This window comes from Panthera tigris, chromosome D2, assembly GCF_018350195.1.
Source record: "Panthera tigris isolate Pti1 chromosome D2, P.tigris_Pti1_mat1.1, whole genome shotgun sequence".
Classification (NCBI taxonomy): Eukaryota; Metazoa; Chordata; class Mammalia; order Carnivora; family Felidae; genus Panthera; species Panthera tigris.
Window position 1 is genome coordinate 77,347,173 of NC_056670.1, and position 56,426 is coordinate 77,403,598.

At 40.7% G+C, this 56,426-nt stretch overlaps 1 protein-coding gene and 1 long non-coding RNA gene across 7 annotated transcripts; one reads left to right on the forward strand and one right to left on the reverse strand.

Annotated features, from left to right (window-relative positions):
- Positions 1–8,257: 8,257 nt before the first annotated feature.
- LOC122231798 lies at positions 8,258–11,208 on the reverse strand. The gene is made up of 3 exons (XR_006209045.1): positions 11,072–11,208; positions 9,609–9,814; positions 8,258–8,467 (listed from the first exon to the last, which is right to left on the reverse strand). It is a non-coding gene; the product is annotated as an uncharacterized LOC122231798 (long non-coding RNA).
- On the forward strand, positions 9,651–47,559 carry PLEKHA1 (pleckstrin homology domain containing A1). 6 transcript variants are annotated; one of them, XM_007084875.3, is made up of 12 exons: positions 9,651–9,791; positions 15,170–15,226; positions 17,652–17,697; positions 24,131–24,228; positions 29,980–30,105; positions 33,807–33,950; positions 35,747–35,815; positions 42,152–42,216; positions 42,832–42,895; positions 44,514–44,603; positions 45,857–45,927; positions 47,212–47,518. In XM_007084875.3, the coding sequence occupies exons 1-12, from the start codon at positions 9,651–9,653 to the stop codon at positions 47,420–47,422; spliced, it is 1,182 nt and encodes a 393-aa protein (XP_007084937.1). In that variant the 3' UTR covers positions 47,423–47,518. The 6 variants fall into 6 exon arrangements, 5 of the variants coding, with proteins under 5 accessions (XP_007084937.1, XP_007084938.1, XP_007084936.1 ...); XM_007084876.3 differs by having other exon boundaries at positions 45,857–45,897; XR_006209043.1 differs by lacking the exon at positions 42,832–42,895 and having other exon boundaries at positions 45,857–45,897; positions 47,212–47,262.
- Positions 47,560–56,426: the final 8,867 nt, after the last annotated feature.

Genomic DNA, 56,426 nt, shown 5'->3' on the forward strand with positions numbered 1-56,426 from the left:
TGAGCCAGCCAGGTGGCCCTGTCTCCAGAGTTTTCTGATTTAGTTGGTTAGGGGTATGGGGCCAGCCTTGGCCTCAGGACTTTTAACAGCTCTTAGGTAATTCTCATAAGCAGCCAAAGTTGAAGACTTTTGAGCAGGGTGACTTTACATAATATTGTACCGAAGGAAGAGCCTGGGCTCCAGGGCTAGACTCCCCTGGTTTGAATCCTAGCTGTGCCACTTCCCAAACCTAGGACAGTGGACAAGTTATTTAAAAAATTCTCCATGCCTTTGTTTTTTCATCTGTAAAGTTGTTGGTATAAGGATTAAATGAACTAATATTTAAGTATTTGGAACAGTGCTTGGCAAGTAGTAATACGTGTTTATTGGATAAACCCTTTTGAGTGTATGTTTTAATGGAGAATAAAGTGAATGGGGCAAGAGCAGAAGCAAGGAAGCCCCTGCAGTAATCCAGTGGAGAGGCAGTGGGGACTTGCACCACGGAGGCAGCAGAGCAGGTGATGAGAAGTAGTGGGATTCTGGGTATGTTTACAAGAGCCAACAGGCTTTGCTGCTACGTTGGACGTGTGATGAGAGAGAGAGAAGATTCATTCAAGTCCAACATCAGGATATTTTGCCCGAAGAGCTGGAAGAAGGGAGGGGTTGGTTTTTGAGATGAGGAAGGCAGAGAGGAACAAGTTTCTAAGGGGAATATCTGGAGCAGTTTGTCAAGTTTGAGATGTCTGTTAGATAAGTAGGTAGATCTGTAGAGTGGACATTTGTACACGTGAGTCCGAAGTTCAGCTGAATGTCCAGGGCTGGAGGTAGGTATTGGAAGTCATCTGTAAGTGGACCTACGTGAGTAAGTGAGCTCATTTAAAAATTTTTTTTTTAATGTTTACTTATTTTTGAGAGAGACACACAGAGCGTAAGCAGGGGAGGAACAGAGAGAGGAGGAGACATAGAATCTGAAATAGGCTCCAGACTGATAGCTCAGAGCCTGACGTGGGGCTCAAATTCATGAGCCGCAAGATCATGACCTGAGCCTAAGTCGGATGCTTACAGGCGCCCCATCCTGTTTTTAAAAAACAGCTTTATTAGAATATAATTCACCCATTTAAAGTGTACAATTCAGTAGCTTTTAGTATATTCACGGTATATTGTGCAACTGTTACCACAGTCAATTTTAGAATATTTTTATTACTCTGGAAAGAAACTCTGTACCCTCCCATCCCTAGGTAACTCCTCAATTCCCCTCCTCCCTTCTATCCCTAGGCAAGTGCTAATCTACTTCTGCGTTTTGGGTTTGCCCACAGGGAGTGCCTATCAGTGGAATCCTATAATATGTGGTCTATTTAGAACGATGCGGTATTCATTAGGACCTAGCATCTAGATTCATTAGATAATCATTTGGTAAGGATGGGGGCTATAAGATCTCTCTTGTAGAGATACATTTTTCTCTTTGTAATTAATTAGTAAGAAAACTGTGGGGTAGGTATTTTGAGGCTATATGAATATTCTGTTCTCTAACAACGTATTATATAATGGTTTTAGTTTATTGAAGATCCTCGCTCCAATCCATGATTATAGTGGGAGTGCAAAGTGATGATTTTTTATTACTATCATATTTTCAAAGACCATACGTTTATAATATCTCTAGTTCAGATGTATTGTGTAGAGTTTTGCCTTTTTTATGCATCTTTTCTCTTAACATGAAAATCATGGTTCCTAATAACAAGTAAATAAATGTTTTATTACTTTATATTATATTGTATACATCAGTAAATGTTATCTAAGATAAATCTTAGCATCAATATGTTTATGTTATTCTATAATACACATAAAATACTACCATATAAAATAGTTTCAGAATTATAATACTGAGTAGAATTACTGGATTATAGGCTAAATGTATATGTGATTTTGTTAAATAGTGCCGTATTCTCTTCACTAGGGTTGCACCATTTTGCATTTTCATGAGTGATGTAAGAGAGTCCCTGTTTTCTTACAGCCTCATCAATATAGTGTATTGTCACGCTTTTGACTTTTTGCCAGTCTGATAGGTGAGAAATGGTATTTCTCTGTAGAACAGAGTTTTTCCATTATGAAGAGTTGTGAACATCCACAAAGGTAGACTGAATTGTATAACCACAGTACCCATCACTTAGCTCCAACAGCTGTCAATCCAGCCCTTGCCTCCTTCAGTCCCTCCCCCCTGGATTTGTAGGTAATATTTTATTTCTGTATCAGTAAATACCTCTACCTGGTAAGGATTCATTTTCTTGGTAATATAACCACAATGACATTATCACACTGAAAATAAAGATCTATTTCCTTAATACCCTTAGGCAATATTCAAATATCTAATTTTCTTAAATGTATCAGTGTTTTGTTTTTTTTTACTTTTTTTTTTTTTTTTTGTTTAATGTTTATTCATTTTTGATGGGGGTGGGGTGGGGTGCCGAGGGGCAGAGAGAGAGGGAGACACAGAATCCAAAGCAGCTCCAGGCTCTGATCTGTCAGCACAGAGCCCCATGTGGAGCTTGAACTCGTGAACCCTTAGATCATGACCTGAGCCAAAGTCAGATGCTTAACCAACTGAGCTACCCAGGCTCCCCAGTGTTTTTGTTTTTTTTTTTTTAAACAGGATTTATATAAGGTCCCTATGTTGTGATTATGTCTTTTTTTTTTTAATGTTTATTTACTTTTAAGGGAGAGACAGACAGAGTACAAGCCAGAGAGGACAGAGAGAGGGAGACACAGAATCTGAAGCAGGCTCCAGGCTCTGAGTTGTCAGCACAGAGCCCGACACAGGGGCTCGAACTCACGAACCATGAGATCATGAGCTGAAGTCGGACGTCTAACCGACTGAGCCCCTTCTAGGTCCTTCCTCCTGTTCCTTTCCCTCTGCTCCCCGGAATTTGTTTTTGAAGGAACCATGTTATTTGTCCTGAGAAATTTCTTACAGTTTGGATTTTGCTATTTGAATCCCCGTGGTATGGTTTAACATGTTCTTCCTCTGTTTTCTGTATTTCCTACCCGTTGGTAGTTGGATCTAGAGGCTTGGTGAGATTCAGCCATTTGTATTATTTTTTTCAGAAGTGTTTCATAGATGTAACGTAGTGTATCACGCTCTTAGACAAGTAGGCACGTGAAGTCTGGCTGCATTTTCTGTGGTGTCACTGGCAGTGCCTACTTTATCTTTGTATGTTATTTTGGGATTTTTCTTATTATGATTAATGTTGAGCATCTCTTCATATGTTTAAGGGCCATTTTTATATCTTTTTCTGTAGAATGTTGGTTCATGCCTTTTGCCCATTTTTCTATTGAACTTTTTTTTTAATTTTTTTTTTTTTTTAACGTTTATTTATTTTTGAGACAGAGAGAGACAGAGCATGAACGGGGGAGGGTCAGAGAGAGAGGGAGACACAGAATCTGAAACAGGCTTCAGGCTCTAAGCTGTCAGCACAGAGCCTGACGCGGGGCTCGAACTCACGGACCGCGAGGTCATGACCCGAGCCGAAGTCGGCCGCTTAACCGACTGAGCCACCCAGGCGCCCCTCTATTGAACTTTTGATACATTTCCCTTGATATATTTTTGCAAGCTCTTTAAGTGTTAGGGAGATTAGCCGTCTGTGATGATAGAAGTTGTAAATATTTTCCACTGGTTTTTGACTTTGCTTATCAGGTTTTTGCCATGCAAAAATAAAAAAAAAACAACAAACCTTTTTTTAATGTTTATTTTTGGGAGAGAAAAAGAGTATGAGTGGGGGAGGGGGAGGCAGAGAGGGAGACACAGAATCAGAATCAGGCTCCAGGATCCGAGCTGTCGGCACAGAGCCTGACATGGGGCTCGAATTCACGAACTGTGAGATCATGACCTGAGCTGAAATTAGAAGTCAAATGCTCAACCAACTGAGCCACCAGGCAGGATGGAAAAGCTTTTATAAAAAGTTATTGGTGGTCAGTTTTATCAGTGAATTTTTTGTTGCTGCTGGATATTTTTTGTTAATTTTTTAGAGTTTTAAGCTACATACAATAAACCGTATCCACTTAAAGTTTATAGTTCGGTGAGTTTTGACTATATTGTAGCATGTTCCCCTGTGAAGTGGTATTCCATTGTATAGACAAATTACATTTTATTTATCTCTTCATGTGTTGACGGACATTTGGGTTGTTTCTAGTTTGGGGCTGTTAGGAATAAAGCTGCTATAAATCTTAGTGAATGAGTCTTTACATGCATATGTGTTTTCATTTTCTTGAGTAAATACCTAGGAATGGAATGACTGGGTCATAGATTAGGTGCATGTTTGGTTTTATTGCCAGAACTTTTCCCAGAGTGGTTGTATCATTTTACATCCCATCAGCAGTACAGAAATTCTGGACGCACCACATCTTCGACAACGTTTTGTGTTGTCAGTCTGCTTACTTTTAGTCATCTGGTGGGTGTGTATGATGTCTTTTCAGTTTCACGATTATTGCTGTATTATTTACAGTCACTTTTACTCATTTTAGGGTTCGGTTCTGTAAGTTTTGACTTGTGCATATAATTGTGTAAGTTCCACCACTGTCAAGATAAACAGCAGTTACATCATCAGAAACATTTGACTTCTGCTCCTTGGTAGTTACTCCTTTTCCTTATTTCAAGCCCTAGCAATTCTCATCTGTTTTTCTGTCATGGTTTTGTTTTGTTTTGTTTTGTTTGTTTTGTTTTTAACTTGCACGCAGTAAAGTTTACTCTGGTGTGTGGGCCTGAGTTGTGGGAGGTGTGTAACAGTGTGCCCACCACAATCAAGAATGAGAACATTTCCATCGCTACGAAAATTACCCTTTGAAACCAGCCCCTCCCTTCACACACTGATTTGTCTTCTGTCCCTATAGCCTTTTTGATCTGGCTTCTTTCACTTGGCAAAATAGATCTGAGATTTATCTATGCTGTATGTATCATTGGTTTGTTCGTTTATAATGTCAAGTAATATTCCATTGTATTAGATGCATCCGTTCATTTATTGGTCAAAGGTTGTTTTTGCTTTTATGCCTGCTATAAATAATGTTGCTATAAATATTTGTATACAGATTTTTCGTAAGCACAGCTTTCACTTCACTTAGCTAAATACTGCCGGGTCGTAGTATATGGGTATGTTTCACTTTGTAAGAAATTGCCAAACTGTTCTTCCAAGTTGCTGTATGATTTTGCATTCCCACCAGCAGTGTATGAGAGGGGGTTCATTTGTTCCACCTGCTCGTCAGCATTCGGCATCGCCAGGGTTTTGTTGTTGTTTTTTGGGTTGTTTTCGTTTTAGCCATTCTAGTAGGTATGCTGTGGTATCTCTTGGTTTTTATTCGCAGCACCTTTCTGACTAATGATGGTGAGCATCTTTTTATGTGCTCATTTACTATTCTATATCTTCTTTGTTGACTTGTCCAGATTTTTTGGCCATTTTCCTAATTGGTTGTTTGCCTTACTAAATTGTAATAATTTCTTGCCTGTTCTTGGATATCATGTATTTGATAGACATATATGTACTGAATATTTCTCCCATTCTGTGGCTTATCTTTTGATTTCTTAACAGTGTCTTTCAAAGAGCAGTTTTTAATTTTGATGAAGTCCAATCTAACAACTACTATATGGTGCATGCTCTTTGTGTCTTAATTAAGAAATCTTTGTGTACCCACAGAGTCATGAACACTTTCTCCTATGGATTTTTTAAGAAGCTTTCTTGTTGTGGCTTTCAAATTAGGTCTGTGATTAATTTTGTTACATTGTTTTCCCACATGGATAGCTAATTGTCCTAGCACCATTTGTTGAGAAGACTATCCTTTCCCAATGGAATTGCCTTGGGAACATCTTTGTTGAAAATCAATTGACAGTGTGTCTAAGAGTCTGCTTCTGGATGTACTCTGTTCCATTGATTTATTATATCTGTCTTTTTTTTTTTTTTTTTTTTTTAATCAACCCTACATTGTCTTTATTGCTGTAGCTTTATTGTAAGTCTTAAAATCAAATAGTGTAAATCATCCTACTCTATTCTTTGGGAAATATATTTGGCTTTTCCAGATCATTTGTATTTCAATATATATCATAGAATATGTGTCATATTCTCAATTTTTATAAAATACCCTGCTGGAATTTTGATTGGATTAATTGTATCAATACTTCAGTTTTTTTTTTTAATGTTTATACATTCTGAGAGAGAAAAAGCGCGTGCCCATGTGTGAATGGGGGAGGGGCAGTGAGAGAGAGAGAATCCCAAACAGGCTCCATGCTGTCAGTGCAGAGCCCAGCGTGGGGCTCCACCCCACGAATGGTGAGATCTTGACCTGAGCCGAAATCAAGAGTTGGATGCTTAATTGACTGAGCCAGCCAGGCGCCCCTCAGTATTTCATTCTTTTCTGTGTCTGCATAATATGCCATTGTGTGGGATACATCTATGTTGTTTAACCATTCACCTGTTGGATGAACGAATAGGTTTATACTCGTTCGCTGTTGTGAATAGTGCTGCTACGACTATTCATGTATACGTGAGTAACTGTTTTCACTTCTTTTGGGTATATATCTAGGAGTAGAAATGCTGAGTCATATGGTAATTCTGTGTTTAACTTTAGAAGAATTACTGAACTGTTTTACACAGCTGTTATACTGTCTTACAATGTTGGAGGGTTCCAGTTTTTCCACATCTTTGCCAACACTTGTTATTTTCCTTTCTTTTAATTATCGCCATCCTAGTGGGTGTGAAGCGGTGTCTCACTGTGATTTTGATTTCCATTCCCCTGGTTACTAACGATATTGAGCATCTTTTTGTGCTCTGTTGGCCAGAACATCTTTTGGGTTCTGTCGTGTATCTTCTTTGGGAGAAATGTCTTTTCATGTCCTTGCCTGTTTTTTATTTGGATTGCTTGCTATTGCGTTGTAAGAGCTGTTTATATATTCTGGGTATTAGACCCTTGTTAGGTATGTAATTTGCAAATATTTCCTTTCATTCTGTAGGTTCTCTTTTCATTTTCTTGATGTTCTTTGATGCAAAAAAGCGTCTAGTTTTTATGAAGTCCGATTTAGCTTATTTTTTCTTTTGATGTTCATGCTTTTGGTGTCATATCTAAGAATTCACTGCCAAATCCAAGGTCATGAATATCAGCCTCTATGTTTGTTTTTTTTTTTAAGTTTTATACTTTTAGCTATCCTATATTTAGATTGTTAATCCATTTTGAGTTAATTTTCATATATAGTGTGAAGAGAGGTCCAGTTTCATTCTTTAGCATGCGGATATCCACTTGTCCCAGCACCATATTTTGAAGAGACTAGATCTTTCTTCATTTGCATGATGTTGGCATCTTTGTTGAAAATTAGTCGACCATAGATGTGTGGGTTTATCTGGGCTTTCGGTTTTATTCCTTTATGGGCACCTGGGTGGCACAGTTGGTTAAGTGTCCGACTCTTGAGCGTGGCTCAGGTCATGATCTCACAGTTTGTGAGTTCGAGCCCCACGTTGGGTTCTACGCTGCTGGCGCGGAGCCTGCTTGGAATTCTGTCTCTTCCTCTCTCTGCCCTTCCCTAGCTTGTGCGTGCGTTCCTCGCTCTCTCTCTCTCTCTCTCAAGATAAATAAAAACTTAAAAATTTTTATTCCTTTGGTATATGTCTGTCCTCATGGCAGTACCACACAAGCGGATGGTTTTTATCTATGGGATACGGGCACACCTAGGAGATGCTGTGGGTTAGGCCCCAGACTACCACGATAAGGCAACTATCGCAATAAAGCAAGTCCAATGAAGAATTTGGTTTTCCAGTGCATATGAAAGTTATGTTCACACCATACTGTAGTCTCTTCAGTGGGCAATAATATTACATCTAAGGAAAACAACATATATACCCTAATTTAAAACTACTTTATTGCTAAGAAAATGCTAACCATCACCTGAGCTTTTAGTGCGTCATAATCACTCATCACCATGACAAATATAATGATAATGAAAAAGTTTGCAATAGTGTGAGAATCACCCAGATGTGACACAGAGACACAAAGTGAGTGAACAGATGCTGTTGGAAAAAATGGTGCCAGTAGACTTTCTTGATGTAAGGCTTGCCACAAAACTTCAGTTTGTCAAGAACACAGTAACTGTTCGTGCAGTAAAGGGAAGGGAAGCACAATAAAATGAGGTATGCCTGTACATTAGTGTATTAATATTTCAAGTTTTGATTACATTTTAGAAATTTTTTAAAGGTTGGATAAGTTCATTGAAGAAATTATCTCCTCTAAGTGCCAGATTTATAACAACACACATATGCAAACTTAGTGGATACTTTGGTTTAAAAAGTTTTGGTGTGTCTTAACCATTTCTCTGGCTGCGTACAGAATAATGATTTAGATATGCAGTTTATTAGGATGTGTTCTAATTGAATTTTCACTATGGGTTAAACTTACCTTGAGCCTTTAAATGAGGAGCTAGTTACATAAATAAATTCAACCTGCCAGAAGGTGTTGGCGCTGGCTGTAGAAGAATTAGAACAGGAGCAGTTCAGATGTGCATCCATTAGGAAAAGGAGTCATATCTATAGTTTCTAGAGGAAAAAAGTGGCTGGGAACTCTGCTTTTTACTTAAGTCATGGTTTTTAAGTTTAATCCCTACAACCAAAATTTTAGTACATGAAGAATCAGAATATGATATGCCTCTGAAGTCTCTCTTAATGTATAACTTCTCTCTTCCCCTCTTTTTTCCCCATGGTAATTTATTTACTAAAGAAACTGGGTTTTTCTATTGTTTCCCACAGTCTGGCTTTTGCTGATTGAATCCCTATGGGCAGGCAGTGTAATATATTCGTCTGCAGTCTTTATTTCCTGTAAATTGGTAGTTTGACATGATAAAAACTTTTTTGTTACATGTTCGCTTCATAGGTGATGTTTGTGGCTTTCATCAGGAAGTACATAAATACCTGCTTATCTCTCTTTTTATGATATTAACTAATTTTACTTTGATTCATTTTAGTTTTAGCAATTTGAAGGGTTTGAGAGAGACAGGGTGGTGTAAGATGTTAAGATTTAAGCTCTAGAGCCCAAGAATCTGGGTTCGTGTTTTGATTTATTATCTACTGCTTCTCTAATCTTGGAAGGTCACTTTCCCTTATGAGCGTCAAGTTTCTTATCTGTGAAATGGGGGTGATGATGCCTGTTCATGAGGTCGTTTTGAGCGTTCAGTGAGAAAATGCGTGGAAAAGAACCTTGCACAGAGCCTAGCATATAGTCAGTGGCCAATAAATGTTACCTATTCTGTGACTTTAAAAATATTCTAAACTAATCTGAAAGGTAGATTATATCAATTTATAAGTGAGGAGATTAAGTTTGGATAGCTGTTTTTTGGGGAGTTTCTTGTTTTTGCTTCACCTGTGTTTATTAAGGGAAAAAAGGAAGTCAGTTATTCAGCTGAGGTGACTCGCTCTCCTTTGCTCCCATCGATGTGTATAGTTGAATTTAGTAACCATTCATAATAAGCTTAATTTCAAAAGTGATTTTTGCCCATGCGTCCTGAGGCTTCACATTATCTGGCCCTCACTTAGTTTTGGGAAACAGGCTCTTTCTTGAACAGACTGTACCATAGCACGTATTATGCATGAAGTCCACCAAGAAATACTTACTGTTAATGTTTTTATTTTGCAGTGTAATGTTCAGGCTCAGAAATGCCTTATGTGGATCGTCAGAATCGCATTTGTGGTTTTCTAGACATTGAGGAAAATGAAAACAGTGGGAAATTTCTTCGAAGGTACTTCATACTGGATACCAGAGAAGATAGTTTTGTATGGTACATGGATAATCCACAGGTTTGTAAAATCCAAACGGTCACCTTTTTTCCAAAACACACAAGAGTTTTAATTATTCAAGTATTTAACATACCATCTGGTGTGAGGATTTGTCCTACTAAATAAACAATACGTGTTTAGATTTATTTCTACTGGCTGCGTTCTTTCCCTCTGCACCCTCAACTCCTGCTATCTTATTTGAATTTCAGAAGATGAAGCTAAGTTTATTTAATAAAAATTTATGCATGCATATCTGGGTTTTTTTCCCCCCTTGGGAGAGAAATGCTGTCTCTGGTAGAAAATACATAAATCGTTTAAATTTAAGAGACTTTCTCTAGAGACTACTGTCTTTTGTTTCTTTGGTAAAGAAACGACATCATCTAGTTGACACTTCACGTGGGTAGTCCTTTCATCCTGCAGGGTCAGATTTGAGTGTCAGTAAGTGTCATGCCATTCATGAACTGAAATGCACTTTGATTTCATTGTTGCCTTTCAGATCATTGGGGAAATGTCATAAATTAAAACTTAGAATCCCCATTTTAAGATCTGTGAAAGACCTTGGACTGGAGAGTATCTGTCGAGTAGTTTGTAAGCTTTCTCTACCTGTGAAACTCTTCATTCAAATTGGGGTGGATGTTGCAAGGAGTCCCTAGCAGACGTCTAAGCTGGTTTGGTCTGGCGGGTGAGGGACTCTTAGAGTCGAGGGAGGAGCGGGGACTGGTGGGAGGTTCCATTCTGTTCCACAGAGAAGGAACTAGATCTCCTGACAACCAAGCTAGTATTCTTTACCGGTGTGTACTTATTTTAGGTTAGACAAAATACTTATTTATTTGTATTTGTTTATTTAGAAGTCAAGTTGTAAGAGACCTGAGTATAAATTTAACCTCCTCTTTAATGTAGGAAAACTGTCTATCCCTAATCTTCACTTTAGCTGTTGTTCGTATTACACGTTATCAAAAAGTACTTACTGTATTCGAGACACTTCAATTATTATTTGCTCTGTGAGCCAAAATCTGTCTCCTTGTATTTGCTACCCATTAAACCTACTCTGTCCTCTGATTCTCTATAAACTTTAGTCCTTTTATTCAGACACAGCCTTTGAAATTTTGGAGGGTAATTTGTATTTTAATTCAGTGTAGATTATTTGAGTGCTGACTTTCAGACTTTTTTCCCTAGGAGTGGTCTACGCTCTATCCTTCTTCTTCATAGAGTTTATTGATTCTGTTTTACTCTCTTATCCCTGGGTGTAACCACCTTTCTTGGGTGATAGTAACCTGGCTATACAACTGTATGATTAATACCTTTATTTACTTGTCCAGAGTCAGTGGGAGAAGGAACAGGTCAGCAGAAATCAGAAGTTCATGTTTGCCTTTTTTTTTTTTTTTAACATCAGATTTCTCCCCTTTATGACCTCATCTTTTTATCTGTGGCATAATCCCCTCCCAAACTCTCTTTCGCAAAGAGGAAAGTAACTTCGTTCCCCTTGACTCCCTCTAATTACTAGTTTCCAGGGAACGGTTCTCCTCTCCCTTATGAGCCGTTGCACGGTCTGCCTGTGCTCTTCCTGGTTTGTCTCTCTTTGCGAGATCTGATGGACCGATACGTATGGTTTCTCCTGAATTGTATTTAAAGCTCCTTGATTATTTTTCTTCCTTCATATATGATGGATTCTCCTCCTCAGAATTCTTCCTTTCATCAGCACTTCCCACTTCAAGCTAGAAGAAGGTGGGCACAAAATGGACTATGTTTATTACGCCGAAGGAAACATGAACTTGGAATTCAGAGTTAAGGTCTTCGCGGAAGTAGTAGCATTCGGAATTGACCCAGAAGGGTGGGTACGATTTTGGCCAAGAGATGGAGAAGTGGGTATTCCCACTCTTAGTGCTGTAAGAATAGCATGGGCAAAGAAATCCAAACAAGGAAGCCTGTGGTGTATGTGGAGAATAGGTCACTTTGGCTATAGCAGGCAGGGTGTATGTTGAAGTCTGCACTCAGCTAGGTCTTTTGTTGTTGTTGTTAAGTTTGTTTGTTTGTTTAAGTAATATCTACACCCAGCATGGGCTTGAGCTCACAACCCTGAGATCAAGAGCTGCATGCTCTTCTGACTGAGCCAGCTTGGCGCCCCACATGAACTCTTTTAAAGCCAAATTTCCATGATGTAATTAACACATTTTTTAAAACTTGAATGTAGTGCAGAATTTTAAATCTGTTTTTATATTCAGTTCTTAATAATTTTAACTCTTCGTTCTGATGAGAATCTTTTACCATCTTGACTCTGCAACCAGTGGATTAGCCATCAATATAATAGCTTGGTGTCACTTTATTTAAAAAAAAATTTTTTTTTTTAATGCTTATTTATTTTAGAGACAGAGAAACAGAGCACAAGCGGGGTCAGGGCAGAGAGAGGGAGACACAGAATCTGAAACAGGCTCCAGGCTCTGAGCTGTCAGCGTAGAGCCCAAAGCGGGGCTTGAACTCACAAACCATGAGATCATGACCTGAGCCAAATTTGGACACTCAGCCGACGGAGCCACCCAGGCGCCCATCTTGGTGTCATTTTTAAATGTATTAAGACTTGTATCTCCTCAGGAAAACTTTAGTAAAATGTCTTGCTAAGGTTATTACGTTAGGTTGAGCCGTGTGAAATGGCCAATATACCACCGTTTTAATCTATTAAAAAATGACAGTTTCATAGGATTCAATCTAGTTGCCTATGTTATGCTGCTGTAGATTATAACGATCATAAGCCCTGATAATGAAAGAAAATCCGTTTTACTCACCTGTCCTTAGGGAACCATTCCTCCTCCATTTTCCTTTCTTTACCACTAACCATTGGTTTAAAAATCCATTCTAGTGTATCACTAGGGATCAGTTTGGAGCTTTCTGTGTTTTGTCGAGGGCGTGGGTGTGGTGGAGAATTAAATAATTGAGTAGCTCTCTCAGGAAGTGACTTTGAAGAAACTTGAAAAAGATATTTTGGCAAAAGGAGTGCAGAAACTCATAAGGACAAATGGCTTATTTTCCTTTTTATCTTAAATGTCATGAGTTGATTATTTCTTGTTCACTGTCAAGTAACAGATTTTGAAACCTACTTTTATGTAGTTGAACTTGGCAGTAATCATACCAATCCATAGAAACTAGGTATTTTGAATATTCGTTATCTCTCAGCTACTTATATTTCTCTATACTGTGCCACTGTTCAGTCTGTGATCCTTTATGTCATGTGGCCATGACATAGTGCTCATTTCTCTTCTTCATACAGAGGCTTAGAACTGTATTCAGTTAGTTAAAATAATACATTTTTGGAGGACTTAACAGAAAAATAACAATTTTGAATGAAGGGTAGCAGTGTTTGAAAAAATCACGTTGACAGGAGTTAGGAGGTCTTGAAGACATTTTAACATTTCATTTCCTTATCCAAAATTTAAAAAAAACACACACAAAGCAACCTCTAAACTTAATAAAACATTTTGTATAAGAACAACCATTTAAAATTCTACCTTAACAATTATAATTTTATATACATATTTATTTATGGCTTATACTTAGAAGCTTGAACATAGTATACGGTTTAAAGCAAAACATAATGCAGTTTACATAGGAGTGAATGTCTGAGAAGACCTGTCCCTGTCAACAATAACCAGTTTATATTTGGGAGTCTTGAGGCTTTCGTGTGATTGTCTCCAGGAAGCTCATAGAGAGGTTCAAGAGAAGTACCTCCTAATCGTTCATGAGAACAAAGCCAAAGGTTTTCTTTTCTTTTTTTTTCTTAATGTTTATTTATTTTTGAGAGAGACCGAGCACGAGCAGGGGAGGGGCAGAGAGAAAGGGAGACACAGAAGCCAAAGCCAGCTCCAGGCTCTGAGCTGTCAGCAAAGAGCTTGATGTGGGCCTTGAACCCACAAGCCGTGAGATCGTGACCTGAGCTGAAGTCGGATGCTTAGCCGACAGAGCCACCCAGGCGCCCCAAAAGTTTTCTTTTTAATGTACATACTTATAAAGTCAGTAAAGAAGTTGATCTTGGATGGGGCGCCTGGGTGGCTCAGTCGGTTAAGCTTCCGACTTCGGCTCAGGTCATGATCTTGCGGTCCGTGAGTTCAAGCCCCACGTCGGGTTCTGTGCTGACAGCTCAGAGCCTGGAGCCTGTTTCAGATTCTGTGTCTCCCTCTCTCTGACCCTCCCCTGTTCATGCTCTGTCTCTCTCTGTCTCAAAAATAAATAAACATTAAAAAAATTAAAAAAAAAAAAAGTTGATCTTGGTTAATCTACAGTGGAGGAAACTTTCAAAGTGAAGACTGTTTTAATTTTACTTTTAAAATCTATCAGAGGTTTCCTTTATTTTCTTTATTAATTTTTTCCAGGTTCTTTACCTGGTGTTCCTGCCTCCTTCTTCCCCCTCTTTCACCGGTCCCCTTTATTATATTACAGGATATGTTAAAGCACAATTTCAACTACAAAACTGCTCACAAGCCTTCTTTAATGGTTTCAAATTCTTTAACGGTATAAATTCTTTGCCACTTTTTTATTTAGGTCTTTTTTACTTAGGTTAGATTCTTGGTTCAAGTTCCCAAACTGGTGTTTTCTACTACAACCCTGTACGATCCCATATTATGTGTAGCTTCTGGCCGCCCTCATCTGCCTGCTGTAGCTCCTCTGCTTTCTCTGCCTGGAATATTCTCTCTTCTGTTTGCATTTCACATATTTCCCTTAAAGACCAACCTAAATGCTGTTCATGTCTCCACAGAGTCCTTCCTGCCAGTCTTTCCCAGACATGATTCTCTCTTCTTAATTGTTTACCCCTAGCTCTTCCAGGACCCAAACCCTGCCTCAAACTTGTTAGGGAAGAACAAAAATATAGTGGACATGTCAGTATATACACTCCTGACATATGGCTTAAAGAGTATCAGTTAATAATTATTTTAAAAAATGGAATCAATATAAATAAAGGACGGTATAATACTAATATACTTAAATGGAAGAAAATCAACCTTTTAGGGATAGATTTGATTAATAATTTTTAATAGAACAAAGTAACGTGTAGTATTGAAATCTCTTACAATTGTATTTACGTCTCAAGTATTTTTTCCCATTGCCTTCAGGAACAAAGTCTGATCTTGTTTATGGCTTTTAAAGCTCATGAAAAAGAAAATGAGTTTAGCTGCAATGATGAAACTAGCCTTTTAGTTATGGAATGCGTTACGGTGGAACCAAATAGAATTTGGTTTTGTTATCCATGCCGTCAGCTTGATTTGTAAATACTTGAACTGAAAAAGTTGATTTGTAAAGTGTAATATTAAAAAATCTAATTTCTTAACTGCTTTTAGTATGTGTAGAACATTATAATATAATATAAATTAATAATGCTGGATACTAATTATATATTAATGATTTGTTTCCAGAACTTACCTTCTGGATCATCACGTGTGGGAGCCATTAAACTTACCTACATTTCAAAGGTAGTTTTTCTCTATCGTTTCTCAGTCATGCATGAATTAGAGTTGCTTGGGATATGAGCGTGAATGAGGGGCGGTTTCCTTTCTGTGTCATTTAGTGATGATGTTCCGGGTCATATCATGCTGAAGATGGTACCTGGCCACTGTGTGTAGGAAGGTCTTTGGTAAAATTAGGCAAAATATGGAGTTAACTTGTAAGATGTGGCCAGTTGCAAAAGTTAACATTAACCTTTACGATTAGGTATATGAATATCAGAAGGAGAATAAACAGTTAATGATTAAGTTCTGTCTTTGGGAAATCTGGAGTTTTGTTTTGTTTTTTTAAGTGTATTTATTTTGAGAGAGAAAGTGCAGTCAGGGAGGGTCAGAGAGAGAGGGAGAGAGAGAATCCCAAGCAGGCTCTGCACACTGTCAGTGCAGGGCCCAGCATGGGGCTGGAACCCACGAACCGTGAGAAGTCGGACGCTTAACCAACTGAGCCCCCCGGGCTTCCCCCCTGGAGAAGGTTTTTTCTGAGTCCGTATTGTATTTATTTAAACTGTTTTCCAGCTTTTAATCCCATTACCTCTGACTTTTTATTTCTTTATGTTTTATTTTGAAGAAAGTAAGAACCATCTGCATGATAAAAGAATGATTCTTCCCTCATTTCACTTTGTCTCTACTAATTTCTGTTTTCTCGTTTGTCGATTTTTCTGGAATTTTTGCAATACTATTTTTCTCTTCAAAAATTGAGATTTGGTATTTTCAGGTATATTTTCCCTTTATTATATTGGGGTGGTAACTGAGATAGAGATGTCGAGGAGCTAGGCCTATGGGGTTTTTGTACAAAGTAATGTGCGTCGATGGCTCAAGATAGAAGGTGTGAAGAGTGGATTAAGTAATATGCACGTGTATACTATTATGCATATATTGGGATTTGTTAGCAGAGGTCTTCAAGAGAAGACCAGTTTACAAGTGTGCTTATAAAGGTAGACGTTCATAGATAAAGTACTTCATTATCAGGATCACAGCAGGGCTGTTCATTCTCACTGACCAAAAAAAAAAGAAAAAAAAAATCAGCCCTTGGATGACAAAGATTACATACTGAAAGGGAAACCTTTTTTTTTTTTTATTATTATTTATTTAATTAAAACCATATTATTTAATCTGCAGAAGACAAATATTGTTTAAGTATACCTTAAGTGTCCCTGTAAATCAAAACACTTAATAAGTGCTTCAGGGTAGCTCGCAGCTTCAATTCTAGAGTGCTTATTATTAGGAAGCATAGCATGTCTTTGTAAAGTAAGTGTTAGGGCCCTGGTCTGCCGGCCGGCCGGTAGGGTGTCGCGCTGTGATGTGAGTTTGTTTGCCAAGCGCTTTTGCCTCTCCGGGCGGTGATGAGGAATAGGCAGTTGAGGGAGAGATCGCCCACATGCTCCTAGGTTTTCAATCGTTTGTTGCCTGGTCTTTTCAAAAATGAAGCACTGACTGAGCGAGTGGCCCTGACTGACCAGCTGCTTCCTGAATCTTCCTCGGCTCCTCTTTTAAAGTATAACTTTTTCTGTGCAGCCCTGTTGACTTTCATCCCTGTCCCGAAGTTTCACTTGTACAGTTTGTACTCTGCTTTAGACATGCCTCTTTTTTTCCAGAATTTATTCTTGGAACAAATTCCAGTGTGACTCAGAGCTGTGAATTTGTAGTTGGGATCAGTCAGGAGCCCCAGACTTAGAATTCCTTTTGAAGGTACAAAACAGACGCTACAATTACATGTTCTGACACCGGCACTAGGGTCGGAAGAGTCAGGAAGAGGCTTCCGAGAGAGCTACGTTATTTGAGGGAATAACAGTAACCAGGTGCCAGTTGCTTCCCTTCTGAAAGGAACCACGTGCTGCGTTTAGCAAAGGGACCCCGCGATCCCAGGGTATTCTGCTGCACACGAGGGCGTCCGGTGCCATTTTGGGTTCCTCATTGCAGATTAATGCCTTTTGGATTTTTGGACGTTGTTGAATACACAATCTCCCCCTTGCCCACCATCATTTTCTCTTCAGGTTCACAGCTAATTTAGAAATATGCAATCTGGGAAGAATTCAGAGTTTCTGTAGTGTATCCCGAGGGTATTTTGAAAGTTACGTTATACTACAAAATGTCCTGTGTGTTACATAAAACTTAAGGGTTTACTTTCAACTTCTTCACATTTCCTTAGAATAAATGCAAGTTTGTTCAAAGAGAACAGGGAAGTATCGTTTGTTTTGAACATCTTACAGTTGGGACCCATGTTCTGTGTTCCATTTGCAGTTCTTTTTCAGTAGCCTTTAAAGTGTAATTTCAGGCCTGAGTGCTAAATGTGTGGGATTACTGGGAGATCGTACTTGTGGGAGTTGGTGCAGCATTTAAGGTTGGTTACGGTCACATATGAAGAAGTCAGTGACTCGTCTCTCTGTTTTGTTAGGTCAGCGATGCAACTAAGCTAAGGCCAAAGGCTGAGTTCTGTTTTGGTGAGTAGCCTTATTTTATATGTTAATTGATTTAAGTTTGGCTAACATAATTACATCATAATTGTAAAAGGAAACAGTCCTGGAAAACCACATGACACAAACCTGTGGGTTAATGGATTATTCTGAGGCAAATTCCCTTGAAGCCACCATCCAGGTGAAGAAATAAAACTTCTCGCCTACCCTCGAAGCCTCTTTTCCTGTGTCCATCCCGGTCACGGCCGCCTCGCTCGGCCCACATATAGTCCTTACCTAGGCGTTTATAGCGATGACCGCCAGTGAGATTTCAGGTAATTTCTAACTTTCTACCTTGTATTATTCTATATTACATGCATTTATAAATAACGGAAAGGATTTGGTCTTCTGCTCGTGGGTCGCGAGAAGTGTACAGCTTGGGGGTAGAGGTAGTTGAGGGTGTGTGATTCACTTGTTCGGCAAACATTTAGTGAAGGTCTAGTGTGTGCACACTGTGCTTGGCACTGGGCTTGTTGTTGCCCTTAAGAATCTCACAGGCTGCTTGTCTCTCAGACACCGGACCTGGTGAGATCCTTGCATTTCTTACAGTCAGTGCATGACGGAGCGTACAATTTATTAAAGAAACACAAAGGAAGAGCTTCACATCCTTACTGGGGATCCTTACCAGGGGAAGCCACACTGGGTGAAGAGGCACTTGAGCTGGTGGCCAGCTCAACCTTGGTCATCCTCCAGCGTTGGGAAGAGAAGGGGGAGGGATCACAGGACCAGAGGCACGCGGGAGAGAAGAGCGAGGTGTGTGCGGACATCTGAAAACTCAGGGAGGCTGGCAGGAACGGTGAGAGACCAGAAAGTAAAAGGCCGGGCAGAAGTCCGGGCGTAACATGTGGACAAGTGGCGTATGTGTATGTATGTGTGGGAACGAGAGGCGAGAAACTAGCATCTAGCAAGCTGACGTAGGTGGAGGATGTGCTTTGTATGGATAGAGAGTTTTGATACAGGCAGATTAGCTCGGTGGCTTCCGAACTACTCTCCTTATCTAAGGGCCCGCATCTGGGTGGTGGCAGTGGGAGAGGAGGGACAAACAACACTGGAAGGAAATGTGCAGGGCCTTGGTGACTGGATGTGTGGGAAGAGAGAGCTATCAGGTAGGTTCGCTTCAAGTAAAGAAATGAGGACCTGAGAGCTGGATTGGGTAAAGTGTTTGGTAAGGAGTTTGAAGTGGTGAGGAAACATCCAAATGGAAATGTTCCGGTGACGGTAATTGAAGATGGATGGAGCCTGAAGATCAAGAATGGAGAAATTTGGAACTTGTGAAAATAGTTGGGTGGTAGTTGAAGCCGGGAGAGTTGATGTGCTCTCAGAGTCTGTCAGGGGACACCAGTGATGGAAAGGACAAAATTCAGAGTGGCCAACTGGCATCAAAAAGGACCATTTTACATTAATGTAAAATACTTCTTGAGGTAGAAATGATATCAGCGTTCTTTGTTCTCTTTTTTTTTTAAGGTGTTTTTTTTTTTAATTTTTTAAATTTATTTTTGAGACAGAGAGAGACAGAGCATGAGCAGGGGAGTGGCAGAGAGAGGGAGACACAGAATCCGAAGCAGGCTCCAGGCTCTGAGCCATCAGCCCAGAGCCCGACGCGGGGCTCGAACTCACGGACCGCGAGATCGTGACCTGAGCCGAAGTCGGACGCTTCACTGACTGAGCCACTCAGGCGCCCCTGTTCTCTTTTGCTTGAAAAGGGCGGGTTTCTTCTTTAGGCATTATGTTGGGGATAACATCTGTGGCAGTCATATACATCCAGTAAGCGACTAGGGTGTGGGCAGGATGTAATGCAGCTGTTCAGAGAATCCTCTATAAGGCTTTTATCACCTCTAAGAAACCAAAAGAAAAATTTATGTGCTTATTACAAATTTATAAACAGGAAAATGCTTCAGAGCCTTGTGAGTGAAAAGCTAATGGGGGCAACAGAGAACTTTGTTTTAGAATGTATAATGCATATTCTCTTGACAAGTCTTTTTAATGTAAAACCTCAAACCTACAGCTTGAAGGAATAGTAGTATATAGTAACATACATAACATTCAGTCATTGGAGTATGCAGAATGGGTGATTTTAGTTGGAGTCAAAGATTAAGGTTATTTGTTGGTCTGTCAGTAGTTTGTTAGTCCATACTATAGAGGGCATAGAGAAGAGATTCATAAAATGCTTTTCAGAGAGGGCGGCACAGGTTCCTAAAATGGAACCACAACTTCCATTCAGAATGGCAACATAAAGATTCTTCCACCTTTATTTCATCTCCCGATTGTTCAGAAACAAGTGAGAACAAGAAACACTCAAACCATCGTTGCAGACGTCTGTAACCCACAGTGTATACAGGTGGGAAGTGGATGGGGGGAATGGAAAATAACTTAGCAGAGTAGAGAAGAAGCCAGTGAGGAGCTGGCCTGTCAGCGTCCTGCCCCCACCCCAGCTCCAGAGAGACTTAGGTCCTGGGTACCGTCTGGGGAGGCAGCGGAGAGGAGGACCCAAAACGGACTACATTTGGGTGTCTGTGTCAGGGACAGCCGCCAGTCCCTGCTTCCGTGCAGCTTAGTTGGGCAGCTGTCCTTCCACCATCCCAGCAAGAAGTGGCATGTGTAGTACCTTTAGAAATAGAATCAGTGAGGGGCGCCTGGCTGGCTCAGTTGGAGGAGCATGTGACTCTTGATCTCAGGTTCGTGAGCTCCAGCCCCATGATGGGTGTAGAGATTACTTAAATAAATAAGAACTTAGAAAGAAAGAAAGAAAGAAAGAAAGAAAGAAAGAAAGAAAGAAAGAAAGAAAAAAAAGAGAGAGAGAGAAAGAAAAAGAGAGAGAGAGAGAGAGAGAAAGAAAGAGAAAGAAAGAAAGAAAGAAAGAAAGAAAGAAAGAAAAAGAAAGAAAGAAAAAGAAAGAAAGAAAAAAAGAAAATCAGGCTCTGTGTTTGGGAAGAAGGGGAGAGATGAAGTGTGAAACTGAAAATAGGACTAAGTGAAAATATGTGCATGGAATGCACCTCTTTTCCTGTGTCCAGTTCCAGAGCACTGGGCAGCCAGGTGTAGTGGGGTGGGTCTGCATACCCTAGAAAAGAGAGCCATAGGTGCTGACATCTGGGCATTTCTACTGGAAGACTTTGCCGTGCAGTAAAGTCCAGCGGTCAGTAACCCTACATATCTTTCAGGGAGCTTCCAGTTAGTTTTTTTAGTACCTTGCTTTTAAATACGAATAGACAGCCCAGGATTACATGACATTTGAGGAGAGAGCACTATCAAATAGGAAAAGGAACACAAGACAATGCAAAACTCAGAAGAAAAAGTCAAAAAATCTCAAAGAACCAAGACAGACCGATGAGAGGAGAGAAATAAGAAAGTTAGTGGTTCCTTTTAGAAAGTCTGCCATCTGATTGAGAGAACGAGAGGATGGAGAAAGAATAGAGGGAACTGAGAAAACTGGCAAATAATGTGAGAAAATGTCGCACAACCATTTGGTCCCTACTCATACCCGAACTGTAACCAGTTGATCTTAGGTGTCAGATGATTTTTGTTTGCAGTCAAGCTAGTGTTTGTGCTGCAGGCTTTACCCGTTTGATACATTCACTCTGATGGTAAAGATTTGAAATGAAGTAAAGAAGTACTCAAGTGAAAAGATAGAACACAACCTCTGGGATGGAGTCATCGTACACTGCGGAACCCTAGGTTCAAAAGCATGGCAACTGGCAGGTTTTGTACACTTTGTTTTCATTCGAATATTTTTTCTTTCTTTCTCTGTCCCCCCCCCCCCCCCCCCCGCCCCCACCAACATGGATTGTTAGTATGCACTTCCCAATAATTTGCTTTACATTTTCCACAATGCTTCCTTACTTGGAAGTCTCCAGATGATGATGAAGATGATGTTGTCTATTCTTTCCCAGGCGCTGTGCTACTTCCTTTACATAGATCACCTCCAACCCTTCAAGGAACGGATGGGTTGCATCCATTTCCTTGATGAAAAAAATGGGGCTCAGATTACATGGGTTTTGCAGAATGTTATTGCTAGTTAAGTGCATGAGCTGGTCAGGTCTGAGTGATTCCAGGCTCGGATTCCAACCCCCCTCCTGCCCCCACCGTATCCTTATGCCTCTTCCTAACGTGAAATAATACAGCAGATGAGTTTTTATTTGGACTGCAAGGTGTGCTAAGACCCGTTTTAGAGGTATATTTGCCTCTTTTTTCTTTTTTATAAGAAGTCCTTATATAAATGCTATTCATTCAAAAATAGATGTATTAAGTACTCACTTTGTGGCAGATGCAGTGTAGTACTAAGTGCTTAGATTTTCAGACTCTTCAGCTGGTCTCGGCAGATGCCCAGAACAGCGCTGAGGGGAGAAGCCATTGGGAGGGGGCCCAACCTCAGCCCGAGCTGGAACAAGGTTGTGAAAAGAGTCTTTACCAATTGTTAGAAATTAAAAATAAAAGCCATGTGTTGATATATGTCCTACTGTGCTACTCATCTTAACTTATGCTTATGGCATGGATCATTTCTCCAGTCTCTAGTAAGATATAAGAGAATTGATTTATAGTGTTTTAAGTTTCTTTAGTTTCCATACTAGTTGTCTGACAGCACTTCACAAGGTACTATTTGACTTCCTTGCTCAGATCCTCATCTCCATTCAAGGAAGCTCTGCCTCAGTGTCTTGGTCTCAGTTCCAATTTCAAGTCCTGTGCATTTGAGAAATAACTTTTTCCTTTGAGGGTTTTCATTTCCCCCTTTCCTTAGTCATACCCAACTGAGTGGTAGTATGTTGGTTGATACATACATACATACATGTATATATATATATATACACATATATATGTATATATGTATATATATTTTAAGTTTATTTATTTTGAGAGTGAGAGAGAGCAAGCAGGAAAGGGGCAGAGAGAGAGAGAGAGAGAGAGAGAGAGAGAGAGAGAGAGAATCCGAAGCGAGCTCCATGCCCAAAGGTGGGATCTCTTGAACTGTGACATCGTGACCCGAGCCAGAATCAAGAGTTGGATGCTCAACCAGCTGAGCCCGCCAGGCACCCCTAAAGGTGTTTATTTTTATGATCTTGGGTTGGGGAGATTTTCTGCATCTATGAAAGCTCAAGTCATTACAGGAAAAGGAAAAGATTGACAGAATATTTTTCTCTTTGTTGAAAGATACCATGGACAAATTTGATGAGGGAAATGACAGGCTGAGAAAAGTACTTGAAATAAAACAAATGATTAATATAAAAGCTCTTAGAAGACAATACAACATAAGTGGACACTCAGGAGAAATATGGACACAGAAAATAAAGCTCACAAAACAAATTCTGATGGCCAAGAAACATAGAAACTAATTTGTCTCAATGATCAGATAAATTCACATTTAAACAAGATATAATTATTCACCATTTAGGAGGTCAGAGATTGCTGTATCTGTCGGGGTCCAGTCGGGAAAACAGTCTGCACTAGGTATTTCGAACCTGGGGTGTTTGTTAGGAGGAATTGCTTACCCAAATACCGGAAGGCTGAAAGAGTGTAGAGGGGATGCCGAGGAAACCCAGAAATTAGAAATTGCATAAAGCAGCTACCACCTACACGCTGGAGAGAAACGAAAGGGGAAGAAGGGGTGTTACCAGAAGCTGGGACTTCGGACGGTTGGAAGAGGGGCCCGATGGAGCTAGCGATGGGTGTCTGAGGAGACTGCAGGGCTGGTGTGGGGAGTGGCCGCAGAGCCTGGAGCAGTAGTAGCCCGTGGTGTGCGCCTGCAGGGGGGGCGAGGTCAGCAGTAGTGGGAACCTTTAGGAGCGTGGCCTCTCCCAGTCTCCCATCAGTCCCTCCCATTAGCAGAACAGGGCTCGAGCTGGCAAAGGGTCTCTAGGGAATATTGTTCGCAGACTCCGGCTCCAATGTCAACAGTCTCGGGGCTGAAGACAAGGTCCCTGTCTAGCACAGGTGCTAATAACCAGGACGGGTGCTGAGCACTGGATAAAACAGGCCTTCACTGTTGCTAGGAATGTAAATGGGTTCAACCTTATAGGAAGACAAGTTATCAGTATCTGTGAAAATTTTAAGGGTGAATTCCCTCTGACCCAACAAATTTATCCTATAGAACTGGTAGCCCAAGTATGGAGAGATATTATGTATATGATGGTTCATTGGGATATTTTATATAATTTCAAAAATTGGAAATAGCCTAAATGCTCATCATTAGGGGATTAGCTAAATATATTCTGGTATTTCCATTTAATGAAAAACATAGGCATTAAAAATAAGAATGTTACCTATGTTACAGAGTGATAAAAGCATTATTTCATACGATCTAACATTTTGTCAAATCTGAGAGTCACGGTATTGAACCTAGCCTGGTTTTTCAGAAAGCAGGTGCCAACATAAATTTAGATGCAACAAGTGCAAAATTTCATGTACTGTTTATTTTTTCTCTCAACAGTTATGAATGCAGGGATGAGGAAATACTTCCTACAAGCTAACGATCAGCAAGACCTAGTAGAATGGGTAAACGTGTTGAACAAAGCTATAAAAATTACAGTAAGTGTTTGTTGTGTTTTTAATTTTTAACGTCTGGAGGTCATCTTTACATTTTGAAAATATGCCTGCTGAGTCTCCAGTTTACCAACAGGTTGCATCCTCAAAGTTTATTGTTTAAAAGGCCGGTGTTTATAATGGGAACACATTTTCTTGTACCAGGTCATTATCAGCCCTTAAAATCAGCCCGAAAATGCCATTTTAGCCCATTATGTACCTACCACGGCATATGCTAGTGTGCATTTCACCCACTGCACAAGAATGTTTCTAGGGGAAAATACACATCGAGGATGTTTTCTCTTCCCGAGTAGGATGAGGGGCTTCCTGCCGCCAACGCTGCTACTAGGCGTTGGCCTTCCTGTCTTCCAGGCCCTGACTGGGATCACTGCTGGGTAGGGTACAATTTGAAGATAGGAGCAGGAAGCGGAGGTGAGGCCGTGGAAGTGAGGCACGGGGTTAGGGAGTGGATCTGGAGAGCTGTGGCGGCCAGAGGGTCCTGCCCACGTGGCCCCCTCGGGAGTTTGTCTTCAGGCTCTAAACTTGCCTCACCCACTTTTCCTCCTTGAGTTCGGGGCGGCTACCCTTGCAACTCCGATGTCCCCGGGCTACAGCTTCCTGCTTGCAACCTGGGTTTCTTTTTTTGGTTTTCTGATCTTGAGGGGTTTACCTCAATTATCTGGAAAAGTGATAATCCTCGGGATTAAGTAACTTTTACTGGTTTCATAGCTGGTAAATCGTGGAACCGTTGAGCCAAACCCAGGCTGTTTGACTCTGGAGCTCGACCCTGGAGCACAGGGTCCTGAAAAAAGAGCCCTTTCCCACTCTTTCGTTTGTAAAGCAAAACCCAGACTTTTCCGAGAAAGTTTACTACTGATGAGGACAGGCAAGTAGATAGGTTCTGCGCCCTGATTCTAGCTCTCCTTGCTTTTTTTCTCCTTACACACTTGTAGAGAGACACAGAGAGAGGCTCTGGAAGGAGTTCCTGTGTGAGGTTTGTGTGAGCTCAAGTGTGTTTTACTAAAGTACAGTTGTTTACTGACCCTAAACGACTTACTCTCGAAAAACATATGCTCTGAAAGTCAGCATATGTTAGTCACTTGTTAGTTTCCATCTAAAATGAACGATTCCATATTTATATCACAACACAGTCAAGAGTTAATATAACCAAAGCTGTTCTCGGAGTGAAGTCGGGTTTTTTGTCTTGCACCAGAACAGCTTGTTGCCACATGACAGAAAACACCCACGCAGTGCCTCTGATCTGTACACGAAGCAGAAGTTATTTTAGGTACGTGCAGTTTCAGGAAAGCAATTTTTTGAACTGATTCAGAAGTACATGTTCTTAAAAGGTCTTCACTAACAGTTTTTAACTCAATATATATATTTCTTAGGTGAAATTTTCTTTAGGAAGACAGTATCTAGTAACTTCACCGAATTGGTTCATTTCTTAAAATTTGCAGTAATTAGTAGCACTGGGTTCTCAGTGCTTTAAGAGAAAAAGGAGTGAATAGTCTCAGGCTTTTTACCATTTGGGGGGTTCTTGAATTGCTAGATCTAATTTATTAATGGTGTGAAACCATCTTACACAGATGACACTGCTAAGCTTCTTCAAATGCACGAGAAGCTGATTAGGGTTGGGTGATGTTGCAAAGCATAAAGACTTTTAAATACCAGCGTTTGTGGTCTTACGGTTTTGTTTTACACGTTGAAATTCATAGTTTTTAGGCTAAATAAGTTGGTATTCATGCTTTTATAATTCATTTTTTGTAATTCACATTTAGAAAATATGAATACGTAAAAAATCTAGAAATCCTTAGCTTGTCAACAAAGTGAATGTAACTGTATGAAAGTGAATCTACGTAGAAGTGAAGAATTGATAGCACTTACTAAACATCAATTTTATATAAACGTGTAACTTATCGGATGGCAATGAAAGAATTTCCCCTGCCTACGTAAGATTTATTTAATTCTTTTTGTTTAAAGGGCCTTGCCAGTTTTCATATCATGTGCATTTTACACGTGTAAATGTATTCGGCTGTGGAATCTCTAATTTGTCATACATTCCTATGGAAATCGCGGATGAGTAATGCAGATTTCTTTGCAAAATAGAAGTTTATGTTTTAGTGCATGTGTGGTTTACAATTCTATGGAACTGCTCCAAATGACAAGTTGGTCAGCTGTGTAACTTAGTGGTCTGCTGAGTACAATGTGATTATGTAAACTTAAAATTTTTAGAAATTCATAATTAGGGTTTGGAAGCACATGGTTTCAGGATAGGGGGTGGTAGGGAGTAGTGGTAAGGGAATGGTGATTATTTAACTACTTCCTAATTATAGTACCTTGTCATCTTAGTGGACTGTCCTCTGATACCATGGTCTGTGGCTTTTCGAACTTGCCTAACGTCTACGTGAATGTTTATTGGTGGCAGCCGTTTAAAAAAGTTTCCCCTTATTTGAAAAGACAGAGAGCTGGTCGTGGAGGAACCGACCCTGAAGAGAGTATCCGTGAATAGGGTTGGGAAAATCAGATTGATTTTAAAGTATACTTTTAACTAACTTTTTATAGGAAGTAATAACAGTACAAATACGGTGGCCTCTGGTCCCTTATCGATGAAGGAATGTCCAGGATGTATATGGTGTATTCCTAAACAGAAACCCACTGTTTTTTAAAATAGTGTCTTTTCCCCACCATAGGTGGTAATTCAGAAATCAATACTAGATTTTAATCTACATGTGGTGTTTTTGACATTGTGGCCAAAATTCCACTTTTTTTTTGGACAACTGGGAGCAAGTAGAGGAAGCTGAATATAGGACTTTGGTCCTAACAAAATGGTAAATTTGCCCAAAGGTACAAGGCTTTCTACTTGATACTAGTGTTTTTCAGCTGGCAGGTCATGGGTAGAGCCCTCAAAAGGCTCCTAATATACCCAGGAGTTTGTGGTGGAACGTTTTAGGCTTTCGTCCGCAAGCCCTGTCGTTTTTCTCCATTTTGTTTATCTCTTCATTCTCTGACTGCCTTTTCTTTTTCTACTATTAGGACCACAGGCAAACACCTCCTAAAGATACATGCAGATTTCTCACAGACTACAGCTCCAATAAAGAAGGGTAGAAAGCAAGAGAGAGCAGGGAAAAGTCAGGGGCAAGGAAACCAATCATGTTCAGTGTCTTTGACACTTGCTGTCTGCCTGATGAGACCACTTTTCTGATTCTCATTAAATAGTTGGCTGATTTTTTTTTTCTGTTCCTGAAAGTATGTTTATTTTAATGGCTGAATTTAGACTTTCATTCAAAGTTTTTAGGACAATTACTGTATTCATGGGTATTTTGCTTGTACTTTTCGTATTCTTGGGGAATGTTTACAGCTTAGATGATTTTTTTTTATTGATAAAATGTTAATATTAGTTTCAGGTGTATAACATATCGATTTGAAAATTCTACACATTGCACAGTTCTCACCACACGATTTAGATAAGTTTTATTGTAAAGTGCAATTCTAAGTTAATTATTGAACTCTAACATTAGAATTATGCCATACTTGGTATTTTATTTTATTATAAGGACACATTAGAAGCAGTGAGCTTAACAGCAGTGAGAAGGATTTTTAATATACTATCATTTCTGGAAGAAAAGTGGAAAAAGTATAAATATCACTGTATTTTGGGGGTGGTCTAAAAGATTTTTCTTAGGAAATGCCCATGTATGACTAAACTGTAAACTTCTTAAAAGAAGGACTGACTTCATATGGGTCACCTCTTCGTACATTTCAGCTAACACAGATGAACAGATAATTTTCTCTCTGGCTTAAAATTCTCTCAATGCTGTGTTTCTGTTCTTAATGGGGTAACTTGGCCCCGTTTTCTCGGTCATATTTCAAATACATGATGCCGTTCATTCAGAACATCGTGGGCTTCCTCGGCAGACTGTTTCTGGGTAGAGTGTCCTCAGTAGTAGTCCTTTCACCGTCCTGTCGTTGTGTGGATCTTGTCAGGTAAAATTCTAGCTAGTACCTTTGCCTTTGAAAAGTTCTCCAAAAAGTGTAGCCTCTTAGAAGATTTCAGGGGGCATTCCTTAGCAGGATTCATTTGCCTTCCTTTCCTGTTTTCCTGCATTGTAGTGTAAATATGGATGAGAGGGCCTGAAGCCTGGAGAGAAAGCCTTGCGGGGAAGCCTCTCCAGGGGAGAGAGGGAGGGAAAGGTGGAGAGGAGTTGCAGAAAGTCGCCTGAGAGACAACTTGTATATATTCGTAAATTATGCGGATTGGGATCTACTACAGCCCGGCTTAGACACACATAGACCGCATTTGCCCGGTATTTCATAAAAGCCTTGTCTGTAGACACCACTGTCTACCTGCTTTTCCCCAGACCTGGTGGGAGAGCACAGGCCTGGCAGCAGTGTTTCTCGGGGTGGTTTCTGCAGCAACTACCTCAAAAACCACTGGTGTTTCTGCTGACCGTGTGGCCTTGTGCACAACACTGTGGCTTGAGCAAGTCAGAATTTCTGGGAGGTGCAACCTGGAAGTCTGAAGCTTTCAATAATGTTCCTGGCTGATGCTTCATGAGTGTTAAAGCTCGAGAAACCACACTGCTTTGGAATCATATTAACAAATGGTTTGGGACTTTGACTGCAACGTGAATGGTGTCCCCTGTGCCAGTTCCCTGTTAACATGGATTAACTGTAAGGCAAGCAAGTGACTTGATTTTAAATGTTTTTACGCCACCACTATGGTGCTGGTTAGAAGTACTTGTCAGAATGTTTCTGAAACACTGCAGGATCCTCACATGCCCTTTAAAAATCATTGGACGGAGATTAACTGTCACGCTCAACATTACATCAGTGCCGAGCATATTTTATTACGTTTTTTTATCTACGGTCAAAAGAAATCTGCAATCCAAAGGCAGACTACGTGCAGCAGTCTATTGGCAGAAGTATCGCACCTTGTTTCCTGAGTGGGCCGTATCAGAAAAGCTAAAACGTATGCTAAACGTTTGTGATCTCTTCGATTCTCTGATTCCACTTCAGTGACGTTTGTGAGCGATTTATCATTGATACCAGTGTTGGAGTACCTTCTCAAAATTTCCAATAAGCTTTAAGTTATTTTGAACATTTTAATTTTTAATTTGTGTCGAGTGTCTTATTCTTTTTTTCCTGATGATTCCGGATTCATCCACTGAGTCCGTCTCTCAACATTTAGTGAACACCGTGTTTTCAGTAGTAGACTCTGGCCTGGCACCAGTAATGATGAGTTTGCCACGGTCTTTGTCCTCGGGTGCTACCAGAATCGTGGGCAGCGGCGGAGGATGGGGAGCGAGAACGGCATGGAGCTGTGCTCTGGTGTCAGGTGCTCTAATAAATGGGGGACATAGAATAGTGGTTGAGTGTAGGGGGAGAGTTACACAGACTTCAGTAGAACGTAGTACAATCAGGACCTACACCTATGTTTCTTCACACCTCTGAGCCTCCGTTTTCTCACTGCTACCACGGAGGTACAGGCCCTAAGCATAGGGTTCATCAGAGGATGAAGTAGAAAAATGTATGAAATAGTACCTGCCCAAGTAAACACTCAGGAAACGATGGCTGTATTATAACGTATTACTGTAACAGAACAGTGTGAGAACTTAAAGGGGCACATACCTATTATACATAATTTTTATAAATGTCAGTTATATATAAATGGACAATTAGTTGGATATTCTGTGATAAAAGAGGGTCCCCTATAAAATGCTGGTTGCAAAATGATTCATTTACATATTATTTTAGGTACCAAAGCAGTCAGACTCACAGCCTCATTCTGATAACCTAAGTCGCCAGAGTGAATGTGGGAAGAAGCAAGTGTCTTACAGAACTGACATTGTTGGGGGCGTGCCCATCATTACCCCAACTCAGGTAATACATCAGTTATTCTGTTGTGTGGTGGTTTACCTACTGCGTCGTAATTTTTATGTCGTTATAAAATAGAACATCTTTACTGAATAAATATAGTAATCAGTTAATTAAAAATGCTTCGTATCTGTTTATTTCAAAAGTATGTGTTTATTAAAATAGTTGGCAACCACAGACCACACTTCACACTTTTCATGTTTTCTCTGAGCCTTTCTTCTTTTTTTTTTTTTAATTTTTTAATGTGTTTATTTTTGAAAGAGAGAGAGAGAGAGTGAGCACCAGCAGGGGAGGGGCAGAGAGGGAGGGAGACACAGGATCCGAAGCAGGCTCCAGGCTCTGAGCTGTCAGCACAGAGCCCGACATGGGGCTCGAACCCACAAACTGTGAGATCGTGACCTGAGCTGAAGTCAGATGCTTAACCAACTGAACCACCCAGGCGCCCCTCTCTGAGCCCTTTCTTCTGTATACTTTTGTCCCAAGAAATGGAGACCCTCTGTAAATAACTTTTTTCACTCACATCTGAAACATTTTCCAAGTCACTCAAAATTATTCTACATCAATTTAAATGACTGGGTAGTCATTTTGACTTGAATTTAGCATAGTTTACAAATGGTCTGTTGTTGGACAGAGTTCCTTTTCCTTTTGTAAACAATATGAGTAGGAAAAACCCACTCTTCCTCTCACATGACTGCCACACTCACGATGCTGCTGACATCAGAGGTGTGGGGATCCCCCCACACCAAGCAGTTCTGTGACCCTGGCTGGGTGTCCTGCAGTTTAACTCAATTCTGACAGTCAGCCTGGATCCCACAGGTTAAGGGCTCCGTCCTCCCAAGACTGCTCCCACCCCAGTCCTTTCAGATGTCGGTGGAAGGTCCAGGTTGTTACCTCTGCTTCTGACCGATGGGCTGTAAACTGAAGGTTTCCATGACCTTGTCCCCAGATTTGATTAATTTGCTAGAGCTGTTCACAGAACAGAAGCAGTTTATACTGTTTACCTGTTTATCATAAAAGGATATGATGAAGAATGCAGACGAACACCCTGATGGAAGAGATGGGAAGGGCATGAAGCTTCTTTTAAGTTTATTTATTTTGAGAGACGGAGACAGAGCGCATGTGAACGGAGTTGTGGCAGAGAGAGAGAAGGAGAGAGAGAGAGTCCCAACAGGCTCTGCATTATAGTGGGACACTTAACCTACTGAGCCACCCAGGTGCCCTTCTGGCTGCTTTCATTTTGTACAGAATTAAGATTTTGTTGTGTTTTAGTTTTAGTGTAGATTATTCAGTAGGTTGTAAGATTGCATAGCAGCTGCCGTATTAAAAAGATCGCAAAGAATTTTTTTTTTACTGTGTCATTTTGTAATGTAGCTTTTTAAAGAAGTATTTACTCATTATAAAAGCATTTAATTGCTATCTATTTGTCAAGAAAATGACAAATCTCATTTGGTTGATTAATTTATTCAGTATTGGGTTAGTGGCAGTTAAGTGCTGGGATTGCAAAGTTTAAGTACATAATTAGTGCTGTTGACCTGTCTAAATGTATAACAGGTTGAAAATTCCTCAAGATAAGACTCGAGTGTTCGTTTTTCTCTTGAAAATTAGGAGTTCTTGAAAAAAAAATACACATTTGGTTGATTAGTGGGATTCTAGATTATAACATGTTGCATGTAAGCCAGTGCTTTGGGGAGCATGAAAACATGAGTATAGTTAGATCTTTTTTAAAAAGCCTGGACTTGGCGTGTGAAAAAACAAAGAACAAAACCCTGCAGAATTTTTAGATTCTAAGAGCAAGGAGAAAATCGTCTGGAGCAAAAGAATTTTTAGACTTGCCATCAAAAGCACAGCCCATAATGGGGCACCTGGGTGGCTCAGTTGGTTAAGCTACTGACTTCGGCTAAGGTCATGATGTCACAGTTTGTGAGTTCGAGCCCCGCGTCGGGCTCTGTGCTGACAGCTCAGAGCCTGGAGCCCACTTCAGATTCTGTGTCTCCCCCTCTCTCTACCCCTCCCCTGCTCACACTCTGTGTCTCTCTGTCTCTCAATAATAAATAAACGTTAAAAAAAAAAAAAAAAAGCACAGTCCATAAAAGGATACATTGATCCTCATCGAAATTGTAAATGTTTGCTCTGTGAAAAACCCTGTTAAGAGGATGAAAGGGAAAGCCGCACACGGGGAGGAGGTATCTGCAAACCACGTATCCAACAAAGACTTGTATCCAGAACATACAGAGAAAGAATTGGGGCTCCTGGGTGGCTCAGTTGGTTAAGCATCTGACTTTGGCTCAGGTCTCGATCTCACGGTCCGGGAGTTCAAGCTCCGCGTCGGGCTCTGTGCGGACAGCTCAGAGCCTGAGGCCTACTTCAGATTCTGTGTCTCCCTCTCTCTCTGCCCCTCCCCTGCTCATGCTCTCTCTCTTTCTCTCAAAAATACATAAACATTAAAAAAAAAAAAGAAAGAACTATCAGAACTCAGCAGTTAAAAAATAATCCAATTAGAAAAGGGGCAGAATTCACGAACAGAGATTTCACCAAAAGATAAAAGATACGTGGCAAAGGAGCACTAGAAGGGCTGCTCACCGCTATTCGTAAGAAATGCCAAGACCGCAGTGAGTATCTCCCCGCACACCTATCAGAACGACTCCGATAATTAATAACACACGTATTGGCAAGGCCGAGGAGAAACTGCCTCGCCCGTACGTTGCTGGTGGGAATGCAAAACAGTCCGGCCCCTCTGAAAACCGGTACGGAAGTTTTTTGTTAAAGTGCACTTGTGATTACTCTCCGGCCCGGCACGTGCACTCCTGGGCTTTGCTCCTAGAGAGATGGAGACTTACGTTTACACCGGTCTGTATGGGAATGTTCATGGCAGGTTTATTCCCAATGGCCCCCAACTGGGAACGACTCAACAATGCCCTTTCACAGGTGAAGAGTTAAACAGCCCATGGTACGTCCAGACCATGAGCGCTCCTCAGGGACAGGCTAGTGATAGGGGAGCAGCCTGCGTGAGCCTGCAGAGAATTATGCCGAGTGAAAAAAAGCCGATCTCCAAAGGTCACCTACTGTAGGATCCATTTCTATTACATTGTCTAAATGCCAAAATAATAAAGACGGAGAACCAGGTTAGGGTTGCCAAGGGATTGGGCACAGGGATTCTAAAGGGGTCACCCAAGGGAGCCTCATAATGATGCTGTATGTGGTTGTGGAGGTGGTTTTACACAAAGCTGCATGTGACAGAAATGCACAGAATGATCCATACGCGAAGACAAATGAATGCATGTAAAACTGATGACATCTGAATAAGGCTTGTAGGATGTTCCAGCGTCAGTTTTGAAATGTACTCTAGTTACTATAGTTACACAGTTTCCCTGTTGGGGGAACCGGTTGAAGGGTACATAGGAAGGATTTCCTGTATTTTTTTTTTTTTACAGCTTCCTGTATATTATTATAATTACTTCAAAATAAGAAGTTAATCCCCTCCACCCTCTACCCACCCCCCACAAGAGAAATAGAAATGTGTGGTTTTATCAGTGATGTGACTGTTTATGATTAAGTGTCTCAAATTATTTAGAAAACTTCAAAATCTGTGTTCCTAACTGAACTAAGGTTAGAATTTAAGGTTTTCTGTTAGAATTACAACATGAAATACAACTGTGCTTTGAAGCTAAACAAGCAAGGAAAGACTTTCTTTATTTGCTTCATTTTAGAAAGAAGAAGTAAATGAATGCGGTGAAAGTATTGACAGAAATAATTTGAAACGGTCACAGAGCCATCTTCCCTACTTTACTCCTAAGCCACCTCCAGACAGCGCAGTCATCAAAGCTGGGTATTGTGTAAAGCAGGGAGCAGTGGTGAGTACCTTACGAGAGTATGTGTAATCATGAAAAAACCAGTCTCTGTTAGCAAACTCTCAGCACACGAATCATTTGCTTTGTTTTTCGAGAGACCCAAAGGGAGCCATGAACGTGCTGAGGAGTCAGGGTGATTCTATGTTATTTTCTTGGTCTGTGGGTGGCTGGGTAAGTTAGTGCTGATTACCACTGACCTTCAATTTTAGATGAACTTTCCTAACACTTTAAATTTATTCCAGAAGGCTTTCCTATTGATTTTTCTCTCCCTTGGGAGTGGGTCAGAGAAAGAGAAGTCTAGCAGGGAGATATCAGGAAAAGAGGGGGCAAGGGAGTGGGGTATGGAAGGGCCTGCTTACTCCATTTGGTGTTGGGCTGACCTCAGTCGAATTCTCTGTGACCTTGGGCTTCTCATTTTCCCTCTCAGGCTCTCTGTTCCTTTTTAAGGAAAATTAGATTATAAAACCTACCATTTGGAGATAACTTTGAAAGATGCAAATTAAGAGAGTATCTTAGCAGCACCTGGTCCTTCATAAGAGCTGTTAAGGGTTAGCTGGGTATTTCTCATCCAGCCAGACCCACAGCGGGAAATTGTAGGAAGGGCAAGTACGTTTACCAGTGTTTCCAAGGTTCCAGAGTACCTTTCTTTTTTTTTTCTTTTCTTTTTTTTTTTTTCGAGAAAGAGAGAAACAGAGTGTGAGTGGGGGAGGGGCAGAGAGAGGGGGAGACACAGGATCCCAAGCAAGCTCCAGGCTCTGAGCTGTGAGCACAGCGCCCGACGCGGGGCTCGAACTCAGGAACGGTGAGATCACGACCTGAGTCCCAGTCAGACGCTTAACTGACTGAGCCACCCAGGCGCCCCCAGAGTACCTTTCTAAAATTTGTCATTCTTTACGCGAACCAAATCGTTAGCATTTTGTGAGAAGATAAACTTTGAAGTTTGAAAATAAAAGTAAAAAAGTTTCTGTGAGTGAGGAAATACTTAAAACTCTGCCGGCAGTTCTGTTTGACTTCACGTCCCTTTCTGGCAACGCTAATTGGTGTAGGTCAGCCGTGGACAAGTTCTTTTATCTCTAAGCTCCTGACCTTGAAGTGGAGGGAAGTGCGGGGGGGGGGGGGGGGGGGGGGGGCCGAGACTCACCCCTTGTAGCGGGTCTGCAAGGAACCTCAGAAGCTCCTCAGGCTGTGGCTCACTTGTGCTAATGAGGGCTTTTAGGGAGGGAGACCTTTCTTTCCTTCTGTTTTGTTCCCAAGTCTAAAATAGCAACCCTTGGAGATACTGAAGTGCTTCCACAAAAACTGTTTCAGTGACAAAACAAATATTTGTACAGAGTAGGTTCATTTTATTAAATATCTGTTGCTTTACTACTAAGCACAAAGTACCTGCAGAAAGATTCTTGCATTTTACAGATTTTACAGAACTTGATGTGGTTTAATAACATTTCCTGTGCTTGCTCTTGAACTCTTGATGACATTTACTTTGTGGGGTTGGGGGATGGGGAAGTGCTTTTTTTTTTTTTTTTCTTTCCTAACTTTTAGAGCATTAAAAATAATGAAACCATATTCTGAAATTGTATGATACAACACACTGAAGACTAGCCACCAAAGTTGAATTGGGAGTTTAAGGCCTGAGCAGTGGAAGAGATGATGTTTCATGTATTTCCTCACTAAGGGAGGGTAATGAGGTTTTTTAGGGCTTGACATTTCTGATTATGGGTTCATATCAGAATATGTAAGTGGCTATTAACATTTGACATTCTTAGAAACAGAAGTCTTATGTCTGTGTTCATCTCTGGTAGATGAAAAACTGGAAGAGAAGATATTTTCAATTGGATGAAAACACAATAGGCTACTTCAAATCTGAACTGGTATGTTGCTGTGTCATAAATGTTGCTTTAAAATATTTGAGAAGTATTATTCTGGTGATTGTGTGTGTGTGTGTGTGTGTGTAGTTTCTTGTCCTGTTTTCTATTTCTAAAATAATTCTGGTTTTGAGAAGCATATACAATTCAGTTCATTTGGTTGTGATGTCTTAATGGTAATTTTGTAAATATATCTTAAATAAAAAGATCATACCTTCAAAGGCGTTCCACCTTGAAAGAATTAAAAACATCAGAACTCCTTCACCTACCGATGTCCTCTGAAGGGCAGCTGGAGGAGATTGTAGGAAGAATTAAATCTCTAAAAGTCAACATTTTAACTCTGCATTTCTACCTTCTTTTCTCTGCCCTCTCTTGATAAATTTTTTTTTTTCCTATTGCAGATTGACTTTTCAAGTTTTTTCGTATAAGACCTTTTTGTCTTGTGGGGTAGAATCAAGATTGAAATTCCCTCTTTCACTTGTTCGAGTAACATCCTTATTTAAAATATTCTTGTCACATAACCTGAGTTCTGCCGCAGATTGCTGGATAATTTGAATGCTTTTTTATTCCTTACATGTCTGTCCTACCTCCTTTTGTTTTATGGGACCTTTGAGTGGGGATCATATTCTTTATTTGAGTGAAGACACCAGAACAGCACTATCTGGTAGAACTTGCTACACTGATGGAAATGGTCCATATCTTCACTGACCAGGTTTACTGGCTACATGTGGCTGTTGAATGCTGGAAATATGGCTAGTATGACTGGGGAACCTACCTTTATTTCATTTTAAAATTAAAACTGATTGTTCTTTAGTATTTTTTAATTTAAATAGTTATACATAGCTATTGGTACTATACTGGACAGCAGAGTACTTAGAGAACAGGAAAGGACTATTTTGCGATTCATCTCAGGTGTCTGTTCTTCTGGGAAGCTTTTGAACTCTGCCTTCTCCTTACACACCATGGTTCCTGAAGTCCACTTCTATCATAATACTTCCGGCTGCGTTTTGCCATTGTATGCATACTTGTCTTTAGCAGTTGACTCTATGAGCTTCTTGAAGGCAAAGATCTCTTTTATACCCTTTTATGAACACAGCCCCTGATACTTGGTAGATAATCAAGAAGTGTTTTTGAATGAAGGAAAAAATGGCATAGCACAGCAAGAATAGCCATTTTAGCACAGGGACCTTTCTCAGACGTCCAATTCGAAGAGCCTCAACGGGAAGTAGTGGCTCAAAAAGTATCAGACGTGGTATCTCAGAAGGCTGCACGTTTGCTTGGTTAGTAGGTTGATTCATTGCTTTAATTAATGATCGTACTCTTGGGGAGAGTCATTAATGCAACAGACATTCATTGAGCCCTCCGTGGCTCTGGCACACTGTTCCGGGAACTGGGAATAAAGAGAACAGCAGCGATGTTCTGGCCTTTTTCAGGAGTTCAGTTGTGCCAGAGAAATTGACATGCCCCCCTGTCACCCACAGTAATTATGAGATAGGAAGTATTACGGAAATACTTGCTAAATTTTGAAAACCTGCATGTAGACGTTATGCTATAAAATTTGAGATGAGAGAATACCGAACTAACAAAGGAAGCAGGGAGATTATGCCATGTGTATTTAGGAATGTGTTAAGCACTTCGAAAACTCAGATACAGCTGGAAACTTTAAACATACTATAATTACTTACCTTTATCAATAACTCAGGTGCACATTCCCCCCACATGTAACATTTCTGAACGGCTGTCTTAGCTGCGGGGGAGGGGCAGTCAGGCAGCAGCTGTGGGGTAGTTGTCTTTGCTTCGGGCGCACAGCACCTCTGGGTAAGATCGGAAAACACCGGCACCAAAACCCGCAGAAGAGGGTGCTGGCAGCTTGCAAGAGAATCTCAGGGACACGGTAGAACGTTCTTAAGAAATGCTTCATCCCCTTCACTCTTGACACAGAGAATGGTATGGAGTGAAAAACATTGACATTGATGGCTCTGAGTCAAAAAGTGATTCAGAAGAGGTGGAATCCGAATGTGAAGTTTTAAAAAAACCTTAGTCACTTTACTTTTGCTTATGTACCTATATATGCTCAAGAACGATAAATGATAGAAGTTGATGTTTAGAGTACAAACGGGCTCATTTATGAAACGTTCTGATCATTAGAAGTTTAAACATACGGTAGGTAGAATAGTATTCTGAACCCCTCTTATCAACACATGGCTGGTTTTCTTAGGTACCACCACCCACTTCCCCTTTATATTTTGAAGTAAGTCCTAGACATATTATTTCATCTGTGATTACTTTAGTTTGTTTTTCTAAGAGATAAGGAGTTAAAAACTTTTTCAGTAGGTATGAAGGATTTAAGTGTGTACCTGAAAACCTGGAGAAAGTATTTGTAATATGTATCAAGGATAAAACATTGATACCCCTAAAGAACGTTAAAAATTGAGGGATTCTTCCTTACCCTCTGCCCTCTTTTCTCCCAAACAATTAAGACCTAAAATTTTTAGGTGAGACAGATCAGTGTAGGCGTTCGTGTGGTGGGACAGGGGCGCAAGGAGCTACAGTAGCCTGGGTGTGGGCAAGGAACCCAAGAAGGACGAGGAGGCTGTCCTCTTGGAGGATTAGCCCAACATGGAGTAGGGGGAAGAGGGTATTCAGATTGGGAAGAGGGTGGTGGCAGAGATGGGAGGATGTTTACATATATACTTGATAAAATAAGTAAATATGTTAGGGATCATAGAAGCCTAGTTTCTCACTGTCCAAAAAGGGAGTAACAAATAAGGAAAAGGAGAAGACTTTTTGTATTAGGTTGGAATTCAATGTATCGATGTGAGCATGTACCTTACATGTTAAGTATGTACCTTAACATATACAGGTAGGTGTAGAATTAAACAGAGCTGTAAACGTATTCATGGGTTTACATATATATGCATATAATATACTTCCTAGCTCCGTGCAACTGGAAAAAACCCCCACCATTTTCCGTGGAAAGAAACCTGGGCTCTTGGAGAAATGGCAAGACTCCAAAGCTGAAACAGTAGAAATAAATAAAAAATAAGCCTGGAATGTCTCGTATCGGAAAACAAAGTGCTCACAGAATGCTAGGGACATGACGGAAGGACCCAGAATCCAACTTGAAAACAGCCGCCCTTGCCAAATTTGGGGGATTATTTTAGGCATCAAAATAAGTAATGATGGTAACAGATTATTGCCCTTTGAATAAAGTGGAAATCCATGAACCCACACGGGAGAAATGGGTGGATGCATGAGTATACACGTGTGTGTGATGAGGAACCAGAGGGCACATAGTTTCAAAGTCCCCATCCGCAAAATGCACATTAAGTACAAAAAGGGAAATGGTAAGTTGATAGCGATAAAGATACCACTGTAGATACCACTCTAAACAGGTGACCAGATGATTAAAGCGGACTTCATCAGTGATGAGATGAATTAAAATTACTTACCGTCTGACAGGATAGCTTGAGAAGGTTGCTGCCTCATTTCTGTGATGTTCCTACCAAAGATGCCTGACCTGAATCTAATCCTGATGAAGGATCAGACACACCCAAGTCAGGGGCTTTCTCCAGAATGACTGCCTTGGAGCCTTCAGGAGAGTCAAGACTGTGGGAGTTAGGGACAGAATGACTGAAGGAAAGAAAGATATGACAAGTACATGCAGTCAGCGATTCTGAACTGAATTATTTTGCTTTAACAAAAGACACTTGGGGGACGCCTTCCTGATTTGGATGGTTGTGTTGTGATAACATAAGGGATGTCTTTGCAGGAAATACACACTAAAGGGCCTTGGGGCCAGGTCAGCAACTCACTCTGAAATGGTTCCGGAAAGTCAGGTCTTTGTGCTATGTTTTCAACCTTTGTCTAAGTTTGTGGTTGGTTCAAATTTTACAGAGAGAGAAAACCAAGGGGAAAGTATCCAGTAGAAAAATGAGGAAAAGACATGAATAGACAGTTCCTTTATAAAGAAATTAAAGTGGTCTTTAAACATATAAAAGATATTCAGTATCACTCGTAATTAGAGAAGCACACATTAAAACCTCACAGGAGTATTACTTCTCATGTATCGTGAGAAAGCCATGGCGGAGTGAAGAGATGAGTGGTCTTCTTCCCCCAAAAGCAAGTATAAACGCTATTCTTCAACAGGAACCGGGAACATTGGAGAGATGGCTGATGTCAGAGGTGGGGCAGGCACAGGAAGAGCTGGGCCCGGAAGATCCAGTTGTGACAGAAGATAAGGAAGTGGCTCAGTGAATGATGGGGACGTGACAGAAGGACACAACCAGCTTGAAGGGGCTCCCAGTACCCAAAACTCATATAGTTTGAGCACCAGAATAAAAAATGATAGTAATGGATTACAACCCAGAGAATAAAACAAGCCAAATAAGTAAACGGAGAAAGAAAAGCATTTCCGTAGAGTAAAATTCCAACTAATACATGAATGGATGGGGCTGGAGACAAATCACCATTTGGCAGCTACTACAGTAATGATGGTTTCGGGCAAGAATTTTCGAAGCTTGATAAAATTAGTGGGCAAAATGATGGGAAAAGTGGGTATTCCGTAGGCTTCGAGTGTCTCCCCACAAGATGTTTCATAATGGCAAAGGAGAAAAGGGTAACTTTCTAGTGACTGCAAACACGGCCTTACGAGATGAGGTGTAACACCCTAGTAATGGGACACACCCCTCTCACGCGCTCCCTGAGAATGATGCCCCGAGAAGAATGAAGTGCATCTGTGGTTTCCCCGCCAAACTGCATAGCCTGAATCCAAGCATGGTCAACATCATACAGAGCCAAATTAAGGGACGTTCTACAAAACAACTGGCCTGGACTCTTGAAAACTCTAAAGGTTGAAAGGGGGGGTGGGGGGAAGGCCTGCAGAACTATTCCACAATAAAGGACACGAAGAGATAGGACCACTAAATACAAGGTCTGATTCCAGATTGAACTCTGGAGCAGCAAATCTGTAGCTTTCCTTTTTATGTTAAGGATACTGCTGGGCAATTAATGAGATGTGAATATGGTTTTTAGATAACAGGATTGCGTCAGTGTGGAGTTTTTGGGTTCTGTGATTGTACTGTAGTTACGAAAGAAACATCCTTGTTTTAGGAACTATACACTGATATATTTAGTAGTAAAGCACATATCTATGATTTGCCTTCAGACATTTCAGGAAAAATATATACACACATACCATAGTCACATACATGAACACAACAAGCAGAATGATTTAACAAACGTGAAATTTTAACATCTTGGAAAATGGGGTGCGATGTGTACAGAAATTCTTTGTGCTATTTTTGTAAGTCTTTTATAGTCTGAAATTATTTTAATTTTTTTTTTTTTATTCTTGAGAGAGAGAAAAACAGAGCATGAGCGGGGGAGGGGCAGAGAGAGAGGAAGACCCCAAATCCAAAGCCGGCTTCAGGCTCTGAGCTGTCAGCACAGAGCCTGATGCAGGGCTTGAACCCACGAACGGTGAGATCATGACCTGAGCCAAAGTCAGACACTTAACCACCTGAGCCATGCAGGCGCCCCTATACTCTGAAATTATTTTAAAAATGAACCATTTTGTAAAACTTAAAGACTGGTGATTTTTTAAAGTGTTCAGCCATGCTTTAATTGTTTTCTTAGGGCTGCATCAAATAATGGCACTTTTTAATCTTACGGTGTGATACTCGGTGAAATATGGCATATAGTATTTCGTGGCACGTGTAGTATAAACAGGCTATTGGGAACTAGTTGTGTCTTGTGTCTAGTTTTGTGACCTTGGGGTGAGGTACTTAATTAACGTGTGAGGCTCCGTTTCCTCAGGTGGATAGGAGTGCGTGTACTGTGGGGTTGTAGAAAGTTGAAGTGAGCTCACATGCTTAAAAGCTAGTGGATGTCCTGGACTTAGTAAAAGTTCAGTAAATTGTGCTTGTTAAAATAATGTATTCATATAAAAGTGATATACCTAAAATGACAAGTTTAACTCCGAGAAGCTGGGTATTTGCTACTCTGGTGCCTTCTACCTCAAAATAACATTCCAGAAGAGGAAGTCTTCTACTTATGGGGTCTGGAAGGGTCCACTGGGGGAAAGTCTGATGATTTCATGGCTTTTAATAAGCTACGCTGTCATTAAGGCCAGAAATAATGTGAATACGGGTTATATGCCAGTTTCCGTGTTTCAGACCACAGTGTGCATAAGGTTATTCAGTGTTTGAGCTGTTCTGATGCTGGATGGTTCAGGAAGGTAGATTTACGTCTCAGATGTGCTTCGTAGAGATCTCCAAGTAAGACAAATCCTTAAAAGGACTTTAAGAATATACATCATGTGTCCGTGTGTTTTTTTGCCAGGAAAAGGAACCTCTCCGCGTAATACCACTTAAAGAGGTTCATAAAGTCCAGGAATGTAAGCAGAGGTAAGTAAGCACCCGCTGTCACTTAGTGCCTGCCGCAGCACTCTAGTACTCAGCAGGGCTTCAGTTTGGTTGGTGTGTACAGGTGATGTTTTCCTGGGTTATTTGTAGCATTACTTTTAACTCTTCCTAGTTGGGATATGCCAGGACTTACAAAATCCTCAAAGTATTGAGATATTTTTTTGTTTCATTTGAAAACTAACAATTAGGCTTATTAACGGAAAGGAAAAATTTTAACGTGAACAACTTCTATCATATTTGACAGATTGATGTAGTAGTAATTTAAGTATTTTGAAGTTGCTGCAGAATAGAGCTTTATAAGAAAATGTGGTAACTGTGCAGTGTTTCTTTGAGCAAACTGATTTATTCACAGCTGAAAACTTTGGATTTTAAACTTCTTTTATGAACCTCTTCTAAAAATATATATAACATATAAAATATGTAAAATTAATGCAAAAATAAATTGGAAAAGATGATTTGGTTTTGCTAAATTACATCAACATTTTATCTCTGTTTATTTTCTTATTGACCTATATTTGGTACTAGATGAATGAGTGAAAGAAAAACTATCAAACAACTGCTATTTAAGTGCAATTGGACGTTTGTTTTTGTTAACAGTGACATAATGATGAGAGACAATCTCTTTGAAATTGTAACATCGTCTCGAACTTTCTATGTGCAGGTGAGAGTCTTCTTTGGAGATTATAGATCCTCCTAACAAGAGATTAATAATTTTAGAGGTGACATGAACATAAATAAACTTACTGCTTATGAGGATAAGGAAAAATATGACACCTGTAATTCACAACTTAAAAAAATGTTATACATAAAATTATCGGTAGGTCATATGTTCAGCAGATGGTACTCTTGACTATGAATTCGTAGAGTAGAATTAAGTAGTATTTATGGGAAGGGAAATGCTGTTTTAACGTAGATGCTAACTTTCAATTTGGATTATTTTTGCACGTATTGTAGAATTTTGACTGCATCATTTTTGGTAATTTTAGAAATGGGACTGAAAATACCCACAATAAAAGGAGACCGTAGATCTCACCAGTGGTAGATAGGCATCTTGTATTTAAGTTTAAAATACTCTTTTTGGTGTATTATTTAGATTGGAAGTTTTTCTTTTTTTTTAAAGAACATTTGTTTTTGTCTTATAAAAGCTACATATAATTATTGCAGAAAACTTGGAAAATATGGAAAGATATGAAGAAAGGGGTAGTTTATAAAACACACAGAATCCCACATTCAGGAAACCATTCTAATTATAGTGCCTTTTTTAAAGGCGTATATTTTTATAGCAAGTGGGGTCATATAAAGCACACGCAGTTATATTCTATTTAATATATTATAGTCATTTTTTTCCACATCATTAAAAATTCTGTAAAAACTTTTTAGAACTGCACCATACTCTATTATATGAATGCTCCACAGTTAAACTCTTTCCCTGCTACTCTGTTACTGATTATTTTTGTAGTTTTGTGTATTTACTATTATAAACAATGTGAGGATGAACATTTTTGTGCTTAACTTTGCCTGGATTTCTTCTATAGGTTAAGTTTCTAGATCAAGAATAACCGTCAGAACATAAAACCTTTTTAAACCCCCTCTTTTGCCAGATTGATTTCTAGATTTTTGCTTTACCTTTGCCTGCTCTGGGTTTTTCCTTTTAAAAGTCCTTATTAAAATCATTGGTTTGCAAGTATTCTTCTGTAGCTTAAAAGTTTTGAACAGAAGTAAAGGGAGGTGTCTCTACACCCCTCTTGGGTTTTGTTTGGTTGAATTTAATAATAAAGTTTTAATTCACGTAGGAAAGCAAGGTCCTGTCAAGGAATATGATACTTTGGAATATGACCACCAACACTACTTTCAGTAGTAGTTCAGTAGTACTAGAAATGATCTCTAGAAAAATAATACATAAACTTATGTCAAATGGCTTTTTAACTCCGCAGTTACATAAATACTCTTGTAGCAGAGTCAGACGATATAGCAGTAGATAGAGCAAAATGAGAAGCTTTGTCTTTGACTTCTTCCTCTCGTTTTCTCTCCAGAAGTATTCATACTGACTTTCTGATGGGTCTGATCTTAAAGCATCGAGTGCCCAACTTACGGCTCTGTAATAACTTACCCGGCAAAACCTGACTTAAAAAAGTGACTCTGAAAGTTTTTGGAAACCATTGCCTTGGAATGATTTTGTTGTTGACACTGCAATTTACCAACATGAATACGTTGGATTTGTAGATGTAGGAGCTGATTTGGGGGGCGAATTGACTGAATGAGTCCTTTCTTTCCCTTAGGCTGATAGCCCTGAAGAGATGCACAGTTGGATTAAAGCAGTCTCTGGTGCCATTGTAGCACAGCGGGGACCTGGCCGATCAGCATCTTCTGTATGTTTCCTGTTCTCTGGGGTGATACTCCCTAAGGTCCCCCCCATCCTGTCGAGTTATTTTCCTTCCTCTCCCCCTAATCCTTCTGGTTTCTTTCTGTATTGAGATTTATTTGCATGTTGACTTTCGTACCAATTGGACTTGCAAAAAAATAATGCATTTCTAATTTAATGCTTCCTTGTAGTGTTATGTATATATAACTTTCTGTGCATTGTATTGTCTTAAATGCACAAGCAGGGCAACTAAAGAATGAACGTTTCCTTGCTTTGTTTTAGGAGTTCTTACTTGTCAGTAGGTCTGGATTTGTTACAACTTGACAAATTCTCAGTACGGGATGTGGCCTAATCGTGTAAAGCGCCTTAAATTGTAGCATAACACAGTTTGGTGAAAGTCTCCATTTCTCCTCTACTGCCTCGAATTTCAGTTAAGGTGTTTTTGGCTTACTGGCACCATAAGGCCATTGAATGGAGCAGCTGGAACCCGAACTACAGCTTCGTGTTCTCCGTCACTATTTTCCATTGCGTGTCCTCGTTGTCCTTTTCTGGTAGAGTAATTTAGAAGCCCGCTGCTTTTCACTATTATAATTGTCTCTGTGATGATATGAGAGTAAAACTGAAATGTTAAACATTCTCAGAAATAACAAGAAAAATGTTTTTAATTTTTAATTTATCATGTTCAGGTACATCATAGGAATAAGATTTGGCTGTAGGGCACTTTGGTCACTGCTTTCATCTGAGAACACAAATATTCTACTGAGGAATAGAAAAAAACATTTTAAGTGTCTTGAAACGTATCACTGCTGTCCACAGAATGTAGTCTAACATGTAGCATGAAAGCCTTACATTACCTTTTACAGGTTCATTGTAAATGCCAGATATTCTGCGCTTTTGGTATTTTTCTGGTAGTTTCCTGGTAGTGATAAACTACAGATCGGTAAAAACAAATCCATGTTTCTCATTTCTTAAATGAGTCTCCTTGTATCCTTTCTGGAATATCTTAGAAGTCACTTTCATACCTGTTAATTTTGTAACTGCCTGTGTTTTATGTGACCTTTTCAGCAGCCAAATATGAGACTCTCTGCAAAAACACTGTCTGTGGGGAAACAGGGAAACTTGGAGAAGGGCACTTGTGTTTCGTGCTTTGTGGTGGGGGCGAAGTGGACTCTCTAGCTGTGACTGTCGGCAGAACTTTCTCTTTTCCTCCCTCTCCTCAGTATAGGTTAACTCTAATCTTAGCTTTGCACTGTGTTCCAGATGCGGCAGGCCAGAAGGCTGTCGAATCCTTGTATACAGAGGTATACATCAAGAACTGGTGAATGCGGCACGTATGTGGGCTCTCACGCAAACGTGCCTTCTTACTAGAGGGCCCGGACTTACTCACTACTCACAACTGATCGTAGAAAGTTGAGTTAACCAAACTGCCTTTTGCAGTTATCGTAACTGACTTTGTCAACACTAACGCAAACTATTTCCCTCTGGTCATCCGGTTGGATACGTATATTTAAACAACAACGAGAAAAGATAAATCATGAAAGAGCAATAGAACCTTACTAATTGAACAAGTCGCATTAAGCTGTCCTAAAAATTAATTTACCGAATTGCCACAAGTTTCAACTTCTGTATTTTACGTATTTTGAGATTTTTGATGCTACACCACTGCACCGCACCCTTGTTCTAATAATCTATGCAAACTCATGCACGCTTATGCATTGGATAAACTCCACATTACTGTAGTTTGCATGGCATTTTCAATCTCAGGCGAAATTTAGCCAGCTCGTGGGAATCTGGAGTGTTTTGTGAACTTGTGGCGCTTTGTTTTCAAGGCCACGAGTGTCATACATGAGCACAGCACACCGGGAACTACATGGCAATGCATTTGGAACGGTCCTATTTAAGGATATCTTAAGTTAGAAGCGAGTGGGAATTAAGAGTCACAACTGACCATTATTTCGCCACAGATTTAATGAATGATTAAATATGTACCCTTTGCTGCCATCAAAATCTCAAGCCATGAGAATCAAGGACGTGTTCAAAACTGAATAAATACAGTTAAGAGGAAGTGAAAAGGCGGCACAATTATCCGCTGCCGTGAAACTCGGGGCAGAAAAACGAAGGTTGGTCAGACTGCCAGACAGAATCGTAGGCTTGAAAAATAGTGAGTTCTGCTTATTAAAAAAACAGGGCCTTTCATTTTTATATCCTGCATTTTTATTTTTTATCTTTCTAAAATACGTGGGACGATCCCTAGTGTTGATCGAGAGACTAGAACACACTCTTACGTGACCCGACGCCACAGGGCCCTCTCACACACCCGCTCAGCCGCGGCTGCAGCGCCGCATTCCGGTGCGGGCCGACCGAGGCTTCGAGTGGCAGAGCTTTGGTGACAGAACTGGTTTCTTAGTGGAAATGGTTGTGGACTGTCCTTGCTTTAACCTCACTCCTAAAAATGCATTGCTTTGGGAAGGAACGTGCACACGTTTGCTGCATGGCTCGTGCTTCTGCTCCGTGTATGTGTGTTTTGTTTGTTTTTCAGAGAGTAAAGTCTCACGCTGAGTTACTAACTCCGTCGTTAATGTTTGACTGTGTCTGACGGCCTGTCCTCTTTCCAGGAGCATCCCAGCTGTCCTCCAGACCCCAAGCACGCTTTCCGCTCTGCCAGCGCCGCAGCCGCCGCCTCCCTTTGCACGGCCTCTCGCAGCAACTCTTTGGTCTCAAGCTTTACCGTGGAGAAGCGAGGATTTTACGAATCTCTTGCCAAGGTCAAGCCAGGGAACTTCAAGGTCCAGACTGTCTCTCCAAGAGAACCAGCTTCCAAAGTGACTGAACGCGCTCCGCTCAAACCTCCAAGTAAAACTGGCCCTCAGGATAAAGATTGTGACCCGGTGGACTTGGATGATGCAAGCCTTCCGGTCAGTGACGTGTAAGACGAAGCACGCGGCCCACCCCCCCCGCCCCCCTCCGCCTCCCCAGCCCCTGTTTCCTCTCACGAGGCTTCTAGCCAAAGATGATAAAGGGTGAAATGGTTTTTAATACATAGATTATACTGCCTCTTAGATGTACTCTTCATAAGCTGGTAAACCAAGGATCTCGGGAGTGGCCAAACGAAATGTAATTTCCTTAAAACAAAACAAAACAAAACACAGTGAACGAACGAAAGAAAAAAACCTAAGTGTTTCAGTATCAACTGTCTGAAGCTTCGTGTGCTCTCGCTTGGGTGATGAAAATGTGTGCGTGGTATTTTTTTTCCTAGTGAATTTGACAATTGAAATGTTTCACCACGTAAAACATTAAAAATGCTTATTAATTATTTTGGTTGTTTTTAAAATGCTACTTTGACTTCCTATTAGATGCTTGATATTTACACATTCTTACCGGTTAATATTATTGAATGAAATATGGTCAGACTAAGATAACTGAAATCATGATGTCTGTGGTGCTGTAAAATTTATACTACGACGTGGACAGTTTGGAAATGGTCACCACTTTTGATGCTCTGGTTATCAAGGTGAGTAGCAAGTTTTGCCGCAGAGATTATCACCGGACCGTTCAGCGAGGGTTGGAGGTTGCCCGGGGGGGTTGGGGGAGGGGAACTAATTCAGACAACTGTATCTTGGACATGTGTTTGAAAAAGCTTAGGACCTTAAGCAGTCATTGCTTTATGAAATGGTGAAAATGACTTGGTGTGAAATTTCTGGGAGATCTGATTTTCTTATCAAGGTTTTTATAAATAGTTCTTCTTTCTATATTTGGATCAGTGAAAGACTGTGAGTTTGTATGTGAAGACATAACTGCCCTTAGTCATGCCTCTCCTTTTTGTCACTGATCACATTCAAGTGCCTGTGTTTTCTCATCTTGCTTGAGAACGTTGTCAGATGAACGTGCTCCTCAAAAGTCCTATGTGATTGGTTTTAAACGTTGAGATAAAATTAGTTGTCAGTAGCATAGTTTATTGTGTTAAGCAAGATATCATCTTATGTTTGAGATGCCAGAATGCTTTTATTCTACTACCTGTGCAATATTCGTGTTTTAAAACACACATTTGAGTATACATTGAATCACGGGGACGTCATCAGTGTAAGCACCGCTCTGAGAAATCCTTGATTCTTAAACGTTTGCTTTAAGATAATAGTCTTGAATCTCACATGCTGCTGTTCTTATGATACTTTGCCATCTTACTGTGCTGTTCTGTTTTGGAATTCATACGTGTCACTGTTTCCCCTTTTCATTTTCTAAGATGACTCTTGTTTGAGAAAGAGAGGGAGAGATTTCCTGCTCCAGCAGTGGGGTCCAGAGTTTACTATTTATTGCATTGGAATTGTCATAGAATCAGTTTAAAAATCCAAATGCGTCAAGTGCGCTACTCAACTTTTTTTATTCATAAGCTAATATTTTGAAAAGGCACATTTCGATTGTTTCCTTTTTTGCAGCTATATTCGAAAATGGTAGAATGGAAAGGTTTTAAGTAGTTGTCACTTTTTCTGATGATATGCCCATTTCAGTGGCTCTTTTGAAGGTTACTCTTTCATGAACATACCTAAGAAATCTTGTGTAGACAGTTTGCAATATTCAGGAGCCTCACGCTTTTTTCTTTGGTACAGCTTCTACGTTGCATGTTTATTTTAGCATATTTTGGTATTGGTAATTTGATATATTTCATAGTGGCAAAATATTAGCTCTATTTTGGGACTTTTTATAGAACTACCCCTCATATTCAGTAGCGTAGGAAAATGTTCTTGTGATTGTCAGGGTCTCCTAATATTTATCTCAATACTTTTATAATTCTATGAAAATTATTTAATTATTTTAAAACTTATACTTTTCTTGTAAATATATCACATCTGAATTGTCAGAAAATTACTTTGAATACCTTAATATTTGCTGCATTTTTTTTTTTTCTGTATATAGAACACGTCTTCTTTCAGAATGGGAATATACATGTGCTTCCCAGTGTTTACTTTTACGTCTGCTACTTTATAATGTCAAACTGGTATGAACACTGTAATGATTTGAAAATAAACTTCAAATTCTAACTTACTTCTCGTTCGGTTTGATTCAGTTTCTGATGTGAACAGGCAACCGGAACTAGTACAAAATCCGTTTGGTTAGTTGACTTGAATTTCCATGTTTAAGGACGGAGTAACTATTTGGTGGCCTTTGGAAGGCACAGCTGGAATGAAAGTTGCATGAGAAAAAATGATTGTTTTTGGAAAAAAGAGCTTGATTATTTTGCTTACCTCAAACAAAAGAAAAACACGTTCTCAAAAGCAGTACTAGATATGTTGGCTTCAGAGCATAGTTTGAATCGTCCAAGCTGCTTTTGCAGCGCGTGGTTATCGGTTAGACTGGACCCGGCCTGAGCGAGGCTGGGTGCAGAGGGCATTTTGATCCCCAGACGGGCTGTTGACATGTACTCATGAAACTGCTTGTCGGGCGTTAAAGACTGCTTTTTGCAGACCCTCTGTTGGTAACAAATCGTCCGTGTCTGCTCCTGCATCCAGCATCTAATAGCGATGGAATTGGAGAAAGTCTGTCTTAGTAATTCTTGTTAACTGGTGCAATTTAATTTTCTTTCCCTGAAAAGATTTTACATGTTTTTATTTTTAAAAAGCCCAAAATGAGAAAGTTCGAAACTTCGTGGCTTTCACAGAAAAAGAGATTCCTTTCTCAGCTTTTCTTTTACCCTAGCTGCTGTTCAGAAATCTTCGTCGTTCCCATACCTTTGTGAAAACGTTAACAGTTGGTGAGGCAGGAGATACTTGTATTAAAAAGTGCAGTCATACCAGACTGGGGAGGAATCTTCCTGGTCTCTGGACGGGTTTGCCAGTCTACACAGGACATGATGAAAATACACGTAGTTAGATGGCTTTGTATTTTCCATTTGCCACCTTCCATGTTATGCAGACCCAAAATTGGTTATTTTATATGTTGTTTATTTTTTAATGATTTATGAAAATTGTACTTTTTCAAATCTCATCTGAGACTTATTGAAAATATTACTGAATTGGGGTTAGCGTTTACGGTTTTGATTGGTAAAACCTTAGTATTCCGTTTTCATGACGTTTAAAGTGACAGTCCCTTACTGTGGTCTAGGGATGTGGGAACAGTGCCACCTTCTGGTTAGGTCATTGCTAAATTTAAAATAAAGTAATTTGTAGTCTGTTTGACTTTGTCTATTTCACTCATCATAGAAGTTAGAAAAGAAATGTAATTGCATAGGATAGTTTTGAAATTACAGTTTAAGTCAACATTTGCAAAAGACCAATTAAACTTTCTATTTGGAGATAATTACAAATTCACATGTAGTTGTTAAGGAATAATACAGAGTTCTTGGATATCCTTTATTCACGTTTCCCCAGTGATAACATACTGAAACACTATAGTAAAATATTATAACCAGGATTTTGACCCAAATACAGTCAAGATACAAAACAAGGATCCCTTCTTATTGCCGTTATAGTCACACTCGCCTCCCATTTTTCAGGTTTGGAAGTACACTTAGTCATAGTAGATGTAAAATCCAATTATTTTGGTACCAAAGTTTGGGCTCTTAACTAGTATGGTATTACTGTCTCGGAAGAAGTCTTGAAAACTATTCTTTGCTTAATTGTACTATCTCCAGATTATTAAATTAGTTGACTTTTCATTAAATCTATTTTTAACATTTCCCGGAAGCATAGTATTTCAAATGTTAGAAATTGGAAAATAATACTTTATATATACATTTAAATTTAACATTGGAGAACCAGTAGTACATAAGTATCCTGATCGTAACCTCCCTGAGAGATGTTAAGCCCTGCTGTTTATATATATACTTAGTAAGATTACTAGAAGAAGGACTATTAAATAAAATAGTTTCCATATGCCAGATTCTTGCATTGGAACTAGTTGTGGAGACTGGTTATAATCACTTGTAGGGTCGGAGTGAGGTGTTCTTCCATGTGAAGGAGCTTTTGACCTTGTAGTGTAAGATCTTGGGTCAAACCGGTGTCTTCGGTGTATGATATGCCCACGACAGGGATCTTGGAAGATGACGAAGACCATCCACAAGGAGTCTGCGGAAAGAAATACACAGTACGTGATCAAATCAAGCGTGGAAAACCACACGTGGAGAGACTGAGGTGGTCAGTGAGTGACTGAGCGGGTGACAGAAGCTTTGTGCCAGAGGGGCCCTCCAAAGGTCCCAGAAGAGGAGAAGGTACCCAGTGAGTAAAAACTAGGTGACATGACAATACATTTGCAGATGTTGATTTGGAATTTGAAGGGTCCAAAATGGTGCGAAAACTTAAATCTTCCCTTAGAGGCTCGTTGCCTCTTTCTCCCTTTCAAACTACAATACTTGTACCAGTCACACTAGTTTTCGTCAGCAGTGTGGTTGGCCCGGTGAGAGGTTGACGGGGAAGGAGTGGATGGGAAGTGTGGAGAACTTTCCATGATTTAGAAGATTACCGTGTCAAAGCCCGTTTTGGCCTCTGCCTTTGCTACCTTCGTAATGGGAACATCTATTGCCCGTGGAACCTTATTTACTATTTCCAAATAGGGGCTGTTAGTCCCAGTGACCTGCGTTTCTTTGTGACTTTCACATACCTCACGTTCACTGTCTCAGTTCATGTCACTGCTCGTGTTGTCCTTTCTCCTCCCCCTCTGGCCTGTCTAAAGAGAGTTGAGATTATTACTCTACAGAGTTGGTGCTATACTTAGGGTCCCCTCTGGACCCCTTTTGGGAGGGTGTATCTGACGACTTCCTCATTTCCTCTAGAAAATTGATGTGCTTAGGTTTTCTGTCTCTTCTAGAACCGGTTCTGTTAAATCATATACCTTGAAAATTACATCCCAAGTTTTCAAATGTATTTGCATGGAGTTGAGCAAAGTATATGGTGCAAGAACTCCTTTTGTCTTCAACTCAAAATGTATGAACAAATGTGAAGACGTTGTTTATGTGGCAGATGATATCCTCTGTATTTTACCTGGCACCGAGGTGGTTACAAACACAAACGTGGACACCAAAATAAAGTGGTAGTATTCAGGTATAAGGAGGCCATGTAAGTCCAACTTAGGAGTCCTTTAAAAATTAAAATTCAAGTGTGAAATGCATTATTTCTCATAAAGCACCTGTGATCCCTGGAGAACAAGGCTGAGTTCCCCGTTTATGAAACACTCTCCTTGTGAAGCAGTGTTTAAACTTAGCTTAATTTCAGGGCCCTCCCACCTTCTCACGTGTTGCTGCTGCTTTTTTTGTTTTTGTTTTTTAATGTTTATTTTTGAGAGAGGCAGAGAGACCATGAGTAGAGGAGGGGCAGAGAGAGAGGGAGACACAGAATCCGAAGCAGGCTGTGGGCTCCGAGCTGACAGCACAGAGCCTGATGAGGGGCTCGAACCCATGAACCATGAGACCATGACCTGAGCCGAAGTTGGAAGCTTAGCCAACTGAGCCCCCCAGGCGCCCCTCACACGTTGCTTCTTGTATGTCCCATGTTCCAGTTCAACCGAACCATTCTTCGTTTCCTGGTTTCCCCACCTCTCTGTCTTAATTCTTGCTGCCCCTCATTGGACGCCACTGTCCCGGTCATCTTTGCCTTGTGACTCCACTCGCCCTTCAGTTCTTGCTAAGATGCAGCGTTCTCCTTGAGGCGTTACAATCACTTTCTCAACTTTCCCACAACATAAGCCAGGATGACCCCAAAATACCCGATTCCCTCTCCCTTCGTAAGCCACCATTCAACTCTGTTCGTTGGAACTGGAATTCAATGTAAGCTTCTGCTCTCAAACTCTGGGCTGACTAAAGAGCTTTTCTCTCTCCCCTACGGTTCCTTTTAAAAACCAATGACTTCAAAATTTGGAAGAGATTAGAAAGTGGAAAGAGCCCAAATCGAGCTCTTTGTTGATTAGATTGGCCCAGAAGAGCAGTCAGCGAGACAGGAAGCAAAATTCAGACATGCTGGTGGGCCTGGCGGTTCTATAAAAGCCCTTCACCAATGCAGCGGCTTCAACAGTTGCCCACGGCTGTTGGGAAGGTCACGGGCCCCTTTCACACACTTGCACGTTCAATTTTACCTCTGAGTAGAAGCCGCCTGACACGCCCCAGACAGAAGAATAAAAGTAGAAAGCACCTGACAGTCCAGCGCTTGCTTCTGGGTGCACCTTCGTGCTCATTTACACGCGTACACGGGCACACTTACGAGTTTGGAGCCATGTTCTATGGGCTTTTTTGTAGCCTTTTTTCCATGCCATAGGATATTGTGGACACCGTCATCTGGCGATAAATATGGATCAACACTCCTAGAGGCTTCAACCTTTGGTCTTGTGTGTTTCTATGCAAAAGTCTCTACCTGTTCTGTTACTGGACCTTTTGATTGTTTCCAACTATGCAATTCTTTAAAACAAATTGTTTTTTAATGTTTATTTATTTTTGAGAGAGAGAGAGAGAGAGGAGAACGTGATTGGGGGGAGGGGCAGAGAGAGAGGGAGACAGAATCCGAAGCAGGCTCCGGGCTCTGAGCTGTCAGCACGAAGCCCAACACGGGGCTCGAACCCACGAACTGTGAGATCGTGACCTGAGCGAAGTTGGGCACTTAACCGACTGAGCCATCCAGGTGCCCCCCCCCCCCCCCCCCCCGCAACTTTGCAATTCTAACAACACTGCAAGTCACGTCTTTGCCTCCAGGGGCCGCACGTCCCTCCACGCGGGTTTGTGGGTCTCGTGGGTGTGCGACCTTCACATCTCTCGATATGGCCAAACCACCTTGTAGGAAGGGCGCATTCGTTCCTGCTCCCGCCGATAGTGCATGAGAGTGCCCATCTCCTCGCATCCTGGACAGCACCGGGTTTCATCATTTTGGGGCATTCTGACTGGAAAAAAAGGGCGTCTTGTTGAGATCTTAATTTATGCTCGCTTGAAAACTATTGGGAGTTCACTTTTTTAAATGTTAACTGACCACTTCCATTCGCCCTTTTTGTGGATGGCTGTTTTTGTCCCTATCTATTTTTCTGAGTGCTGCTTGAATTTTTCCTGTTGCCAAGAATTCTGTGTGTCGGAACTACCGACCTTCGTCCTCTATTCATCTTCTATATTTAAATATCCTTGTTTACCACTTGTCTTTCATGTACGTGCGTCTGTTTATGAGTGTCTTTTTCTTTATGGATTTTGCCTTTGCTGTCATGCCTGGAGAGTAATTTTCCACACACATAGGAATATATATACCTCCGACATCTCTCAATACATTTATTGTAACTTTTTACTCCTCAAAGCTGATTCCATCTGGGGGCGCCTGGGTGGCTCAGTCGGTTAAGCGTCCGACTTCGGCTCAGGTCATGATCTCGCGGTCCGTGAGTTTGAGCCCCGCGTCAGGCTCTGTGCTGATGGCTCAGAGCCTGGAGCCCGTTTCAGATTCTGTGTCTCCCTCTCTCTCTGACCCTCCCCCGTTCATGCTCTGTCTCTCTCTGTCTCAAAAATAAATAAACGTTAAAAAAAAAAATTAAAAAAAAAGCTGATTCCATCTGGAGTCAATTCTGGCAAATAGTAATAAGGAAAGATCTGATAGCCTCCATCAACCGACCCCAGTGCAGACGCTCAGCAGTGTCTCCGTGCTTTTAGTTTAAATCTATTTCTTGGGGAGTTTTAAAAATCTGTTTCTTCCCGCTGATTTGAAATACTGCTTGTATCAGTGTCTTAGCCAGAGTGGGCTGTTATTAACAGAATGCCATAGACTCGGTGGCTTAGAAACAGCAGAAATTTATGTCTCACAGTTCTGGAAGCTGGAAGGCTCGGACTGAGGCACCCACAGGTTTGGTGTCTGATGAGGGTCCGCTTCCTGGGTAAGAGATGGCTGTCTTGTCACTGGGTCCTCACATGGCAGAGGGGGCAAGGGAGCTCTCAGGGGTCTGTCTTACAAGGGTGACAACGGTGCCTTCATGACCTGTCACCTCCCTAAGGCCCTTCTCTCCTAGTACCATCACCTTGGGGGTTAGGTTTCAACACATTAATTGGAGGGGGCCACCCACCTTCGGTCTCTAGCACTCAGGCAGTAATTGTTTACATTGGAGTCCATTTCTGAACTTTCTAGAACGCGGATATGACTATTTCTCTGCCGGGAGCATACAGCATTAGTCATTGCAGCTTACAATACATTTTAATATCAAAGATGTTTTTCTGTTCTATTTTTGAACCTCCAAATCCTCATTTTTGACTTCCAAAAAAATCCCACTTTTTAAAAACCTGCAATTAGGTTAAATTTATAACATCGTCAGGGCGCTTGTTCCTGTGACAGCAGAGATGAAACTCCGGGTCTCTGCCGTGTTTGGTGGCTCTGTGGACAGGTGGTTCTCCCGACTCGGGCTCTTCCTGGGAGCGTTTGCATTTGTGGGGAGGGGATGTGCAGAGAAGACCCTGTGTGCCTGAAGGCGGCGGAGACTCTGGGTCCTCTGAACACAGCTGCGTTGCGGAGCTAGGAGTGACCAGAAGGACCACGGAGGCAGGGTGGGCATAGAGAAGGGTGTTCTCCCCATTTCTGTGGGATGTGGTGTGGACACAGGCCGGAGGGCTGACATCTCAGCCCTCCCATTGGTCACTCCGGGTCGGGGGTGGTGCTGGGACTGGCTTGTAAGTCAACTGCTGAATGGGGGGGAATTTTGCACGCTTGTCGTCACACACACCCATGATTCAGATTAGACTATCAAAACCTACCGTCAAATAAGTTACATCAGGGGGCGCCTGGGTGGCTCAGTCGGTTAAGCGTCCGACTCTTGATTTGGGCTCAGGTCATGATCCAGAGACCATCCAGAGATCTCACCGTGGTCTGGTGAGATCCAGCTCCGTGTCGGGTTCTGT

Excerpts from the sequence above, each read along its gene's own strand:
- PLEKHA1 (XM_007084874.3), top strand. The coding sequence starts at position 9,651 with ATGCCTTATGTGGATCGTCAGAATCGCATTTGTGGTTTTCTAGACATT. Across the intron at positions 9,792-15,169 it reads GGTACATGGATAATCCACAG|AACTTACCTTCTGGATCATC; the intron begins GTTTGTAAAATC and ends ATTTGTTTCCAG. Across the intron at positions 30,106-33,806 it reads CCATCATTACCCCAACTCAG|AAAGAAGAAGTAAATGAATG; the intron begins GTAATACATCAG and ends GCTTCATTTTAG.